The sequence below is a fragment of the Arachis duranensis genome, chromosome 5, assembly GCF_000817695.3.
Source record: "Arachis duranensis cultivar V14167 chromosome 5, aradu.V14167.gnm2.J7QH, whole genome shotgun sequence".
In the NCBI taxonomy this organism is placed as follows: Eukaryota; Viridiplantae; Streptophyta; class Magnoliopsida; order Fabales; family Fabaceae; genus Arachis; species Arachis duranensis.
In genome coordinates, this window is record NC_029776.3 from 92315171 (window position 1) to 92378811 (window position 63641).

Sequence of the window (63641 nt, forward strand, 5' to 3'; positions counted from 1 at the left end):
TGTTCAGTGAACGTCACCGTCTTCGTCGTTCTTCTTCTTTGTCGTTCAGTGAGCGTTGTTCTTCTTCGTCCCTATGGTTTCCATTTAACTTAAAAATTTGTTAATTTTTGCGATTTCTGTAAGATCTGTGATTCATGTGATTTTTTGTGATTTTTTGTAATTTGTGATTTATCTTGAAGCATTTGTTAATTTTATTTTTGTCATATATGGGATTTTTTGCAATTTTTGTGATTATATCTCATATATGTGTCTCGTCGTCTTTGTGATTTACCTTCAATTTTTGTAATTTTTGTTTTTTTATTTTTTTAAAATCTGTGGATATCTGTGGATACCTAAGTCCCCGACGGATACGGGGTCCCCGATACCCATCCTAGGGACGAGATCGATAATGGAGGCAGGGGATAGGGGGCATGTCCCCGCCCCATGGGGACCCATTGCCATCCCTATGTTTGGGAGGAATTATGCCATTTTCTGCCTATTATACGCTGTAACTGTGGTGGAGCTTGTGAATTTTTAGCACATACATATAAGAAGTATGTCCTTATGTTCTTGATGGGGCTGAACGATGTGTCATGAGGTTCTAAAGCAAACTCACTCTCGCGTCTCCCACGAGCACTGAGATGCAGCTAGCTTTAGCTGTACAAAGCCCTCAGTCCATCTCGAAGCCCAGGCATGGGAAGAAAGACAAGCCACTTTGCGCTCACTGTGGCGTCCTAGGTCATACCAAGGACAAATGCTACAAGCTCCATGGTTATCTACCCAATTACAAGAAGCAAGGCCCAACCATGATTGATATTGTCGATTGCTCAATTATAACCAAATACCAAGGAGACATCATAAATTCACCATATTCCTCAACACATACCCAATATCAAGTTATCCATCAATATCATAAAAACTAATCATTTAACATATTCAACCACTTCAACTTATCCTATAGTTCTCTAGCCTAATTTTTTACAGAGCATTACATATTAAATGCGCAAAACCTAAATCATACCTTGGCCGATCACCACGTTTAGTCCAAGGCAGCCACTCAAGCTATACACACAGCCCCCACAACTCAAAACAAACACCAAGGCCTTAGCACCAATCCTCCACCAAGTCTCCAAATGTCCACAATTCAAAGTTCCAATTACAACACACCACCTAATACATATATACAACATATACCATACCCAATTCAATATCTAATGCACCAATTCATATTTTTAGATTTGGCTAGGCTAGGTGATCCTTACCGCACCCATGCACAAAGCAACTCAAACCCGATACGCTCCGCAAGCTAAATCGAATCTAGAACACCAAATTTAACAAAATCTTATTACAATGGCTCAATTTCAAAAATCAAAATGGGGTAGAGAATCTGAGATGGGATTGTAGTTTACCCATGAAATTGATCCGATAGAAACGTAGAGCTCGACGCGCTGGACGCGTAGCCGCAAACGGGGCGGCGATCGAAGCTCAAACGGAGGAGTTATGGTGGTTTATGTTGATGGTGAGGGTTAGGGAGCTCTCCTCTCCCCCCTTGCTGTTCAGCGTGCTTTGTTGCTAAACGGGGAAGGAGTTAGCTTCTGTCCATTTTTAGTTATGGGTCCGGTTAGATCTACAGCTTTTAGTTTGAATTCGGTTCAATCAGTTTGACTTATCATTTTTTAAAATTAGTATCAAAATTTTCGTTTTGAAATTAATGTCTTCAGTCTAGCCATCAATTTGCTAATCTATTAACAAAGACAGTCCAACCTTCTTTGTTCAAGGCTTTAATTGGCAAGTTGGGAATCATTAATATTTTTTCTCCAACTTAAAGAGGGAATTTTAAATGATAGCATTGCCACACCTTACTTGCTATTTATTTGCTGCAGTTAATTAGTCTTATTTAGAAAAGGGAATCTTTTTTGTTTAATAGTAGTTAGAGTGAGTCAGCATAATAGTAGGTGTAGTTAGCATGTACATGTATGTATATATATTCCGACACTGAGTTGGTAATGCAGTTGCAGAAATTATTATTTTTTTTTTCCAAAACCCTTTACTGGTTCTAACACTAATTGTACTTTGAGCTCCGACCCTCGGCTCGTTTGAGATAGTGATTTAGTAAACAGAGTGATGAACTTATACTTTTTTTTATCACGCTAAATAACAGTAAAACAATCAAATGTTAGCTCATCATTCTGTTTGTTGAGTTACTGTCGAAAGAAAATTGAAAGACTAATGTTTGAGTTCAATTTTAAAAATGATAATAATGCAATTGAATCTTCGTCAATTAAATCGGAGTGTGACATGAATACAAAGGATCATTTTGAGAATTTAGTATTCTCTATGGCTCTATATAGATATTATTAAGAGAAAAATTTTAAACGGTCTGTGACAATTATCTTAAAAAATAATAATATTTTTAACAAAAAAATATTTTTTTTGACTTTTGATTTTTTGTTGTGAGACTAATTAATTCATTTATCAATATTTTCTATTTGTATTAATAGAATAAGCTTGCATGACATGTTAAACTGTTGATTTATCCATTAAGAATTAATTAGAATTAACAAATTTTTTTTGTTGTCTCGTTGTCTTTTAAAGATAATTATCAAAGTCATTTAGTTTTTATTTTTATTTTTCTATTACATTTTTCAAATATATTAACTAAATTTACGGTGTAAAATTAAGAAATATTAGTGGTTTTTAAATTATTTTTACTTATAAAAATTAAATTGAGAATATACTGATAATTAACGTATCACATAAATATATTTTAAAAAGAGATCATTAATAAAGAGGATAACCAGTCTCACAAAATTAAATATCAAAGATCAAAAATAATATTTTTTTTGTTTAAAGATCTCGTAAAAAAAATTATCAAGAATCGAATTGAGTATTCATTCTATTATCAATTATTTGATCTTTTTAGTTTTTAACCGTGAATATCGATTACTGAATAAAAAAGGTTTTAGTCCATAAAAAATAAAAATAAAGAATATAATTAAAATAAGTATAATTTACTAATATTTAACAATAGTGAATTTTTCTTTGATATAAGGTAGCGTTAGGGTCTCTTAATAACATGCTTAACAATTCATTTCATTTTCAAAGAAGTAAACATCAAACACATTTAATATATTGAAAAGATAAAAAAGTTATTCAAAACATCTTTTAGTTAGAAATTATAATGGTTTTGAAAATATTATCAATTAGATAATAATAAAATAAATTATATATGATGTTTAGTTATTATAAAAGATAGCTTTAAACATATTAGCTAGAATTTTTATTTAACTTTTAAATTTTTTAATTTACGATTTTAAATAAGTTAATAATCAATTTTATAAAATTCGTATTAAATATAATAATTTAAATTATATTATAATGTTATATTTATATGTTCAATTTATTTTTTGGGTTAAGTATGATTTTGATTTTTATGATTTAAATCGAAATTTATTTTTTGTCTTTAACCTTTTTTTATATACAAAATCGTCCATAAAATTCAACGTTATTTTAGAATCGTCCTTTTGGACAAATTAATTTTTTAAAGGGATAAGTACTTTTTTCATCCTTAAGGTTTGGGGTCAAAATCAAATTCGTCCATTTGTTATAAAAATCATCCTCAATCTTTACAAACACATTAAAATCATCCCTCCTCCCCATCTACGAAAATTTTCGGACAAATTTACTCCTGAGGTTGTTACCGGTAGTTGAACCATTTAATGATTAAAAAAATTAAATATTTTTTAATTAATTGCGATTTAATTAAAAACCTCACCCCCAAACCAGAATCATAAAGCATGTGCTAGGGTTCCTATGCAGCCATGGCCTCGGAGAGCTCAAGGTCGTCTTGGACCAGGGGGTATGCGTAGAAGATGGGGCTTCTTTGTGGGCATGGAGAGAGACCGGTGTTGCGAGTTTCGGGAACGAAAGAAAACCCAGGTCGACGATTTTGGGGCTGCGTCTACTATGAGGTGTGTTCATGTATTTTTGTTCTCAGCTGACCCTAAGGTTTAGTTTCTGGGCACCGACTATGGCGGGATCATGTAGGTTAAAGATGAGCATCAGTTTTTTCGTTGAGCAGACCCAAAAGCTGAAATCGAAGATTCGCAGGTTGCAAGATTGAAGAGGAAAGTTGTAGCCCTGAAAGTAAACATAAAGGCATCTGAGTGGAAGTTGAAGGTTGCTGCAGTGTTGGGCATGGTTGGGTGGGTTGGTTGTTTATTTTTATGGCTGCAGGTTTTGTTGAATCACAAGTAGGGTTTACCTTGTTTGCTTCCTCTGAAAATGGGTTGATGAAAGTAGGGAAGAAAATAGGGCAATTTTAGTTAGAATGTAGTTAGGCTTTGAAATCTACTTTATGTAATTAAAATCTGCTGTTGTGGCTGGATAGAATTTGTGTTAATGAAATTAATTTTTGTAGGTTAGTCTATGTGTATGTAAGTGATGGTGTGTGTGTCTGTAATTTCACAATAAATTGATAATGAAACTGGATCTGGTTGCCTAGAATTATGACTGAAGAATTGTGTCAACATAAATAGTAAACTATGACTTGGTTTAATAATGCATAATATGTCGTATGCAATACTTGCTCAACATCAGAATGAAACCAGAAGCAGATACATCAAAACACAACTATGTGACCTGATTCATTAATAAACCAAGAGTAATAAGCTTAAACCATTAATTAAACCAGATGACAGTTGGACTTAGAACAAACCAACAGTAACTTTGTTCACTTTTACACAACATTAAGCATAAAGAGTATGTAATAAGTTGCTTCCAATTGTAGCACAAACCCCATCCGGCCTTGCATGGTGCTCCCGGATGGTGACTTCCACACCTAGTACAAGCTTGATCATTCTGAGGCTGCTTCCCAAACCTTTTTCCTTGGGAGTTGTTGTTGTTGGGCCTCCTAAAAGAACCTCCCCTCTTGAAAGGCAGACCTCTAGGTGCAAAGCTCTTCCCTCGGTTCTGTGGGAATGATAATTTGTGACTCCCTCTCTCAGCAGCTGCCTTCTTCATGCACTCTTCAGCAACTCTACACTTGTTCACCAACTCGGAGAAAGTTCTGATCTCCATTGGTCCCACTGAGTTGAAGATATCACTCCGGAGTCCTCCTTCATACTTAACATACTTCCATTCCTCATATTCCACCGGAGTTCCTTGACACATATGAGAGAACTTGAACAGCTCCTCAAACTTGCCAGTATACTCAGATACGGACATAGTACCCTGCTTCAGTTGTAGTAATTCAAGCTCCTTGGCCGTCCTAGCAGAAGTCAGAAAGTACTTCTTATATAACTCCTCTCGGAAGACATCCCAGGTGATATAGTCATCACCCTGCTGCAGAAGACGTCGGATACCTTGCCACCAATGCGACGCTTCACCAGTGAGCAAATAGGTAGCAAACTCAACACGCTGTTCTTCAGGCACCACCTGCGCTAGTAGTGCTCGTTCCATAGCCTGAAACCATGTATCGGCTTTAGTCGGGCTAGTAGTTCCCTTTAACTTAGGTGGATTAACCTTAAAGAAGTTTGCTAATGTCATTGGGCCCTGAGCTCCGCCTCCGTCATTGCCATGGTTGTTCATATGTTGACCAAGAGCCTCAGCAGTGGCTTGCATAGCAGCAGCCATGTTCTCCAACGCAGTCATAAAGTTTACCGAGTCATTAGGGTTAATCTCCGGCGCACGAGCATTCGTATGACCTCTCCCACGGCCTCTACTGCGTCCACGAGGCGCCATCTGGTTCCTATACACACCAAACAATCGATATTAAGTTGATCAGTCTCAATATCGGAAGTCTAGCGCTTCAAAGTCCCAAACGCATGCTCATGAACGTTTATGCCAATTATATCAAGTAGATATACTAATAGCACATAACACACATACAGAGAATGCACAGAAGCATAGTCAGTCCGTCCCTCAGGCTCTACAGGAACGAACTACTCTGATACCATAATGTAACACCCTACCATACAGAGTCTTATGCTTAAGTCATAATTCATATATGGCAAGGTATTACGACCTCTAAAATAAAAATTTAGTACGAATAGTATTGTGAAAAATGATTATAACTAGGAGCCTTTTTAAGAAAAAGGGGTAAAACAAAATTCGTAACTCAAAAGCGCAACACTTCGATCGATAACGTAACGAACAAAGATAAACCAACGCGAGATTATTTATATACAGAAGAGTGTCAAAAATGAGAATATCAAAACTCAAAATCCGATTGCGAAGATAACCGGTTTGAGCATAGCAACATATATATAAAAGTAAATAAAATAGAAAACCCCAAGGAGAACCCAAATGGACACAAAAACAGAAAGCCTATTCTCCAAAATCCCCTCTAAGAGGAGTCATCACAGTTTGTATTATTCAATGGAGATAAAAGCATCTAAGCAAGCATATAAACCAAAACAGAGTCCCGAGAACAAAGGATCTTCGCTAATCCAGAAGTCTCCAGCATACTTCAGCGAGAAGCCTCACGTCCTGCATCTGAACACAAAATCCGCATGGGTGAGTCCAGCATGATAACAGCTTCCACATATATAATATATAATAATAGAGGAAAGCCAAAGGCAATCCTAGAACTTCCTCCAGATATAACCAAAGCTTATAAACAAGCTAAACCATAAGTGGCAACTGACTAAAGATCCTTCAATCTAACTAATACTTCCCTTTCCAATTCCTTCAAACCTCCCAACCACCAGCAGGAGTATAATATAGCAAATACAGTTATATCAGACAAGAAATATACATATAGAAACAAATAAGGCATTTAGACAAATAGCAAGTAATATGCAGTCAAATAGGCAATCTCAATCAATTCACATAGTATGCATATGATGAATGCCTGTCCCTAATGGCTGATGATATCATCTGTCGGTTATAGAGCCAACCCACAAGTCCTGGTAGCTAACCATTGGACTGTCCCTCTGTCGTGTCTCCCCAACTCGAGTTATACTCAATATAAACTTGATCATAATCATGATCCATATCCATCACCCTCACTGGTGAATATTTATGGGGGTGAGCTCATCCGGGGCTTTCATAGTGTCCGACCACCCTGACGACATAGGGTCAAAAGAGCTTCGAGTCTCAACCTGGAGCACTTGGTGGCTAGCCACTGCTTTCTCCCAGGGAAACTCTCATCTCCGATAGTGGAAGTGCAACATTTACAATTCATTCAACAGTATATATGCATTTATACTTAGCCATAATTATGGCTCCGCCGTAACACGGCAATAATCCAGCTATCCGGCCCATGGTTAAATCCATAACCAACCAATTCATTAACAATTACGGCCCTTCGGCCCTTGGCATAACAAGCACTTCCACCGCCATCCTCCGCATCTTACATAATCATCTTTGATCCTCATTGATCATTCATTTTTCCCTTGCTTCACTCGCAAGTTACCACATTCCATAGCTCCTTTTCTCATTGCTAGGCATATCATAATGATTTAAGACACAAGTGGTGAGATCGGAGGCTTAGAAGTATGAAATTTGGCTTTTAAAACTCAAAAATTAACTTTTGGACGAAAACAGGGCCATGCGTACGCGTACTCCACGCGCACACGTGGATGGCCACAAAGCTCATCGACGCGCAAGCGTCATACACGCGGACGCGTGGATTGATAAATAGCCAAACAACGTGTACGCGTCAGCCACTCGCACGCGTGGGTGCATTTGTGCCCCAGGCAAAAAACTGGCCCAACTTTGGCACAACTCTCATGAAAATAGCTGGGCATTTGGTGCAGCGCATCGACGCGCCCGCGCACACCACGCACACGCGTGGATGGTGCCTTCTTGAAGAACGATGCGTACGCGCCAAGTGCGCCTATGCGCGGAGGGTCATTCTGCTAAAACTTTTCTAAGTTAAAAGCTGCAGAATTCATAGGTTCAACCCCCAATCTTTCGACAGACATAACTTTCTCATTTTAAATCGTTTTCTGCCCGTTCTTCGAACGGCATGGACATCCCGGATCCAATTTCATTTCTAAATAAGTTTGGTACAAAACAGGGATCCGTAAGTCAAGTTATGTCCCGTCAAAGTATGCCCAAAAACCATGTTTTCACACAAAACCACAAAGTGCCATTTTCAAAACAAGTCATTTCCAACTCTTTTCAAAATCAACCAAAACATGCCAATTTCAACCCTTTTTGAAATCAATCAAAATGTACCAAAATCAACATCAAGCCTCCTCAACTCACACATCAACACTCCACCGCAAGTCACAAAACATCATCCCACTATTTTAACACTTCCCAATCATATGGCCAAGATACAAACACATAAACATATCATACTTACTTTCTCATTCCAATTTCCAATAATACCATTTCCAATTAACCATCATTACACATACTCAATATCATACTCACCATCAACATGGTGCCACCTATAATTCAACCTCAATTATTCATCAAGCATATATCACAACATGCATAATTCTCATATATCATACCATCAAGGCATCAATAATCATCATCACATATATGACCACATCATATATCTCAACTATTCAACAACATCAACAATTCAATGTCTATCTTAGGGCCTCTAGCCTAAGTATTTCCTACCACATTACATATTGGATACGAGAAACCGAGACCATACCTTAGCCGATTTCCCAAGCTCAATCGAAGCACTTCCAAACCACTTGTCCACAAGCCCTCTAGGTCTCAACACCTCCAAAAACCGATTTTTACCACCAAAATTCTCTTTTCAAACTTTCCAAGGTCTCAATCAAGCCCCAATATTCACATACACACAACCTAAGCCACAATCATCATACCCATACACAACATCTCAATACCCAAACATCATAGAACAACAAATTACACTAGGTTTGAGAATCTTCCCACACCCAAGGTCTAAAGAGACAAGATTAATCTTCTCCTTCAAGAGAGTTAGGTCCTATAACATCAAAGAGTCCAAAATCTCAATATTTTTGCTCATGAAACTCGAAAACAAGGCTGGAAATTCGAAGAGAAAAACGTGACTTACCTCAAGATTGATTGTATGGGTTTTGTAGAGCTCTTCGTGGTAAACACGTGGCCGCAAACGGTGCGGCAATCGAAGTTCTAGATCAAAACTTATGGTGGTTTGAAGATCAAGTGAGAGAAAGAACTTGAGAGAGTGTTCTTCCCTTCATGGCCTCCATTTCAGCGTGAAAGAGAGTGTTGTGAGGAGAAAGAGTCCTAAAAACTAGGGTTTTGGTTTAGTTTTAGTTGTGCCAAGGGCCCACTTTTGGTCCAGTTGGCCCGGTTTGGCCCGTTCGGCCCGTTCGGCCCAATCTTGGTCCGATTTCAATAAAATTGGTACCGAAATTCTCATCTCAATCTCCTCTATCATATTAAACCATAAAAATAACATTTTTGGCTTTCTAGAATAAATTCTCATTTATGAGTTAATTAGTCGTTAATTAACCGAATTTTACAAACAGCCCTCACTCTAACCAAGTCAAGCTTGGCATACCTGAGTCCCCTTCTTGTTTGTACTGCATACGACGTCACAGTGTCTTTAAATTCCTCTCTTGAAGCAAAAACTGTTCCCACCTCCCACTTGTAATTAGTCATGTCTTTAACATCCTTATGAATTGGATAGCTCCTCGCCTCATAACTAGCTTTCCCTTGTCCATCCTCACCATCTGAACCACCACCAACCTCATACTCCAAATCTACTTCATCGCTGTTGAAGCCTTCCTCATCACTAAAATCACCATTCATAACCCTTTTGCCTTTATCAACCTCTCACTATCCTTGGCACTTGTCAATTCCTCAAACCTACTCTCATCGTCATATTCCTCTTCACTATCTGTAAAATGAACGTCATCTGCACTATCAACCTCAAGATCAGACGGAATAAACTCCTCATCATCGCTGTCATCATCGCTATTTGTCTCATCCCGTTCATTTTCAGCGATCACATCTGTTTCTAAGTTATCTCCTTCATTAACTTGTTGCACATCATTATTTTCCACCTGTTGACCTTGTTCACCCTCATAAACCACCAACTGATTACTGGGATTTTCCTCTGTTTGGCCTCCAACATCAATAAACTCAACTTCAAGAAATTCTTCTGCATCCTCAACCACATGCACCACAAACACCTCAACATGACCCCTCAACTTCGCTATTCTACACATCTCAAGTGCATCTTTATTCATAGCAAATAATTTCAGAGTATTCTCTGACCATTCACTTGCTGGATCCTTATACCACAGAGCTGAAATATTCTCCTTTGTGTACCCAAACTGCCTTAGCTCTGCATATGCCTCAAATACAGATCAACAATCACTCTCAACATCTTCAATGAGTGTCTTTTGTCCCCCTATATACCACAACGTCCCATCATCATATCCGAATCGACCCCTTGGTAGATAGTAAGAGTAAAGCTTTCCATTTCTTAAAAAGACAACAAAATATAAATCAAACCCTCGCAGTTTTAGGAAACTAAAAGAATCTGTTCAAACATTATTACGTTCAACCTCGACCAAAACCGTAACAAATACTGCATATATAATTGAATAGCGATGATAATGACGGACCGACCTCCTTCTTCACCCTTGCTAACGACATCTAAATGCAGTTCCGATACTCTTTCGGTGATGACAAATCATTGCTAGGGCATCATTGAACATGAAACATCAGCTTTGAAGTGTGTAATGACAAATGAGATAGTGAATGCCTTTCGCGGGAATGAAAACGAAGCGTTAGGGACCCTCAAGGGTAAATGTATCCGAAAATTTTCATAGATGGGGGAGGATGATTTTAATGTGCTTGTAAAGATTGAGGATAATTTTAATAACAGAAAAATATTAGGGACGAATTTGATTTTGACTCCAGACCTTAGGGACGAAAAAAGTACTTATCCCTTTTTTAAACGACAAAACTACTTTATTTCTCTTCTCACCACCATTATCATCTATTTTTCATACTGTTACTATTACCACCACCGCTAAACACCCGTTTTTCTCTTCTTACCACCACCGCCCCACCTACTATCACTCCATCACTATTTATTCATGAATCTAACAAGAAAACCTAACATTCAACAACAACTTCAAATAAATCAAAACCAAAATAACAATTCAACACTACTCCAACAACCAAAATAAATCATCATTATCATCAAAACAAACATTAACAAGAAAATCAGACATTAACAAGAACAACAAACATCTTATTCTTCCTCTAATTTCTCACCAAAACTAAAGAATCAAGAAAAGCAACAACAATCCAGAGGCGAGGGCGACGGTGTGCGACGAGGGCGAGACTTCCTTCTCTCTTTCTTTCTTTGTGAGTTTTTGCTTCTCTCTCTGAATCTCTGCGTCTCTCTCTTCTAAAAGTGTGAAAAAGAACATAAAGAGGTTGTGATGGACATGATGATACTGAGAGTATAATTGTCTAAAAAATTATTTTAAAATTAAGTTAAACCTTACGAACGAACTTAAATATAAAAAAATTGAGAACGACTAAAATTTTTTACTTAAATCTTATGAATCAAAATTGTATTTAACCCTTATTTTTTCGGTTTCACTTAAAATATCAATTTTTTCTAATATACCATAACTTTCAGGGTAGTGCATATACAATATAGCTCATGACTAATTTCCTACGCATTAAAAGGTGAACTCATCAGTGGACAAGATTACGAATTAGAGAGTTAGAGATACTGAGAATCTATTCCTAACAATCTAAAAGAAAATAATAATACATACAGTGTCATTTACTAGACATATAATATAAATAGAAAAAAAAATAACTCTCTAACTTTTTAATTTGAACATACACAAATTTTTTACTAATTGAAAATACAAAATTGTTTCTGATTTAAAAAATACAAGACATTTAAGTTTCTCCATCCAAAATATATAAAAACAAATTGGTCGTCCAAAGAAATTTAGATGTCTCACCTTTTAAAAAGTAAAAGATACTTTTGTAATTTTTAATTAATCGATTACTTATTTATTTTTGAAATAAAAAATAAGAAAATAGTTATCATTTACTCTTATAAATACTTTAAATGGTACAAAATACGTTCAAGATTTCGTTGAACTAATCATTACTCCTTTAATTTCATAACAACTTTTCAATAAATAATATATTTTGGTAAGGATAGAAAATATCAGAAACAAATAAAATTACATTGTTCCCATATAAATAAATTTAATTGGTATATTATATTTATTGTGCCGTTTTTGATAAAGAGAAAGTATATAATTACAAGGAGTAGAAAAAATAGGAAAAGGATAATATTATCTAAATATTATAAACAAAATTTCTTGGCACGGGCTAAGAATGAAGCTGCCACGGAAAGAAATTACTTAGTAGCCTTCATTCCAGTGATATACATATATTTATGGACTCAGGAAGGCGTTGTGTACTTGTGTGGACTAAAAGTATGGGTGATTATGTGTGCAGAATGTTTTGCTTTGGGTATTGAACTTAATTCTGCTCTTGGTCTCACTGTTACTGTTGCAGGTAGTGGCTGGACCCGGCAAAAGAAGGTCATTATTGGTAATAAGTTTCCTTTCATATTTTTCTTTCATGATGTTTCGTATTATATTGGCCAGAATATATAGAAATCATCAACTCTTCACTGAATAATCGTGTGTTTATTCAATGGATAAACAAGTGCTAAGGTTTAAGAACATTTTTCTTCTTTTGTTAGGTATGAAAAAAATTTACATTTTTGTATCCTTTACAACACTGTTTTCAATATGCATGGGAATAGACAATGACTCTTTCATGATCCGAACATTTATATTTTACATTTTTACTACGACATCGGTCCACTTCAACTGTTTTGCAATTGTTCGCATTAACCATGAAATGGTTTCTGTCAATTACAAACCAAACATCATAATTTTCTTAAGGAAAATTCCGGAAGTATAACAGTTTACACTTATTCATTTTGGCTTTTTCTTTCATAGCAAAAGTTTATAGAATTAAAAGCATGTTAGATGTTCCTCTTATTCTTTAATTTTTTGCTAATTAACAGGTGCTACAGCAGCTGCAGTAATTGCAGGATTGTTGAGTATTTGTTATTTTATCTACATGTTACCAAGATGGCGAGAAAAATACTGCTTTTCAACAAAGGGTAACCAAGATATTGAAACTTTTTTAAAAAATCATGGAGTGTTAACTATAAAAAGATATAAATTTTCTGATGTGAAGAAAATGACCAACTCCTTCAAAGTTAAACTAGGACAAGGTGGTTTTGGTGTTGTATACAAGGGAAAGTTATCCGATGGTTCTAATGTGGCAGTCAAAATGTTGAATCCATCCAAAGGAAATGGTAAAGAATTTATCAATGAGGTAGCTAGCATTAGTAGAACTTTTCATGTTAATGTTGTCACCCTTTTTGGATTCTGCTTTGAAGGCCGCAAGAAAGTTCTTATTTATGAATTTATATCAAATGGTTCCCTTGACAAGTATATTTATATAAAGGAAGGAGTTGAAACTACTACATTGTTGAGTTGGGATAAGCTGTATCAAATTGCCAAAGGGATAGCTAAGGGGTTAGAGTACTTACATAGAGGATGCAACACCCAAATTTTACATTTTGACATAAAGCCGCATAATATTCTTTTGGATGAAAATTTTTGTCCTAAAATTTCAGATTTTGGACTAGCAAAACTTTGTCTTGGGAAGGAAAGTCTTATTTCAGATTTTAGAGTACTTTATAGTTACGGAATGATGCTTCTTGATATAGTGGGAGGAAAGAAGAACATTAATGTAGAAGGGAGTCAAACAAGTGAGATATATTTCCCTGATTGGATATACAAGAAGCTTGAGCAACGCACTCAATTAGGACCTGAAGATGGAGTGGTGGCAATAGAGGAAAATGAATTGGTTAAGAAAATAACGATTGTGGGTTTATGGTGTATTCAAACAATTCCAAATGATAGACCTACAATGAGTAAAGTTGTCGAAATGTTAGAAGGCAGCATAGATTCCATAAAAATGCCACCAAGACCTGCTCTGTCTTCTCCTGTAAGATCAATTTCAGAATCTTCTACTTTGTTAAATTAGTACATCGCATTATATTCAACACTTTGTCATTGAGTACCATGCAAACATTGGTTCTTGTGTGCATTCACTAAGATACGTTGATCTTGCTGCCTTGAGCAAGAATGTTATTTTTGAAATTTTCACATTAAAGGGAAGGAAATAATAATAATAAAATAATTGGCTTTGCAATGCTAGGAGTGTTACTACTTGTTATGCTTTTGCTTCTGCTCTTCCCACACATTAGTTGTGATTGGTTCTAAAAAGATGACACGAACATTAAATAGACTTAAAGATTATGAGTCGTGGACAGAGACTGAATGTTTGATGGGATCAATAAAAGAGAGAAACAAAATTGTCCCCATGTGCAAACTGATTCATATCCTACATGAATCTAAGATAACACTTTGCTAAGACGAAAAAGGAATAGAACTTCGTTGGAGCGTGATGCATCAACTTCAATACAAATCATCTATATTTAATTTTTTTGACTATTCACAAACTACAATCTACTTAGTTTTCCCTAATCCACAGTCTACTCCCTAAATTGAACTTTCACTTTATTCTGACAATAAGATTGAAAAACAATTACTGGAGGGAATCGTGGTCATTATTAGAGATTATGCATATTATTATCCCTTGTATCCATGCATGCTAGAATCGAACGAGCGAGTTAGTTATGATAGATAACAAAATTAGAAGCAATAGAAATATAGAAGAGTGTCCTTCAGCTGACATATATAGCTGAAAACATGCCATGCAGATTTTATTCTGTTTTTATTTCCCATTGTGTTGTAACAAACTCTACCTCATTCTTGCAATGCAAGCATATTGATTTTCTTCTCTCTCTCTTGTGATTGTGCAACTTCAATAGGGTCACATTCCTTGAGAACATAAAGTTTATCCCAAAAAGCTGCCTCTGCAAACATAATTATAAGATTACCTTAATCATCCATGAATCAGGAAGCAATAAACTCACCTACGATTAAATGGATCACCACCATAATTATATGCATATTACTGTCTCTTTCTTGTTATCAACCACTTTGCCACCATCAGATTATTGTACCTCGGATTGGGATAATTTCTATGAACTTACTATAGGGATATAACAAGAGATTTGGAGTATATGCATATAGAGGATGATGGTTTCAGTGGCTAAGAGAAGGAGGGTTGAATCTTAGCCCCCCTTTTTGTTTGATTACGCTTTCTGGTCTTTGTGGAGACTTTTCTGTTTTTGTCTCGTCCCTAGCCACGAGACTTTTTATTTTTGTCTCGTCACTTGACACGAGATATTTTTTGTTTTAGCTCCTGTGTAGTAGAAACAGAAATGGAGTAGTAGAGAAAGAAGATTACACCCAGATATATCTTGGTTCAGCTGCTAAGTGCAATGCAGCCTACATCCAGTCTCCATCACAACTATGATGGAATTTCACTATAATCATCCTTATTACAAACTGTAAAGTGCTAACCCAACTTACAAGGGGATTCCCACAGAATCATGAAACACAACATAGATGAAGAAAGGAACTCTAAGGACATTTATGGCTTTTTCTTTTAATTTTGTACTCTCTGCCTTTTTCCGCTCTATGCCTTTTTCATACAAACCTCACTGTTTGTCTTTTTCCATGAGACTCAAGACATGACAAAATTAAACAAAAAAATTACAAAACAGAATACATTAAAGGAGAAGAAAATCTGTAAGCTTAGGTAGCTATGAGACTTCTGTGCCTTGCACTCTCAAACTTTCTCCTTGAATCAAACCGTGATTGTTCACCCCTTTTATAGAGAGGAGAAGCCTTCACAGTTGAAACCAAAACCAAGCTTAACTTCTTTTCCTTCAAAACAGAACCGGTTTGGCCACAGAGAGAGAAGAGGTAACTCATGCAAAACCCAACATGCAAAATACCTCTAGTACTTCCTTGGTCATCACCCTTCATCAATCCGAGCGCTCCATCCTTGGTTTGCTCTCCAAGATGGATTTCTGGCCCTTGATGCTTCATGATGATGATGGCTTCATCTGCTCCAATCTCTGCCTCTTCCATCACTTCGCCACTCTAGCTACTTCCTGTGGTGGTTGAGCAGAATCAGAGACAAGCCATGCCTCAAAGAATCTCTTCCTTGCTGGACAAATCTTCTTCTTTCTTTTTGAGTATGAAGAGCTCGAGATTACCTCACCAAATCTTACCATTTTTGGTGAAAATCTCAGCCACAGCATACTTTTATTTTGTTATGTTTTCTTGCCATCATCATGATGGTCTTGTAGCTTGTTCTTCCTTTAGTTCGGTAGCTCATTTTTGCTTCCATGGTTTCCTGGATAATGGCCGAAAGAGAAGAAAGAGATGAGAGAGAAGAAGCAAATGAAAGAGTAGCAATTAAGTGAAGTTAAACAAATTAAGTGGAGAAAGTTGCTTTTACTTTCCTTGCTTGAGTGTTGTGCAGCACGAAGCAAATCAATCATGTCACTCATACTCTCTCTCTCATTTATGTTTACAATGCATGTATTAACTCTTCTAAATAAAACTTTGAGTTCGATCACATGCTTAGAGAAGGGACCCGTTGAAGGCATCAGGCAAAATGCAACATTTGCTTTCCTGATGAATTATTTTTGGATCATGCATTGGAGAACAATTTTGGGCTTGTATCAATAATGAGTAAAGCTGGCCCAACTAAACAAAATATAGTTTCAGCCACTATGGTCACAATAATTTGACATCTAGGCTAAATTAAAATTATTCCAATGGGCTTGCTTTAATATTAATTTGTTCGGCCCATAAAGGAATCTGCACAGCAAAAATTATTACAATTAACATACTTTAATCAAGAATGAATTAATAATTTTGATGTTAATAATGTTTGATCATCATCAATTTAGTTTAGAGTTTTCCAAACTCATTAATCTCCCCTTTGATGACAAACATTATTAAAAATTGAAATGGAAAGAAATTTAAGATTGAGTAAAAATACTCCCTTTGAATTTTTGAATTTTTTCTCCTTTCTAATTGTCACATGGCTCCCCCTTAATATATGCCATTTTTACCAAGGGAAGCACTAACCTGTAACATTTTAACCAAGCTTCAAGTAACAATGTTATTTAGCATATTCATTATATGATGCTAAATGCTTGATTTATGAGCAGAGTTGAATTGATAATCAAAACTCATTTGATATCATAAATTGATTTTCTGCTCAATCACACTATAATCAATCAAAATCTGTTTTTGGCAGAAGACTTGCTGTAAAAAAAAATTTCAATAAATCAGAGCAATCTTGGTAGGAAAAATATTTTTCAATCATGATTTAATCTTTCCAAATACAGCAATTTTCACCATTAAGAACTAAAGGAGCTGCCAAAAATAAATCCAACATAAATCATTTTATCAAGGTAAGTAAAATGTATTATAAACATAGTAAACACATTTTACCAAGATAAACATCAAATAATGGTAGCAATCAAGATAAACCGAATGTATTCTCAATCATCAAAAACCAAATGCATTGTTTAATCATCAACAGAAGTGATCATGAATTCTCACAGAATTTCATCCCCTGTTACAGTTTCTGTTTCAGTTTCAATTTTGAAATCATTTTACTCCCCCTTTTGGCATCAAGGGGCACCTGCAAAGAAAAATATTGACAGCACAACAAAATATCCATAATAAAGTACCAAAAGTGTGTCAAAGTCATAGAGCAGTGAGTATCAAGTCATGCCTTTATAAAATAAGATTGAGCCTAAAGATGCCAATATCAAATGTAAACAGAGAAACAGTCATTAATCATCTGAAAGGTTGAACTCTGAGTCAGAATCTTCTTCTTTATCCTCTGTCCCCATCTCATCCTCAAAGCTTTGAACCATGAAGCCCACCCTTTCGTGACATTTCCTCCAGGCCTTTTCATTTTCATATGCTAACTTCCGGACAGCCTTGTGGGATTGAACCATTAACTTTGACATGTTGAGGAATTCATTAAGAACTTCCCTGATTAATGCAATAACTTTGGAAGGTTCAGGGGGACGACTCTCAAGATCGCTGAGTGACGGCTCGGAGGGCATTGAGCGCTTACTTTTCTTACCCGAAACTCATCCTCCTTTAATCATCGAAACCTTGTTCTCAACAGCTTCATTAGATAAATCAACCTTAAAATACTCAAAGATACATGTGAGGAATATTCCATAAGGAAGATTAGCCTTTTTTGTACTTTTAACTGCTTCCCACATATGACGTATCATAATATAAGTAAATGAAATTGGAGAAGAAGTAACAAGGGCAAAGAGAATAATGGAGTCAAAAACTGTTATTCTGTGGTGAGAACCACTTTGTGGAGTGAGGATGTGAGTGATGATCCGATGCAGAAGTGAGTTCTCAGGGCCGAGTGCTTGATGGGTTGGGATTAATCCATCTAATCCAGAAAGATTTGCACATATGTGTTGCAAGACAGTTTGATGTGCGACTCCAACCTGATCATCCCATTTATCAATCATGTAAACTTTTGGTCCTTCATTCTCGTACCCAAGAGCAGCGCTTATGGTTTGAGGATTGAGAGTCATGTAAACACGCTTGACGTAAGAATGAATTGAGCCATCTATCAAACGCATGTTCGCATAGAATTCCCGGACCAGCCCCGGGTAAACAAGTTTCTGGATGTGAACCAATGGGGTCCACTTCAAGGCATCGAACAGAGAAGAAAAGTTGATTCCTTTGGTGGCCAGATTTTCAAGATTCACCAAGTATGATGGGCAGAGATGACGTTTCAGCAAAACCTCTTTGTGGAATTCGTAGAAGGCACAAGAGTAGAACCGAGAGGGATCAAAATGTGAGTGGGTTTTGTGGAATTTGTTCTTGAATTCTAGTGATTCCAAATTTGCAGGTTCTCTAGTATCATGTAACACAAAACTTTTCATCTTCTGAGAGCTTTTTCTGGATGCATGTGGAGTGAATTTTTTGTGTGGTGATGGAGGGGGCGATGTGTGTGATTCCTCTTCATCTTCTTCAACACTCTGTTGCTTGTTCTTTCCTGTCTTTCCTCTCCCTGAAGTTTTCCGAGTAATGACTTTCCGGCGCATAGTTTCGGTCATTTTGGAAGGGGGTGTATGAGTAGAAGAGGATGTGGAATGAAGGTGGATATGGGTGTGTGTTTGAGGTGATGAAAAAGGTGGACTTTTTGGAATTGGGGTTCGGCCACTTCTTCTAAGTGCCGTTTTCTTTTTCATGGTGAAGGGAAAGAATGGGAATAGAAGATGAAGTGATAGCCGAAAGTGAGGTGAGTGGAGGAGTTAGAGGGCATTAAATGTTGATTGGAAAGAGATAGTGGAGGAAGTTAATGACCATTATGGCGCGGTTATTAACCAAGAGGTTTCTCTTTTATTTAAAATAAATTGAAAGGTGGTTTCCTAGAATCAAGGGATTAGATGGAGAGAGTGATTTGATTTGACAATAACTACTTCCAATAAGATTTGATAAGACAACAAAAAGATTTTGATCATCATAAAATGAGGAACCAACAAAAGGTCAAGGTGGGGTCAAAGAGATTTTGTGGGGCCCATGAAAGATAAATTCTGTGCAGCCTCCCCCTTGATTACAGCTTCTCCAACACACTTGTATTTTTATCTCGTCCATACCTACGAGACAAAACTGAGCAGAGTCAAAATTTCACAAATTCTCAACAGAACTTAAATCAAACATTCCCAAGCTTTTTCTTAGTGAACAGAATCTATCTTCACAAAGGGGTTTTGTAAAAATGTCAGCAAGTTGATCTTTAGATTTTACAAATTGAATATCAATAGTACCCTTTTGCACATGTTCTCTAATAAAATGATATTTGATCTCAATGTGCTTTGTTCTTGAGTGCAAAACAGGATTTTTTGAAATATTTATAGCACTCATGTTATCACAAAATAATGGTATACTATTGATCTTTAATTTATAATCTTCCAACTGCGTTTTTAACCAAATTAATTGTGAGCAACATGCAGAAGCGGATATGTATTCAGCTTCAGCTGTGGATAGAGCTACTGTGGCTTATTTTTTGCTTGACCACATGTTGAGTGAGCTTCCAAAGAAGCAACACATGCCGGAGGTGCTCCTTCTATCCACTCTATCTCCCACATAATCTGCATCACAAAACCCTACTGCACAAAAATCATCAGATTTTGGATACCACAAGCCATAATCACATGTTCCCTTAATGTATCTAATGATGCGTTTAACAGCTGTAAGATGTGATTCTTTTTGGTGAGATTGAAATCTTGAACATACACCCACACTTTGAATAATATCCGGTCTAGAGGAGGTAAGATACATTAGTGAACCAATCATTCCCCTATACCGTGTTTCATCCACATCTTTGCCATCATCATCTTTTTCAAGTTTATTGTTTGGATGCATTGGTGTTCCCATTGGTTTAGAATTTTCTAGGCCAAACTTTTTGATAAGTTCTTTTGCATACTTTCCTTGGTGAATGAAAGTACCACTAGGAGTTTGTTTAATTTGGAGGCCAAGAAAGAAAGTAAGCTCTCCCATTAAACTCATCTCAAACTCACTAGTCATGAGTTTTCCAAACTCTTCACACAAGGACTCATTGGCCGAACCAAACACAATATCATCCACATAAACTTGAACTAGAAGAATATCATCATTAGATGCTTTAATGAATAAAGTTGTGTCCGTGGTACCTCTTTGAAATTGATTTTCCAATAAGAAAGCACTAAGTCTTTCATACCAAGCTCTTGGAGCTTGCCTAAGACCATAAAGAGCCTTAGTTAATTTGAAAATATGATTTGAAAAATCTTTATGTTCAAAACCGGGGGGTTGGGCCACATACACTTCTCTATCAATAAAGCCATTAAGAAAAGCACATTTAACATCCATTTGAAACATTTTGAAACCCTTATGGGTAGCATAGGCAAGAAGCAATCTAATTGCTTCCATTCTAGATACCGGAGCAAAAGATTCATCAAAATCTATACCCTCTTCTTGATTGTAACCCTGGGCCACTAGTCTAGCCTTGTTACGAACAACTTGTCCATCCTCACCAAGTTTATTTTTATACACCCACTTAGTACCCGTAACTTTCTTACCATCCAGATGAGGTACTAGTGTCCAAACCTCATTCTTGTCGAATTGAGCAAGCTCTTCTTGCATGGCTTTCACCCATGATGGATCTTCATGAGCTTGTTTGACATTGTTGGGCTCCATTTGTGGCAAGAGTGCAAAGTTGCTTGGTTCGGATTGTCTTTTGGTTGAGGATCTTGTTGTCACTCCTTGGGAGGGATCATCAATGATGAAGTCATGAGGATAACCCCTCATAGACTTTCATTCTCTAGGCTTCCTTTGTGGTGTTGAGCTATGATGAGTTTCTGTTGGTCTCACTGTTTCAGTTTCTCGTGCTGGCTCAGGAGATAAAATGGAAATGTCTCCTCCAATCTGACGAGACAAATCTGGACTGGCAGATTCTTCAATTTGGGTAGACTTGGGATTCTCTTTGCTTGTTCCAGCTCCTTCACAATCTGAATCATTATCTATCACAGTATTGGAAATTAAATTAGAATCACAAAAAGTAACATGTATGGATTCTTCTATAGTCCTATATTCTTTGAGATAAATCCTATAGGCTTTGCTAGTGGTGGAGTATCCAACAAACATTCCTTCATAAGATTTTGGATCAAACTTGCCAAGATTTTCTTTGTTATTAAGCACAAAATATTTGCATCCAAAAAATGAAAGTACTTAAGATCTGGAGGGGTTCCTTTCCATAGCTCATAAGGAGTTCTTTTCAACCCTTTTCTAATTATTGTCCTATTCAAAATATAGCATGCCATATTTATGGCTTCAGCCCATAAAAATTTAGGAACCTCATTCTCACATAACATAGCCCTAGTCATTTCTTGAAGGCTTCTATTCCTTCTTTCAACAACCCCATTTTGTTGAGGTGTTCTAGGGCATGAAAAATTATGAGTAATTCCAAAGTCATCAGAGAATTTTTCAAAGTTTTGGTTTTCAAATTCTTTTCCGTGATCACTTCTCAAATGAGCCACTTTTAAATCTTTTTCATTTTGAATTTTCTTGCAAAGGGTTGAGAAAGCATGGAAAGCATCATTTTTATGAGCAAGAAAAAGTACCCAACCAAATCTAGAGTAATCATCTACCACTACCAAACCATAGTGTTTACCTCTTAGACTTTGTGTTCTTGTTGGACCAAAAATATCAATGTGTAACATCTCTCATGGCCTCTTGGTTGAAATTTCATCTTTTGGTTTAAAAGAGGATTTAACTTGTTTGCCTAATTGACAAGCATCACAAGTAAGATCCTTATCGAAATTGATTTTAGGAAATCCTCTAACTAGATTTTTCTTCACTAGCTTAGAAATTTGGTACATGCTAGCATGACCCAACTTTCTATGCCATAGCTATTTTTCAGATTCAAGAGATGTAAAACATGTTACATTTTGTTCTTTCAAGTCCTCAAGAGTTAATCCATACATATTGTTGCATCTCTTAGCTTCAAAAAGAATATCCCCAGTTTTTTCACAAACAACCAAGCACACAAATTTTCTAAAAATTACTTCAAATCCTAAATCACACAATTGACTTACACTAAGTAAATTATGTTTCAAACATTTACAAGAAGAACATCATTTATACAAGATGAAAAGCTTTTACCAACGACCACTATCTTTCCTTTTCCATCATCACCGAAAGTGACAAGTCCTCCATCACATTCATCAAGCTTTATGAAGAAGGTTGTCTTTCCGGTCATATGCCTAGAGCATCCGCTGTCCATGTACCACATATTTTTCTTCCTCTTGGATGCTAGGCACACCTACAAAATAAGCTCAAGTGACCTTAGGTATCCAAATTTTCTTGGATCCTTTCACGTTAAACCATCTCCTATGTCCCAAATCATTGTAACCAAAAACAACTTTATAAACTTTATCACCAATCATTCTTTCACCAAAGAAACACTGAACAGGAAAATGACTGCTTCGGTTACATAACCTACAAAACCTTGGAGTTGCTGTTTTGTTAAAATAGGTGGGATCTTGAAACCTTGTGTCATTGGATGAAGAAGCTCTATCTTTAAAAGAAGGTTTCTTATCAGATTTATAAAACCCCAAACCAGCTTTATCAAAGAGTGGTTTTTGACTAGCCAATATTTGATTTAGATTTTCAGAACTTTGAGTAAATTTGGCTAAATCATTTTCAAGACTCTTAACCTTTTTTAGCAACTCTTCATTTTCCTTAAAACAGTTTACATATGCAACTACCGAGTGATCACTTTCACAACTTCTAAGTTGAGCTTTCAACTGCTTATTTTCTTCTACAAGATCACAAGCAGTTTCGGTCTCCCTTACTTTTTCTTTAAGAAAACTATTTTCAGCTTTAAGAATGATAATTTGTTGTTCAAGATCTTGATTTTCAAGCAAAAAACATCTTATTTTTTCAGAAAGGTGATCTATCATAAGATGAAGGTCTTCAGTGTCAGGGTTTTGAAAGAATACTTGATCTACATGATTTGCCATGAGACAAGGCTGTGACTTTGTCTCAGATTCTTCATCGCTGTCTGAGTCATTTTCCAAGTCTTCCCATGATGCCATTAGACCCTTCTTCTTCCCTCCTTTTTTCTTCTCCTCTTTCTTCAACTTGGGACAATCAGATTTGAAATACCCCATTTCCTTGCAGTTGTAACAAGTTACTTTGCTAAGGTCTTTTTTCATTTTTGTAAAACCCAGTTAATTAACGGCTAATTAACCCATAAATGAGAATTTATTCTAGAAAGCCCAAAATATGATTTTTATGGCTAAATGTGATAGAGGAGATTGAGACGAGAATTTTGGTACCAATTTTATAGAATTCGGACCAAGATTGGACCGAACGGGCCAAATCAGGCCAACCGGACCCAAAGTAGGCCCTTGACCCAACATAACTAAACCAAAACCCTAGTTTTCAGCACTCTCTCTCCTCATTTGAGACACTAAACACGCTGAAATGGAGGCCATGGAGGGAAGAACACTCTCTCAAGTTCTATCTCTCCCTTGATCTTCAAACCACCATAACTTTTGATCTAGAGCTCCGATTGCCGCACCGTTTGTGGCCACGCGTTCACCGCAGAGAGCTCTACAAAACCCATACAATCAATCTTGAGGTAAGCCACATTTTGCTCTTCGAATTTCCAGCCTTGTTTTCGAGTTTCATGAGCAAAAATGTTGAGATTTTGGGATCTTTGATGTTATAAGACCCAACTCTCTTGAAGGAGAAGGTTAATCTTGTCTCCTTGGATCTTGGGTGTGGTAAGATTCTCAACCCTAGTGTAATTTATTGTTCTATGATGTTTGGGTATTGAGATGTTGTGTATGGGTATGATGGTTGTGGCTTAGGTTGTGTATATGTGAATATTGGAGCTTGATTGGTGATATTGAAAAGCTTGAAAAGGAATTTAGTGGTGAAAAATCTATTCTTGGAAGTGTTGAGGCCTTGAGAGCTTGAGAAAAAAGTGGTTTGGAAGTGCTCCGGTTGAGCTTGGAAAATCAGCTAAGGTATGGTCTCGGTTTCCCGTACCTAATATGTAATGTGGTAGGAAATACTTAGGCTAGAGGCCCTAAGATAGGCATTGAATTGTTGATTTTGTTGAAAGGTTGATATATATGATGTGGTCATATATGTGATGATGATTATTGATGCCTTGATGGTATGATGTATGAGAAATATGCATGTTGTGATATATGCTTGATGATTGATTATGGTTGAATTATGGGTAAAACCATGTTGATGGTGAGTATGATATTGATTATGTACAATGATGGTTAATTGGAATTGGTGTTGTTGAAAGTTGGCATGAGGAAGAGTATATGATATGTCAATGTATTTGACTTTGAGCCACTTAGGTGAAGTGGGTTAAAATGATGGGATAATGATTTTATGAATTGAGATAATGTGTCAATGTGTGAGCTGAGGAGGCTTGATGTTGACTTTGGTATGTTTTGATTGATTTCAAAGAAAAGGGATGAAATTGGCATGTTTTGATTGATTTTGAAAAAAGTTGAAAATGGCTTGTTTTGAAAATGGCACTTTGTGGTTTTGTATGAAAAACATGGTTTTTTGGGCATAATTTGACAGGACATAACTTGGACTACGGATCTTCGTTTTGTGCCAAATCTGTTTAGAAATGAAATTGGATCCGAGATGTCCATGCCGTTCGAAGAACAGGTGAAAAACGATTTAAAATGAGGAAGTTATGTCTGTCGGAAGATTGGGGGTTGAATTTGTGAATTCTGCAGCTTTTAACTTAGAAAAATTTTAGCTGAATAATCCCCCGCGCGTAGGCGCACTTGGCGCGTATGCGCCGTTCTTTCAGAAAACGCCATCCACGCGTGTGCGTGGTGTGCGCAGGCGCGCTGATGTGCTGCACCCAATACCCAGCCATTTTCCAGAGAGTTGTGCCAGAACTGTGCCAGATTTGTGCCTGGGGCACGAGTGCACCCACGCGTACGCGTGGCTGACGCATGCGCGTCGCTTGATTGTTTTTCAATCCACGCGTTAGCGTGCATGACGCTTACGCGTCGATGAGTTTTGTGGCCATCCACGCGTGCGCGTGGAGTGCACATATGCGGGGCCCTGTTTTCATCCCAAAGTTGATTTTTGAGTTTTAAAAGCCAAATCTCATGCTTCTAAGCCTCCGATCTCACCACTTATGTCTTAAATCATTATGATATGCCTAGCAATGAGAAAAAGAAGCTAGAAAATGTGGTAACTTGCGAGTGAAGCAAGGGAAAAATGAATGATCAATGAGGATCAAAGATGATTATGTGAGATGCGGAGAATGGCGGTGGAAGTGCTTGTTATGCCATGGGCCAAAGGGCCGTAATTGTTGATGAATTGGCTGGTTATGGATTTAACCGTGAGCCGGATGGCTAGATTATTGTCGTGTTACGGCGGAGCCATGATTATGGCTATGTATAAATGCATATATGCTGTTGAATGAATTGTGAATGTTGCACTTCCACTGTTGGAGATGAGAGTTTTCCTGGAAGGAAGCAGTGGCTAGCCACCACGTGCTCCAGGTTGAGACTCGAAGCTCTTTTGACCCTATGTCGTAAGGGTGGCCGGGCACTGTGAAAGCCCCGGATGAGCTCGCCCCCGTAAATATTCACCAGTGAGGGTGATGGATATGGATCATGATTATGATCAAGTTTATGATGAGTATAACTCGAGTTGGGGATGCGCGACAGAGGGACAGTCCAATGGTTAGCTACCAGGACTTGTCGGGTTGGCTCTATAACCGACAGATGATATCATCAGCCACTAGGGACAGGCATTCATCATATGCATACTATATGAATTGTTTGAGATTGCCTATTTGACTGCATATTACTTGCTAATTGTCTAAATACCTTAATTGTTCCTATTTGTATATTTCTTATTTGATATAACTGTGGTTGCTACATTATACTCCTGCTGGTGGTTGGGAGGTGCGAAGGAATTGGAAAGGGAAGTATTAGTTAGACTGAAGAATCTTTAGTTAGTCGCCACATATGGTTTAGCTTGTTTATAAGCTTTGAATTATCTGGAGAAAGTTCTAAGATTGCCTATGGCTTTCCTCTATTATTATGTATTATATATGTGGAAGCTGTTACCATGCTGGGGACCTCTGGTTCTCACCCATGCAGATTTTGTAGTTTTCAGATGCAAGACGTGAGGTTTCACGCTGAGGCCTACTGGAGACTTCTGGATTTGCGAAGATCCTTTGTTCTCGGGACTCTGTTTTAGTTTATATATTTTGCTTAGATACTTTTATCTCCATTAAATAATACAAACTGTGATGGCTCCTCTTATAGGAGATTTTGGAGAATATGTTTTATGTATTTGTGTCCCTTTGGATTTCCTTTGGGGTTTTCCTTATTTTATCATATGTATATATTGCTATATGCTCGGACCGGTTATCTTCGTAGCCGGATTTTGAGTCTTGATATTCCTGTTTTTTGACACTCCTTTGTATATATATGATCTCGCGTTGGTTTATCCTTGTTCGTTACGTTATCGATCGGAGTGTTGCGCTTTTGAGTTGCGATTTTTGTTTACCCCTTTTTCTACAAAGGCTCCTAGTTATAATCAATCATTTATACTACTATACGTATTAAATTTTTATTTTAGAGGTCGTAATACCTTGCCATCTCTGAATTATGACTTAAGCATAAGACTCTATATGGTAGGGTGTTACAATTTTCCTTGAGCTGCTGCCTTGGCCTTTGAACTTCACCATTTTCCTGAATTTTTTGGCAAACAACACAAATTCATTTTCAGAGGAGTTATCACTGGATTCATCATCCAGAGGGTTAGTTACAGAAGAAAAAGCAATTCCTTTCTTTTTTACTCTTTTTTCAAATAAGTGTTTTCAAAAGCAAGAAGGTTTCCTCTCAAATCATCAAGTGTCATGGAATCAAGGTTACTGCTCTCAGAAATAATTAAAGCTTTTGTTTCCCACTCTTTAGCGAGACATCTCAGCACTCTTCTTACAAGCACAGAATCGGAATGTGTTATTCCCATAGCATCCAAGCCAACAATGATGGTGTTGAACCGTTCGAACAGTTCATCAATGGATTCTCCTTCCTTCATTGTAAACATTTCATACTCCCTGTTTAATATGTCTATCCGAGTCTTCTTTACTATGGTGGTTCCTTCATGAGTGATTTGCAATTTATCCCAGATTTCCTTTGCCGTTGTGCATCGTGATACCTGTCGGTACTCCTCAAAGCTGATAGCACAGTTGAGTAGATTTACAGCCTTGGCATTTAGCTCTACTTTCTTTCTATCTTCTTCGGTCCAGCTTGCTTTCGGTTTAAGAGTGACTACTCCTTCAGCACTTGAGTTGATTGGAAATTGAGGACCCTCCAGGATAATCTTCCATAGTTTGTAGTCTACTGCTTGCACAAAGATCTTCATTCTCTCCTTCCAATAGGTATAGTTTTTTTTCATTGAAAAGAGGTGGTATGTTGCTTGACTGTCCTTCTGTAAGGTTATAGGACACCAGATTTGAGCCACTACTTTCTGCCATGAGGATCTTTTCTCCAAGCTGCAAAGCTTGATCTCTTTGAGACCAAGCTCTGATACCAATTGATGGTTTCAGTGGCTAAGAGAAGTGGGGTTAAATCTTAACCCCTTTTTGCTTGATCACGCTTTTTGGTCTTTGAGGAGACTTTTCTATTTTTCTCACGAGACTTTTTATTTTTGTCTCGTCACTTGACACGAGATATTTTTGTTTTAGCTCCTGTGCAGTAGAAACAGAAATGAAGTAGTAGAGAAAGAAGATTACACCCAGATATATCCTGGTTCAGCTGCTAAGTGTAATGCAGCCTACATCCAGTCTCCATCACAACTATGATGGAATCTCACTATAATCATCACGATTACAAACTGTAAAGTACTAAGCCAACTTACAAGGGGATTTCCACAGAATCATGAAACACAACATAGATGAACAAAGGAACTTTAAGGACATCTATGGCTTTTTCTTTTAATTTTGCACTCTCTGTCTTTTTTCGCTCTATGGCTTTTTCATACAAACCTCACTGTTTGTATTTTTCCATGAGACTCAAGACATGACAAAATTAAACAGAAAAATTACAAAATAGAATACATTGAAGGAGAAGAAAATCTATAAGCTTAGGTAGCTATGAGACTTCTGTGCCTTGCACTCTCAAACTTTCTCCTTGAATCAAACCGTGACTGTTCACCCCTTTTATAGAGAGGAGAAGCCTTCACAGTTGAAACCAAAACCAAGCTTAACTTCTTTTCCTTCAAAATAGAACCGGTTTGGCCACAGAGAGAGAAGAGGTAACTCATGCAAAACCCAACATGCAAAATACCTCTAGTACTTCCTTGGTCATCACCCTTCATCAATCCGAGCACTCCATCCTTGGTTTGCTTTCCAAGATGGATTTCTGGCCCTTGATGCTTCATGATGATGATGGCTTCATCTGCTCCAATCTCTGCCTCTTCCATCACTTCACCACTCTAGCTACTTCCTGTGGTGGTTGAGCAGAATCAGAGACAAGCCATGCCTCCAAGAATCTCTTCCTTGCTGGCCGAATCTTCTTATTTCTTTTTGAGTATGAAGAGCTCGAGATTACCTCACCAAATTTTATCATTTTTGGTGAAAATCTCAGCCACAGCATACTTTTATTTGTTATGTTTTCTTGCCATCATCATGATGGTCTTGTAGCTTGTTCTTCCTTCACTTCGGTAGCTCATTTTTGCTCCATGATTTCCTGGATAATGATCGAAAGAGAAGAAAGAGATGAGAGAGAAGAAGCAAATGGAAGAGTAGCAATTAAGTGAAGTTAAACAAAATAAGTGGAGAAAGTAGCTTTTACTTCCCTTGCTTGAGTGTCGTGCAGCACCAAGCAAATCAATCATGTCACTCATACTCTCTCTCTCATTTATGTTTCCAATGCATGTATTAACTCTTCTAAATAAAACTTTGAGTTCCATCACATGTTTAGAGAAGGGATCTGTTGAAGGCATCAGACAAAATGCAACATTTGCTTTCCTGATGAATTATTTTTGGATCATGCATTGGAGAACAATTTTGGGCTTGTATTAATAATGAGTAAAGCTGGCCTAACTAAACAAAATATAGTTTCAGCTACTATGGTCACAATAATTTGACATCTAGGCTGAATTAAAATTATTCCAATGGGCTTGCTTTAATATTAATTTGTTCGGCCCATAAAGAAATCTGCACAGCAAAAATTATTACAATTAACATACTTTAATCAAGAATGAATTAATAATTTTGCTGTTAATAATATTTGATCATCATCAAAACTTTGGATTAAGATTAAACATTATTATTTCTTATCATTGATATTTTATCAGCGAATCCACAAGTTTAATTGTCATACGAAGTAAGAGATGGCGCAGCAGCATGAAACACAGTAGTTATAAAAAGATGAAAATGAGAGAAGAAAGAGTAGGATTAAGAAAGTAGCAGTGGCGGAGCTTGAAACAAAATTTTAGGGGCCGAAAATTTAACATAAAAATTTAATAATAATATTTATATCAAAATAAAATTTATAAATATAATTATTCTTTAAGTTTGTTACTAATAAGATAATAAATAAAAAATTCTACAGATAAAAAATATAAATTATAATGATACTTTTCGAGTTTTTAATGACTTAAAATTTTTAATAATTGAATCAGAACTAAATTTTTCAGCAATTTCTTTTTCAATGTAAATAACCAAACTATTCGTAAGAAAGTCGTCCTCCATCTTGTTTCTTAACCTTGTTTTTATTATTTTCATTGCTGAAAATGATCGCTTTGTAGTAGCTGTAGAAACTGGAAGAGTTAATATCAGACGAATCTATCTATCAATCAAGTAATACACTTTTGAGTTTTTTGTTTTTGCTAAGCATCTGTACAGTTCATGAATAGTTGACAAATTCTTCATTTCTGGATGCTGATGAACATCAAGAATAAAATGCTGAAATTGAAAAGGCAAATTAATCTTCTCTTGTTCAGTAAAGTCTTCGGGATAGTAGCTATCAATAAGAGTAGAAATCTTAACAATGTCAAAATGTTTGTAAGCATCCTTAGGCATGAGAGTAGAGCTCAGACTTAGTAGATCTATTGCTTGATCATTAAATCTACTATTTAACTCTTGTAATTGCTTATCAATTGTGACTAAAAATATCTCCACTCTAAAATAATGCTCAACTGTAATATGATCTTTTTGGTGACGCGAGCGTCCTTGCCTTGCAACATAAGAAGCAGTTAAATCAAGAATTAGAATATCATGTTGCTCACAAAATGATTTTACATTTTTTAATAATTCCTCCCATCTGTCATCTCTCATGCTTTGGATAAGTGTTTTTGTAGAATGAACTAGTTGCACAGTATTAACTATGTCTTGAGACTGCTTTTGTAAAGCTTGACAAAGAATATCAGTTATTCCCATCATATCTTTCATCAAATGAAAGATCAATACAAACTTAAATGAGGTCAGGGTATTGTAAGCACTATCTGCATCACCACGCTAAGAATAAGTTGATCCATCAACAATAATCTTTTGTAAAATAGTCAACGTTGCACCATACATATTTATCAAACTGCAAACAGAAGAGAAATGAGAACTCCATCGAGTATCACCTGCTCGTTTTAAAGTACCAATTTGATTTGCCCCTTTACCAGTTTCAAGTTCATCAATCTCTAATAAATGGACAATTTCATCTGTCTTGGCTGCATGTAACTCATTATGTCGCTTACTAGAAGAACAAATAATGTTGACGATGAAAGTCAATTTTAAAAAAAATTGATGCACAGGAATAACTTCTCTTGATGCAGCAACTAATGCAAGTTGTAATCGATTAGCAAAACAGTGGATATAGTAAGCATAAGGACAATCTTTTAAGAATAATGCTTGTAACACATTCCGTTCTCCTCTTATGTTGCTGGCGCCATCATATCCTTGACCACGAATATTAGAGACATCAAGACCATGTCGAGAAAGAATGTCGCACAATTCTTGTTTTAGAGTTAATGATGTAGTATCTTTGACATGTACAAGATCAAGAAAACGCTCTTGAATAAAATCATGTATATCAACAAATCTCAAAACAAGTGCCATTTGTTCTCTTTTGGATTCATCACGAGCTTCATCTACTACAATGCAAAACTTGGAATCTCCAATTTCCTCACAAATATGCTTTCTCACCTTGTTTGAGAGTATATGCAAGATTTCTTTTTGAATTTGATGTGAAGTATATTTAGCATTATATGGAGCATTTTCTAACACAGTTCTTGCAACTTCATCATTGTAAGATGCTATGAGTTTTATCATTTCAAGAAAATTACCTCAATTTTTTTATTCTGGAGTCTCATCATGGCCTCTGAAAGCACAAGCTTGAAATGTAAGCCAACGAGTTGCATCAATGGAGGATTTTAGACGCAATCGATTCTTTTGAATTTCCTCATAAATATGATCCTCAATTACATTTTGGATGTGACTTGCCTGATTTAAATCTAGATATGCTCCAACTGCATTATTGTGTGGTGAGCAAGGATCTCCAATATGTTTAAGAAAAGCACAATTCTTTCCATCATTAACTTTTTTCCAATTTCTAAACCCTTTACTAATAAAAATATCTAACCCATTACATCCAATGGATTTTTTGCTAACCAAATAACAAAATAAACAATATGCAGCATCTTCAGAAGGTGAATACTCTAACCATGAAGGAAAAATACCAAACCAAGCATATTGAAATCCTCTTGGATGCTTCGTACCAGATAGAGGATAATTGTCAATATGCTTTTGATATGAACCCCATTTAAGATAAGCTCGTCTAACCGCATCTCTCTGGTTTGGGTGATATTGCCAAATTTGAAGCCGTTTTCCAGGGTCTCGTTCCAAAGAATTAAGGTCAAACTTATCAGATGCAACTCTTTGAACTTTTGAAGGTTGTATCTCACTTTCTTCGTGATTCATTATAGTAGAAGAATTATCTACAAGTGTTGATATTGTAGAAGTTATATGTTCCCCATCTTGAATATTAGCCTTCCTCTTAAAAAATGCATCAATTCTTTGATTTTTCATCATTATTTTGTATAAAAATTTAAATATATATTCTGTAAAATATGTAAAAAAAAAGTTAAAAGGATAAATATTAAAATTTATAATATTTATTGAATTTTTTTATTAATTTATAAAAATACAATAATATCAATACTTATTAAATATTATAATACTTTTATCATATAAAAAATTAAATTAAATAAATATTAAATTAAATAAATAAAAATACCTAATTTTTTATATTTGAACTCAAAGGTAAAGAGAGTGTTACTTGTTGAATAGAGAAGCAAAGCAAGGCAGTAGCGTGTTTCACTATTTTGAGAAGCAAAGGCAGTGTTAGTAGATGATTTTTGTTATAGTTATCATATTAGATATCTTTTATTTTATTAGATGATCTTTTTTTATTTGATTTGATTATTAGATGATTTTTGTTATTCTTATTTTTTTTGTAAGATAATATTTTTGATTTGATTTGATTTTATCTTTTAATTTTAATGTATTGTGAAGTTAACAAAGACCCACTCACTAAAAATTATTATACAATAAATGTATGAGATGGGAATTGAATTTGGATACTTCAAATTATAGTAAAGCATTTAAAACAATTGAACTATTTTTCATTTTTGATGAAGTATTACTAATTTTTTTATAAAAAGTTTGGGGGGCCATGGCCCCCCCTTGTCTGAGTGAAGCTCCACCACTGGCTTTATGATTTTATTAAGATTAATGCGGGAAGAATTTTAAGGTTGTGGAAGTAGATAGTAATGATAATGGATCAGAGGAGAAGGAGTAGGAGGATAATTTTAGTCCCTATAACTATTTCAAATTGACACATGTCACTTGGTATTGACACATCATATTCCACCTGACACGTCAGACAGGTAACCTGCTGCCAATCGATTGTAAGGGTCGATTTAGCCAATTTTATTAATGGGTAAAATTTGGATTGGGGTTTAAGGACGATTAAGATATGATATTTCTCATAGAAAAAAGGTCAGAAGCCTAATAGAATATTTACCCAAATATAAAATTTAAATCAATTGAGCTATATTTGTTCTTTGTAAAATTACTACTAGTTCAAAAATTTTAGAAGGAGGACATAGCTACCATTGTTTAAACTAAGTTCCACCACTGATAATAACGATTTTAAGTGTATTGTTAGCGTCCTCAATGATATAGAGATGTGGAAAAAAAATCCAATTATTAAACTATTAAATTAATGATTAAAATTTTGTTTATGAAAATTTTCAAATGTTACTGTATATTTAGCTCCTGTCCTTCTCCTAAAATTGAAGATCCTATTTCATAAATTTCTCACTCAAAGCAACCGAATAAAGAGAATACAAGGTATGACGACATGGCATAGATTAAATTGTAATAGCTTTAACGGGAGTATTAGTGTTTGTGGGCTCAATGTAATTGTCGGCAAATATAAGGACGAGATGACGGTTAGAGGAGGAAGGATGAGATCAAAGTTAATGACAAATATAATTGTGTGCCTAATGTGGTGTTGTTTGAATCTAGCACTATGACAAATTCCCAGGGATGGTTAAGTTATTGTCTTCTATGGGCGGTGTGTATATAGGTCGTTGATTTTGCTAATAGGATTACAGTTTTCTTAATTTCTATTAGTTATAAGGATATGGCTTTTTATTACCCTTTCACTAGGGTTTTTTACTGTGTTTCACCATGATCATGTTGCCAGTGTTAAAAATGCAGTAGATGTTTCTGATGGTGATGTTAGTTTGTTTTGTGTTCGTATTTAGGGACCTTGAATGACATGAAAGTGTTGAATTGTGCTCGAGTTTTTTCGCTAAGCGCTAATTTAATTGATTGTATTTATGGACATGAAACTCATAGTCAAATTTTATTGAGTTTTTATTGATTTTTTTTTTTTTTGCTAAATCACACAAAGTCAAATTTATCAAGTGGATTAGTTTTTGTCTTTTACTCCTATCTCGCTCACAATTTCTATCACTTCTAGCTATCTTAAGAGACCCTAAATTAATTAAATAGTAAATATTATGATCAAATTAAAATGGAGAGTGCTAGTAGAATAATGATTATTTTGAACAACATGAACAACCACCAATCAAATACAAATATACTACACCCTAATTTACTGCTACTCATTAAATTTATTCTTTTAACCCTATTAATTCACATTGTTCACACATTGTTCAAGAATGTTATTAGTTACCTATACTTTTCTGATTAAAATTTGAAGGATATAACTACGTGGGTTTACTTTTCAACTCGTTTAAAGTCAACAATATTTAAATGTGTAGATTTCATATGGACATTAATTACTTACAATCCATAGTGAGCTAAACCAATTTCTTATTAGGTAGTATTGTATATATAGTCTTCCCTTTCAGACGTAAGAGAAGGTTCTTTTTTAATTTTAAAAGCTATATAATTATCTCAATAACACTATATATTATTAAGTAGACAACGAAGGTTTCCTTATTATAATTTCAATTTGGCAATAATAAACAATTATATATGTGAGACTTAGGTCAGTCTTTTCCACTTTCTTTAATTAGCTAGGTTGGTTAATGAATGGAAGTAACATTGTCATTACATGCTAACCTTCCTTTTAATCATTCTTATTGGCACATAAAATTGTATAAATTCCCCAACATGGTGCGTTGATTTTATTCCAAAGCCAAATTATCATTAAAGAGATGGTGAGAGCTCCTTTCTATGACAAATATGGAGTGAAGAAAGGTGCATGGAGTAGAGAAGAGGATCAAAGATTAATAGCTTTTGTTCAAAGATATGGTCATTCTAATTGGCGTCAGCTCCCAAAGTTTGCAGGTACATATATATTTTCAGTCATTCATAGTAACTAACTTTAATTTCTGCTTTGAATATATTATTAAAGAATCAAGAAAATTGAAAAAAGTTGATTATTTGTGCTAAATATATTATATATGCATTAATTATATGCCATAAGTGTTGATGAGTATTAGTGGTTCTTTGTTATAGGTTTAGCAAGGTGTGGGAAAAGTTGCAGACTTCGCTGGTTGAATTACTTGAGGCCAAATCTAAAACATGGGAACTACACCCAAGAGGAAGAAGAATTAATAATCAAATTACACCAACAATTAGGAAATAGGTATGTTTTCACAATATCAACCAATTTTTAGGTCACTATTTTTTATGAATTACTTAGGAAATTAAATTTAAACATACTATATACACATCAAAATCCAAGATATATCATACACCTTACGAGATTAATTACCATACATTTTACAACGCAAAACAGTTTTATAATCTTCACTAGTTGGATATTATTTCTACAGTAAAACCTCTTGGTTAATGAGTAATTAAACCGATAATTAAATACTTGTATAAAACTTTTTAAGCTTAAAAAATTGTCTTTCATACATAACTAATAAATAAATAAATAAAACAAAAAAAAATACTATCTCATGCTCATAATTTATAGCTATTAAAATACCATTTTATTTTAAAAAATTGAGTTAGTACAAATAGTACATAAATAATTATATCTCTAATATACTTTCTTACACAAAAGCATCTTATGACTTTACATGAACTTTTGGCATAGATTTTTTTTTATTCATTTATCTTATGCCAAAATTCTTTTTTTCTGAAGCTCAACATAAAATGAACTGTAGATTTTTCATAAAAACTGTAATATCATCTCATGAAACTATTCCTTTCAAAAGTATTAAAAAAAACACATAAATATCAGAAATTTTAAGATAAATAATGAAGTATACAAAGATTGAAAGACCGGAAAACAAAATAAAAAAAAAGGCGAAAAAATTAAAAAGTAAAATAAAGGAGTATAAAAGGGAATTAAATAATCTTCAGTTAGAAATTAATGACCTTACAATAAAAATGATAGAAATAAGAACAAATATAAACAAGTTGGAGCTAAACTTAAAAAATATATAAATGCCTGGAACACCATATTATGACTTAAAAGAATTAAAGCTGTTGAAAGAAAAAATGGAGAATGAAGTTGAAAAATTAAAAAGATATTTAGAAACAACAGAAAGTGTAGAAATAAAAGAAGTTTTGGAGGATTTGAAAAATTATATTAAAAAAAAAGACAAACAGATAAAAGATTTTATATACAATAATCAATATTATAAACTAAAACAAGATTGAAAAACTATAAAAATCAGAATTAGTAATAGTAGAAATGCTCGATACTTTTGATTATGAAATTACAAATTATAAAGTACCACCAACCAAATCTATACAAATTATAAACTTATTCGAAGCAAAATATGAAGAGTTAATAATTTTGAAAAAGAAATTACATTTGAAAAATTGGTATCAGAGCCAAGTTAACGATTAAGGGTAACACTTTCTCTTTAAACAACACTTTTAATGACACGCTTTTTCAGCCATAAAAAAAAAAATCTGTACAGGCACATCTGTACACTAGACGGCCCTATTACAAAATGTGAATATCAAAATGTTGACACTTTGAATTAAAGGCTTTATCTACCAATTTTCTCAAATTCACATATTTATTATTCAATAAGAATGTGAGTGTAGGATTAGTGTCCATACTTAAACCATTATAGATTTATAGTGCTTATTAGTTAACTTGTTAGCCACGCATCTCCGGTCATCATGAAACCTAATTTAATAAACAATTTTTAGTTTGACGTATTCGGTCACCTCTTTTTCTTTTCTTTATATTACAGGGGATCAATTGGAGACCTATATGAACCTTCATGCTCATAGAACTCAATTAAAGTACCAAGTTGTAATATTACACTATTGCTATGAAGATTATCAATTTTATAGGATGTTCAATTATATTTAAGAAATAAATATATATTATTATTTTGTCGATTTTTAGTAAATCGATAGTGGTTCGGTATCTAATAATTTGGGAGTAAAACTTACTCCTTTTTGCAAGTATCAATTTTTTATAAGTGCATCAAAGTATTCCGAATTAGACAGTCATTGAAATAAAGAGTAAATAAAAATTTGTAAAAGGATAAAAGAAATTAAAAATAACGAATTCGAAAAAAAATTGGTTGAAATCGAAAATGATTGCATTAAAATTTAAAGAAAGCAGTAAAAGTGCCTTCCACCGAGTCAAAGGACTTTTGACATGAAACTTAAAGGTACTGGAATATAAATTGCATTCGAAAATTAAATCGTTGCTTGAAACATAAATTTGCTTGAAAAGTAAAATTTACAAAAAGATAAATTGAAAAGATAAAGACATGGAAGGAACCCTACAGATAATTAACTCAAAGCAGACTCAGAAAGTCTTTAGAGACGTGAGTGTGCGTAAGTAATTTTTGAATCAAAGTTCCAACTTTTATTTCCTAACACTTTCTAGTATTTATAGTCTACTTCTGTAATCGATTATTAATTACATGGTGCTGTCTTATATGCACACTCCCTAGTAACCATCCTTCTTTTGCTAATAAAACGTTACCTATCAATTTTTCACGTGTGAAAGCCCTCAACTTTTTCATTTGTGTAACCGTTCGATTCACTAATTCGAGCAACCACTCAATTTCGCATTCAAATACCTATTCGATTAGGCCCATTCGATTTAACAAGGTGTCTAACATTCAATCTGTATCGAATAACTTCCAACTAATTTCTGCATGTGCACCTTCTCAACATCTGCCTTCATTCCAGTTATCTCTTTACTACTTCGAACTAACCCATCTTAATTGAAAATATTTTTCGACTAACAATTATATTAAAAAATTCTTTTATGAATGAAGTAAAACCAAAAATGGAGATTGGTACTATAACAAAATTTTTGAATAGAATATGTTTTGTATAAGATATCTTTATTTTTTAAATATTTTTTATTATAAAATAAATAATATTCACTCTTTGCCTAATTTACTTACATCGTAGTATCATACATTAAGAAAGGTATTTTACTGTATAGATTGGAGTGTATAAAAAAAGAGTATAATTCTTTTTATAGTTATTATTTATTATTTTATTATTATTATTATTTAAAATATGAGTCTTACCTTTATTAATTTCTCTTTCATTTTATTAAAAAAAAATTTATAAATTTACATTTTTATCATATAATTTACCTATATTAAATCATTTAATTAAATATATTAAATTATTTAATTATTTTTTTATATAAAGACATTTTAAAGTAAATTAAATGAAGTTGCCGCGTATTTTCACATATTCCTTTTCCACTCCTCCTTTTGTCTAATTAAGTAAAAAATAGATAACTTTCAAACCCCAGAAAATTTCTCTTTGACTACCGAATCACATAGTAGAAAACTAGCACCTATATATATATAACATAATCAAGTATGACCTCACACATAAATTAAAATGAATAAATAACACAAATATCAACTCTGAAGTTTCCATCTACAGAGTCATCACCATGTCAAAAGCTTTCTACTTGTTATGTGCATTATTCTCCACCATATTCGTGACATATTATGCTGATTCATTACCAATTTGTGCTTCTTCTGGTTGTGGTAATGGAGTTCCCATTAAGTACCCTTTCTGGAAACGTTCCGGCACCACCGAGCCTCTTCAAACGCCAATAGGCCTCAAACCAGAACTTACAACAAAAAAAGGCTACCCTATCCTCCAACTGAAAACTGACACATACTATGTTACAGACATAAACTATGTGAATCATTCAATCACACTTGTTGACATTGATGTGATGAATGATACATGTCCAAGGGCAAAGAACAACGTTTCCATAGGGAACATACCTTTGTCTTTCAGTAATTTGGATATGAACATCACTTTTTACTTCAATTGCAGTTCTCAGCCTTCAGTGGTTGGTGCCGTGCCTATCAAGTGTTTGATAAATGGTCAGGGGAAGAAGTCTTATGTGTTTGAGGTTGGAACGGATATTGGTCGAAGGACTTGGACTAACTCTTGTGATGCTGAGGTTATGGTGGCAGTGAAGCATGATCAGATCGAAAGTGGTGATTTGATCAATGGGTTTGGTGCAGCTATGAGCAAAGGGTTTGTTCTTGATTGGAACAGAGCTGTGGATTGTGCTGAGTGCGAGCTTTCTGATGGGTATTGTGCATATAATGGAACTGCTAGGCAAACCTTGTGCATATGCAAAGATGGCAGAATTGTTGCCAAAAGTTGCAAAAAAGGTACACTCTTTAGCCTTGAAACTTGTTGGAAAATCTTATATATATATATATATATTAGTTTTTGTTTAGCTTCGCATGATTTATCATGGTTCAATCTTACATTAAGTGCATGTCACAGGTTAAAAGTTATAACTATTAGCTAAAAAATACCAACTTTTATTGCTCAAAACTATTTGATAATTACCAAATGTCATTATTAGATTTAAAATCTTACTATAGCTGGACTTTTCCAAAACAAGGTGTACCCAAGGTCAACAGTGATATGTTGAATTGTTGTTAATTTGTTAGAACTTGCATATAAGATTATAATCTTATACTAGTAATAGTAGATTAAATGTAATGCTTGATCGTATGATGCGGTTCATTTGGATGCTTTTATTTGATTAATCTTCACTTGTATCAAGTGCTGGTTATTGGCTGCTGAATTCTGAATTCTGATTTTTCTCAATGTCATTGGAATACTAGTCGCCAACATATTTGTGTCAAAATATTGACAAAAATTGTCAGATCTTTAGTGATATTTGGTAGATAAACATTGGACTTCACTAGGAAAAATGTTTACGTAATTGCATATTATATATTAAAATTATTACCCTAGTCGGCTAGTCCTCACAATATCTTAATAAATTAAATATCAAACATTATCGAATGCTTCACATGACTATATGATAGGCTCAGCAGATGACAAGGCCTAAATTATAATGGACAATGATTTGGGCCCAAATGAATAGCTTACGAACCCAATTTAAACGTTGAAACTTACACACACAAAAAAACCCATTGAAATTCATGACAAAAAAAAAAAACGAACTTTGGTTCGTCTAGTAGTTAGTTCATTAGTTGCTAAGCAAGTGTCGAGAGGTTTGCGTGCTGCCTAGTACAAGCAGCAACCCATTGGCCAACGGCAAACCATTAAATGGAGTTTTGATCCGCAACAAATTAGTCCTTATCCTGCCGAATTGAGAGATATCGTGAGCAACAAAAAAAAATATAAATTATTCTATCCAATCTGCTTTCTTCATTACATAAACCACACAGATATACAACTGATATCCTCACACAGTATCAAAATTTTCCTATTAATTATAAACTAAACAACAAAAATCCTCCTAAATTATATAGAAATTGATACTATCTATGTTTACTTATATTTTCAAATTATAACTTAGCTATTAATTGATATTTTCTATATTTGGCTAAGCTTCCCGTTATTTTCTATATTTGGCTAAACTTTCCGTTATTACCCTCCTCAAGTTGGAGTATGTAAGTCGTGAATGCCCAACTTGACCAAGACTATTGTAAACTTGTGGGGACCGAGAGTCTTAGTAAAGATGTCAGCCAATTAAACTTGTGTTGTGACATATGATAAAAGAAGATGTTGCTGTACAATTTCATCCCGAACAAGGTGACAGTCGACCTCAATGTGCTTCGTGCGTTCATGAAAAACTAGTTTTTAGCGATGTGCAGGGCCGTTTGACTATCGCAGTATAAGCGAATGGGGAAGGATGAGGTATGAATAAATCAGAAAGAAGATCCTTAATCCACTTCAATTTGCATGTCACCTTAGCCATTGAGCGATACTCAGCTTCAACAGAGGAGGCAGAGACCGTATGTTGTTTTTGAGTTTTCCATGAAATGAGATAGTTGCCAACTTGAACAAACCACCCTGTGAGAGACTTGCGAGTTAGAGGACAATTCGTCAAATCGGAGTCACACCACCCATACAGGTGTAAATCATTGTCATGTGGCAGCAGAATACCTTGGTCAGGATGACCCTTTAGATAATGAACAACTCTCAAAGCAGCTTGTCAATGTTCTATGCGAGGAGTTTGTATAAATTGAGATAAAATATTCACACTGTAAGCTAAATCAGTTCTAGTAAAACATAAATCAATCAACCTTTCAACAAGTCGGCAATAGGTACTAGGATCAGAAGTTACAGGACCAGCAGCTGATACCAACCAATGATTTTTCTCACATGGTGTAGAGGCTGGCTTAGCACCTAACATCCCCACTTCAGTGATGATGTCCAAAGCATATTTTCTCTGACACAAAAAATGCTAGTGGGAGACCGAGCAACCTCAACCCCCAAGAAATACTTTAGCCTGCTGAGATCTTTAACGTGGAAGCACTGGTGCAAATATTGTTTAAAATTTTAAATTGTAGCACCATTATTTCCTGTAATTACAAGGTCATCAACGTACATTAGCACAACCAGTTGTATCTCAGAGAGACAAAGACTAAATAGGGAGTAATACTTTTGAGATTGATGAAAACCATATCGAATAAGAGCAAAAGATAGTTTGCAAACCAACAGTGAGGAGCTTGCTTTAGCCCATACAAAGATTTTTGGAGCTTACAGACGACACCTCATTGAGACACCTGAAAACCAGGGAGAAGCTTCATACAAACATCATCATCAAGGTTTCCATGTAGAAAAGTATTGTGGACATCCATCTGGTGTAGTTTCCAGTTCTGAGCTAATGCTACTACAAGAGTCTTTCGAATAGTGACCATTTTCGCAACCGAAGAGAAAGTTTCATTGTAATCCAATCCTTCTACCTGATGATTTTCCAAAATGACTAGTCTTGCTTTGAACCGTTCGATTGTCCTATTAGCATTATATTTTATTTTGTATATTCAAGTGCCTCCTTTCCTAGAGGGAGAGCAGTAAGCGTCCATGTATTATTGATTTCAAGAGCATGAATTTCGCGAGACATAACTTCTCGTCATCGGTCATCTCTCACTGCTTGAGAGAAAAATAGAGCCTCCTATTCTGTTTGGAGAGCAGCAAGGAAAATATGGTGTTGTGATGAAAAAGAATTGCAATTGACAAAACTTTGTATAGGATAGGACACCTGAGAATTCTGATGGAGAGGGATATTGGATGGATGGGCTCATTTGGATCGTGGCAGTGATGACAAAATCGCGAAGATGAGCAGAGGGCGTCTTGAGGGCGTCTTCACACGGTGGCTGCGACCGAGTGAAGCTTCCACTATTGGCGGCAAATCAGCGGACGACGCATCCACAGATGGTGGTTCGGCGAATGGTGTTGAGTTATCTGAGTTATCCGGTCTTGGGTCCAAGGCAGTGGCGACATGGTTGTTAGTTTCAGCCTTGAGTGTGTGACCCCCTGGTCGTTGGTAGAGTCACTGATTGTGTAAGACTCCCCACACATTCATTTTGGTTAGACAATTGGGGTCCAGGTGTTGAAACTGACTGTGGCTCATGGAAAGTGTCTTCTTCAAATATTTCTTCAATCATAGGGGTCCGCATAAGTGCTGTTCTAGGAGCATTGGTTTGGGCTTGTTTAAAGGGAAATATATGCTCAACGAAATGAACATCACATGACAAAAAAATAATTTCTTTTCCAAGTTAATCAATTTCCATCTTTTTTATCTAAATGGATACCTGACAAACACACCTTGTCGGCTTCGACTTTCAATTTTGTCATTTTATTGGTTCTGATTGTAAGCGTAGCAGAGGGAGCCAAAGATTTTCAAATGCTCATAGCTTGGAGCTTTTCCATGAAATATTTCATAGAGATTTTTTCCTGCAATATTTTTTATGTCGTTCGATTAATTAATTACCTGGCCGTCAACACAAATTCCCCCCTAAAATTGAATAGGAAGATGGGCTTGAAAACATAAAGACTGGGCAATATTCAGGATATGCTGATGTTTACGTTCCACTCTTCTATTTTGTTATGGGGTGCTAACATAAGAAGTTTGGTGAACAATTATTGTTGAAGAAAATATTGTTTTAAACACATAAATTCTATGCCATTGTCAGATCGCACCATTTTAACAGGCTTGTTGTACTGTCGATCAACCAAGAAAATTTTTTTTTTCAAAGTGACTAAAACTTTTATCTTTTCTTTCAACAAATATATCTAGACCACACATGAACAAGCATCCACAATAGTTAAAAAATATGATGCTCCACATGAAAAAGGGGTTCTATAAGGTCCCATAGGTTATAATGAATTAAATAAAAAATATTTGGTACATAATACTCGCTCAAAGAAAATTTGTTTCTTGTTGGCTTGGATTTTCACAAATTTCATAAATTTTATTCACCTCATTGCTGGTACATTTCTCACTTAAAACAGGAAGCATTTTCACAATTTTAAAAAATAGATGTCCTAATCTCTTATGCCAAATATCGAATTGATTTTCTGTTTTGATATGATAAGCTTGAGCCTTGTGTGTCACAATACCAATAAAGTCCATCTTTCCGTTCACCCGCTCCAATCAACATCTTGGAAGTGCGGTCCTACATAACACAAACTTTGTCAGTGAAATTCACAACACAATTTTTTTCATCTATTAATTGAGGGACTGAGATCAAATTGCATTTCAATTCGGGCACATGAAGAATATTTTTCAACTCAAGCCCTCCATCAAGGATCACTGTTCCTTGCTTGCATGCTACCACTTGTTCACTATCAGGTAATCCCACTGGGCACCCTCGTATAATTTTCCTTTCCCACAAATTTTTCATGGTTCCAGTCATGTGGTTGGATGCACCACTATTAACGATCCACAAATCAAACATTCTCTTACCGGTCATTTTCTCAAAATCATCAGGCTTTTGCTTGCCAATCATATCTAGTATCACCTTCCGCTGTTCATTAGGTAAACTTGCCTTCTAAAGTTTATTCGTGTCTGCATCATCGGCCTGACTTCCACTAACATGCATCACATTTGCACGTGCTTGAGTTCCACGATTTCGGGTCCTTTGATGCCATGAACTTTTGCCACTGCTCCTTCCTTTATTTTTGGGTCGGTCGTACCACCATTCCGGATATTCCACAATTTGAAAGCATTTTTTTCACATCATGGCCATTCTTTCCACATTTCAAGCAAGTCACTGTCTTTTTTTCATAGCATCCACGTCCTCTCGCCTTGCTTCCTGTTTGTATTGCAAGTCCCACAACCATCCCTCTTTCTTCTGTTGACTTCGTGATTGTTCTCACTCTCTCCTCCTGAATTAGCATCGCGTTGACATGACTCAATGAGGGCAAGGGATCTGCTGCAAAAATATTTGACATAACCGTGCCATATTTGTTGCATCATCCATTCCCATCAGCAGTTGATGAACCTTTTTTTCCTCTCTTCATTTCTCAAGTTGACTCCCAATTCCGCACTTGCAACTGTCACAGGTACAAGTGGGCATTTGTTCACAATTTGCTAGTTCATCCCATAGGACATTTAATTTTCCAAAATAGGTTGTCATGTTCATACCCTCCTGCTTGCATATTGATAAATTCGCCTTTAGTTGCTGAATTCGCGGGCCATTCACCACAGAAAATTGTTCCTTGATGTCTTCCCATAGCTCATGCGTGGTTTTTGCATATACCACAGTCGATCGCAGGCTTGGTTTGATTGTGTTCAAAATCCAAGATATGATCATGGACTGCACCGTCCACCAGTCCTCTAGTTTGGCCACATATTCCTTTGGTTGGGGGTGTGTTCCATCGATAAATCCCAATTTTCTCTGAGCACGAAAAGAGATTTTCACAGCTCGGCCCATTCATATAATTTTCTCCACACAGCTGTACTTGCGTGATTATGTTGCAGGGGTTGTCGCTCGCACTGAGATCATATGGCAAGTAAGTCTTCTTGGTCCCTCCTTCTGGGATTTTTGGTTTTTCTCCAATGTTCTTCTCTGGTTCTATAGCTGCTGCCATGGTTTTACAAGCTACCCTTTGTTCTTTTTTTTGTCGCTCTCTGATACCATAATAAAAATTGTTTTGTCCAATCTGCTTTTTTCATTTCATAAACCACACATATATACAACTGATATCCTCACACAGCAGCAAAACTTTTCTAAAATATCGAGATTAATTATAAAATAAACAACCAAAATCCTCCTAAATCATATACAAATTGATACTATCTATATTTACTTATATTTCTAAATTACAACTCAGCTATTGATTGATATTTTTTATATTTGGCTAAACTTTCTATTATTTTTTATATTTGGCTAAGTTTTCCGTTATTAAAAAAAGAATGTGACAAATTAAAAAATATTCTATGTAGAAAAATATTCGATGTCCAAAAAAATATAAACAAATAGAAATATTCCACTTTTTATCTTATGAAGTGATTGCTTTTTCTATATTCTTTTTGGCTTTTAATCAGAAGTCTAAACACGAAATAAAAATTAAAAAAAAAAAGGATAGACAACCAGATGTTTGGTGAATGAGAACTACTGAATGAATTATTTAGTCTAAGGATGTTATTTATTTCTCTAACATATGGGTGAGTATAGAGTGGATACGCATGATGCTATTATTAAAATCCACTCCAACTTTGCATCAGCATTTGTTATCATACATCTTAATTAAAATCACTTGGTTTAGCATTAATGTTAGTAATTAACTTATTGCTTTGTTATACATGTAGTAAGAGTGATTTCTTTAAGAAATGGAAAGATTAAATATGAACTCGTTAGGTACTAGGTAGTGTTTTGGCACCTAATTAGTGTATTTAGGACTTAGGAGTAGTGAGCTAGCAGTTTTGGAAAATGGTATTTTTTTACCACCCAATACAGCACGGTCTCCGTTGTTTTTTATGATGGTCAATCCAAAACTTGCTAATATTTTTTTACAGCTGAATTCTAATTCTAGCTTCGGAGCTTCACTCCATTGAATGCACTTAACATTTATGTCCCCTTTCCCTTGCATCTTTTATTAACCATAATGGATAGATGTCATTTAATAGAAGTGGAAAATGCTAGTGAAACTGAAAGATCACTTGTGCTACAAAAGCATCACATCATTTGAATCAATGTTATCCGATATGCACTTGCTTGCTAAAGCCAAAAAACCAATTAAGCTCCTTTTAATGTCCATCCAAATTGTCAACGCTATATTTAAGACGCCACCAAACTTGGTAAACCTCATTTGCTTTCTAGTTTCATTATTTATATAGGGAATCTTGCAATTGTACACATGGTTAAGATAGAGAAAATTAAAATTTTACGGGAATGAAAAAGTAAATTAAATACATAAAATATAAAATCGTAACAAGAATTAAATTGTAACATGGTCTGTTCTAATATAAATTTTGTAAAAGCGGTTCTAAAATCATAATATCTAAAAAAGTTAAGAGTAAAATTAACATGGTACTAATCATTTGCCAGCTTAACAAGGTCTTAAACAGTAAATAACATATACTATAAGTATTAGACTCCATAGTCAAGTTTAGTCATTCAAAATCATTCAAGAAAATGGCTCGTCCTCTTCTTCTTCTTCCTCCACTTCCACCTTCTCTCGTCAAGGCCTTTGTTTTCTTTTCATCACTCTTGTTGCCAACATATAGTGCCGGTGGTGTTAAAGGTTACACAGATTGTGCACCTTTTACCTGTGGCACCTTCAAGAACATTAGTTACCCATTTTGGAATAGCAACCAACCTGATTACTGTGGCCATCCTAGGTTCAAGCTTGATTGCCAACAAGACCAAGTGACTATAAACATCAAATCACAGAAGTTTGATGTCATCGACATCGATCAAAATAGTCAAAGTTTGAAGATTGCCAGGTTTGATTTGTACAATGATCCTTGTTCCAGGGACAATACCAATGTGAGTTTGGATAACGATTTCTTCAAATTCACTTCCAACGATGGCAACATAACTCTGGTATATGACTGTGATCCTCCTTCATATTGGTCTGATATAAGCTTTAAATATTTTGGGATGTTTAATTGCTCCATATATGGTGGTGATCCTAGTGCTGCATACTTAGTTCTGATGGAAAATCTGGGTGTTATTTTTGATATGGGGTGTAAATTTATCATTGTTCCTGCCCTAGTGAAGGATATACTAAGTTTCAATAACTATGCGTTAAATAATGGTTTTGAGGTTGGATGGAGTGGAGTGAATGAAACCCTATGTGATAGTTGCAAACAATCTGGTGGGAGGTGTGGACACAATGCATCTTTAAATGAATTCATTTGCTTCTGTCGAAATAATCAGCAACCATATGGTGGGATTTGCAGCAATAGTAGTCTGTCTCAATCACCAAACTTATCAGCACCAATACCATCAGAGCCATTGTCATCTCCTTATCCAGATCCACTAAATTATCCAGATCATGGTGCTAAGAGTACGTGTTCTTCCTACTTTTATTTTTTATTAGGTTTGTCCTATTGAATTTTATGAAGAATCTTATGATTGCCCGTCCCACCACATTAGCTTGCAACACAACTGCAATTGTGACTGCAATCACATTTTAAAGCTTTTAGTTTAATCTTTGAGTAGCCAAATTTCATAACACTCCGGTAGGATAGGTAGAGCTCCATTTCTTAGACATGGAATTGTTTGGTTTGAGTGTTCAAAGGTACTCTTCTTTGATCATGTTTATGTTGTGCTGTTGATATATGATCTTACTATTAAGGACGCATAATAATGAGATCATGTATTTGAATTTTCTAACTTACATATAGGATTAATGAATTTGGGTCTGTTAGCAGATATTGACTTTTGAAGATGAAGTAGTAATAATGAGCACAAACTTTTAAAAGCCTTAATACGACATGGTAATAGTATGTGTCAATGTGTCACTTTGTTGATTGCATGTTAAAACTTTGGATTTCATTTGAAGATGACAGATACCAAACTAATCAAATTATTTTTTTATTATAATGTTCAAGTTTATTTCTTAATTTTTAATACAAAAACATATAATAAACAAAAGAAACTTATACAGGTATTATATTGGCCCCAACAACTAATAACATTGTGTTGCCTGTTTAGTTTGGATGATGCAGTACTGCAGCTTCTAGGAAGAAAATTTAAAACACAGGATATATCATATTAGTTCTCAAATTGACATCTTATTGGACCTTCTATTTATTAGAAATGGAACTTAGGAATTTCCATAACCTATAGGTTGACTCTCCAATCTTCATATTATTTTGTATTTATTTTGGCTTATTTTGAAGATGCTCTGGCCTGCAATAAATTAAATGGCATTCATTGTCAACACTTGTAGGAAATAAATTCTTCCTTTGCTCAGTTTGCTTGTATTGTTGCAAAACATACATATGAATGTCCTGTTCTTGGTCATAGGCCTATCATTTTCTATTGCCCCAGTAAGATTTTAAGATTACAAATTTTTTAAGATTCTATCCCATTCTCACCTCAATACCAAACTCAGCCAAAAATTTCTACCCTGTTCCCACCTGTTAATTAAACAAATTACAACATTTAGAATGGGATTAGTTCTGAAAACTTAAATCTTTAGCCACTGCCACCTACTTATTTCTTCTGTAATTTAAAGTGCATGTATGATTGGTTTGGTACATCTGAATTTAGAAATCTATGGTAGAGGTCAAAATGTTATTATCTATTTGCTAACTTTAAGTTGATGATATGATAATAAGGTATTAGCTATAGCTTGTTCTATTTCAGCTGATGCAAAATAGATAACTAGTTTATGTTATGTAATGCATTCAACTTTAAGCCATTATTAAATAGCAAGTTGATGCTGATGAAGTACCTACGGCAAAATATAAATTAAAATTGTATGATCTATGCCGTTTCTCGATTTGCTGTCATTTTAGTCATACTAGACTTCTTTAATGAAGTTGACTCTTAACAGTTCCGTTGGTACTCCACATCTGATAATTCATTTAGATGAACCAAATCACAATTCACAATTACACCTCTATTTGTGATGATTACCTTGATAGAGATCAATCATCAAAGTCAAGGTCAGGGTAAATTATGTGTTCCCTGCCTTGCATGGATTTGTTTATTTCTCAGTTAACTGTCTCAACTTCCTACTTCCTATCTGGGATCCAGGCTACTTTAATGTTGACATACTTTTTTTAAATGTAGCTATGCGTCTGAAGTGAACTTTCTGAAAGAGATAGTTAAATAATCCATTCTATTAATAAATTCATTTCGAAAACAAATTTTAATTAGCAAGTAGATGTTGATATGCACCTATGGCCAAATGAAAATTGTAATTAAGCATGGAACATGTCATTGCTGCATACGCTGTGTCATTTTGGTCATCATAGAATTTTAAGATGGTGAAGACTTGGTCCAGAGATGTAAAAGCTAAATGAATAAAGGTAGGTAGGAAGAAATATGTGAGAAACACGCGTCTTGTTTTCTTTTGTTTGGTTATGTCATATGTGTGTTCTTTTCCATTACTAAAGAAAAAGGAATATAAACAATCACAAGGGAAATGATGAGGAAAAGCTATTAAAGTAGTACTAGCACTGAACATAAAAGGAAAATAGTAGTTCAGCTCACAATTTTAAATATTAAACATTATATTTGTTATCATTGATTTTGTATTAGCGCAGCAGTATGAAAAGCAGTAAATGATATCCCGACTTCGTAGTTATTTTATTGCGAAAAATGAAGTAATAAAGAAAAAAACTTGAAAACGAGTGAAGAAAGACATGGGAAAGTGGGTGGTAGTTTCGGGGTTGACTGACTCTGCCTACTTGGTCGTTAAACCATGATGAGTCATGACTTAAAGTATAGTAGTTTTCCATGGGCGTGGTCAACACTCAACATCTCCTTGAACTGGAAAATGAAAAATGAGAGAGAGTGATGGGAACCGTGGCGATTATTTTTCCTAAGAACTCAACAGCATCAGACCTATAACTGGTGTTCTTAATGCTTCCTGCGTAAACAGTACTGTGCATATAGATAAATAAAAGTGTTGTAAGGTGTATCGAGTTTTTGAAGAATGGATTGGCACGTCCATAGCGAACTCCCCATGGTGCTTGCATGCATAGGGACCGTCATCTCTTTGTTGCTGACAGCCGCTTTGCCGCCATCCCTCTCCCAATCACCACCTTCCAATCACTCCCTCTGTAAGCATCCATATGAGTGTGGCGAATACAAATTATACTACCCTTTCTGGGGGGAAGACAGACCAGTCCAGTGTGGCGGCGACAAAAAACTCAAGCTTTCATGCGGGACGGAGAGTGGTAAATACGGCGGGGAGATCGATTACGCTTATATTGAAACGGACTCACAACGTTTCAAAGTGGTGGGAAATGATGACGCCGTAAATACTACTTTTACATTGGTGCCCTTGCCAGTCGCTGACAGAGAACATGATGTTTGCTCTATGAATTTCAATTATGCTCTGAATTACCTTCCATTCACCTATAACCAAATAGTGCACAACATCACCATATTCTATGATTGCACCTACTCTCGGGATTATCAAAGCCTAGGGTGCGGGGGTAGTGGTGATGTTGTATATTATAACGGTACGGAAAATGGGGTGCTGGCAAGTCATGAAGAGCTTAAGGATTGCCAACATCGTATCCAAGTGGCCGCTGAGGCTGTTGAGTTGAACGGGGTCGGAGTTGATGATGCTTTTCCTCTGTATTTCGGTAAAGGTGTGTCGGTGAGCTACACTTATTCTCAAGATTGTATGAGATGCGTGGAGAGTAAAGGAAGTTGCGGGAGCAACGATGCGCATGCATTTACCTGCTATTGCCCTGATGGATCTATTGCCCTCCCATGTTCTCATCCTGCTCCTGCTCCTGCTCCTGCTCCTCGTCCCGATTATCGTTCTCGAGAAAAGAGTATGTCTTTATTGTCCCCACATATCTTTCTGATTCAGTTTCTTACATTAATCATGAACTTTCATCCTTCATTTTACCAAGTTGGGCATGGATTAAAGATTAGAATTTTATGATTCGATCCCTTTTTGCCCCAAGCATTGGATCATCTTTGGATCCTCAACAGGCGGTAGAAATCTCTAGTGGAGTGCTAGGTAGTGAGTAGGAATTTTGCCCCAAGCATTGGATCATCTTTGGATCCTCAACAGGCGGTAGAAATCTCTAGTGGAGTGCTAGGTAGTGAGTAGGAACAGAGGCATTGACCATGTCAGCTCACCTCAGCTGCTAGGGCGGCTGACTACAGTTTGGCATCAGCTGTAATCCACTACTTAGAGTATGCTATAAAAAAGGCCAGTACAAAATAAGAAAATAATTTTTCTTAACATGGAGATAACAATCAAAATATATATGTTTAAATTATTGTTAAAAAAATTAACAATAAAAAAAATGGGTACTTAAAAGTTAAGAGTGTACTAAAATCAAACAAAAAACACTTGGGGTACACCAGGTTTTAAGCTAAACAGTAGTGTGATGATTTTTCTGTACTATATAATAAGAAAATGATAATAATCGATCAACATAAATTTTAAATATGTAATATTTAAATTTTAGATTTATAATTTTTAGATTGAGTTACAAATTTAATTGATTTTTATTACATCCGTTGTTGATTAAAAAATAGAATAGATATTAGCTCTTTTCATTAGATAATGTTATTCTTTTTCTTATAAATTTATGTCAAATACAATACAAAAGATATTATGTATGAAAGATATTTTTTAAAAAGAGGAGTAATATTTTTTTTTAAATTGTTCTTACGATTTAGATGTAGTTGAAGTTTCGCACATATTTATCTTGGGAAAGAAATAGACTGGTAGAGGCTTATCTTATCTGGTTAACCACATGATAAAAAAAATCTCATGTGTGTGTACAACTGTGCATCATAGGTCAAGATTTTTTACTGAACTAGTCAAAGAGATAAAATAGAAGGAATACAGGGAAATTATTTTTCTAGTTCTGGCGAATGCTACATCTTTCGAGGGTTATATTAGTGATTTCACATGTCAACGGATTTGTCTCCCTGGGTTTTGCATATGCATGAAAGTGCAGCAGCAATTCCTATTATTTATTTGTTTATTTATTTATTGATTTATTTTTTAAATTATGAGGTTAGAATTAGATAGTGCGCTAAGTCTTTATTTTCATTCTGGTCCAACGCGTCTTTCACAATCATAGACTTCATTTTCTGCTTTCTTCTGTACATGACATGTTTTTCTTTCTCCACTTTCCCTTTCAAAGTCCTCACATACATGTATTCTCTTACTAAGAATTTCTAAAAACACTACTATCTAAATTTTAACTGCAGCATCCTTGGATGCCAACATTACTGGGAATGACCATATTCTCATTCTCACCATTAGTATTTGTTTTGTGTCTAAATTATATTAAAAAATTTAATAAAGAACAAGGAGTCTTCATACTTCTTTTTCAAGCTACTTCACCTACTTTCCATTATGAACATTCAACTTTTGACATTGTTATTATGATTAAACAAATTTAATACTACAAAAACACCCCACCCCCAACAAAATTCACAAAACTGCTAATTACTAAGTTTATGAAAACAAATATTGGTAGTTGGGCCTACTTCTCCATCTTTATAAATGTGAATGGGTAATTCTCTGGTGGATTGTTTTCAAACACCAATCATGACCCCCACTATAAAATAATAGCATATAAAGAGTTTTCCACAATAGCTGCCAACTCCGTTGAATTTCTTCTCTAAATGCTTACTTCAGACCCCATCCGAATTCTTTTCTCCTATGTTCTTCTCTGCATTCCTTCCAAATCTCAAGCAACAAATGATCCTTCGAATCTCCATCCATTACAATGGACCTCAACTATACATTATAATCACCATTATCTTCTTGTTCTCCCTGGCTACCACTGTGGTATCTGTTAATCCAAAATTTGTGGCCTGCACACCTAGAAGCTGTGGAAATGGTCTAAACATTAAGTATCCATTCTGGATCCCTTACGACCAGGATTCATTTTGCGGCTATCCTCACTTTGAGATCACCTGCAAGAACAAGAATCCAATTCTCAAAGCATCCAATTATGACTTGCTAGTGAAAGATATCAATTACACCAACTCTTCATTTACTGCTGCTAACCTTGCTGCCTATGAGGAAAAGTGTCCTGCTCCCATGAACAATTACAGTTTTGATAAGTTACCATTTACTTATAGTTCTGAGAACAATAATCTCACTTTCTTCTATAACTGTACCACGAAACCAATAGATTACCCCATATATGAAGTAGATTGTGCTGAAAATGCTTCTCATTCTTCATTTGCGGTTTTCCATAAGGAGGTGCTGGAGCGCAAAAACTACTCCATGAATGAGTGTCAATTTGTGATTAATGTGCCACTGAACATGAATGCTGCTGTTAATTTCAGTAGCTTATTGCAAATGAATTACACCGAAATTTTGAAGATGGGATTTCTTTTAAACTGGACTGCACCCAATTGCCAATACTGTGAGAAGAGTGGTGGACGGTGTGGATTTGACGGTGATCAGTTCCTCTGCTTCTGCAAGGATAAGTCTCACCTGAAAAGTTGTGGTGATGGTAATTTATGACATATTAGGAAATATTCTGATCATATTTGTGTACTTTAATTAGCAAGTGTTTTTGTTTTTTTGCACTTTCTTCATGTGCACATTCTTGTGGTTGAATTTGTAAGAAAATATAAAAGTGTGGAACTAGATGTATGGCTGAATAGCTTATGTTCTCTGGTTACCTAGCAGCACACTATATAATCATTAGGGTATTGATACATAGCTATTTCCTAAGACTCTATGGTTCAATGACAAACATCATACGGTACAACTCAACAACCACAGAAGTTATTCTTTATCAACTTGTTTGATATTATAGTGCAGTATACGGTTATTTTCTCTTCCCATTTACTTCCTTCAGGGTGTCATGCAACTTTTGGTGCATTAAGTCAAAATCATTGATGCTTTCTTTCTTCATGTAACATTTGGTCAAAGCACACTCACATTACCTATTATGTTTGCTGGCTTTACCTTAAACTCGAATAAAGATTGGCTCAAGAGTGCTATAACTCATCTTTGTTTTCACTGTTAACAACTGCAGGAAATCACTGGAGATGGATAGTCCTTATAGGTAATAGATCTAGCCTCCTGTGATATTTTCTTGGGCTATTTTTGTTGTATATATTTCATTGGTGAATATATATGAAACACAATATTAGCTGAAAGTTTATGTGCATCTTCTCAGTTGCTGCTGCTGTGATTGGATTGGTAGCCCTTGCCATGGCCGTTATTTTCTATCAAAGGCGAAAGAAGACCAGTTATGGATTGTCTTATACACAGCCACGGAGCTTGTCTTCTGATCCATCATCTTGGAAAGATACTGAGAAGGGAAGTCAATACTTTGGAGCGCACCTCTTTACCTATACTGAACTTGAAGAGGCTACTAACTTCTTTGACCCATCCAGAGAACTAGGAGATGGAGGTTTCGGGACAGTGTATTATGGTAAATTTCAAGCATCATTTGCTGTATCTATTGGCATATATGTGTATCTTCCATGATTACTGACAAAGATACCTGTCTTCTGATGTTTCTGGTGTAGGACAACTACCAGATGGACGTTGCATCGCAGTGAAGCGGTTATATGAGAACAATTACAGGAGAGTAGAACAATTCATGAATGAAATTGAGATCCTAACTCGCCTACGCCACAAAAACCTTGTCTCACTATTTGGATGCACTTCTCGCCACAGCCGTGAACTTCTGCTTGTCTATGAGTATATTGCAAATGGAACTGTTGCTGATCATCTTCATGGAAACCGAGCCAAAGCTGGTACACTGCCCTGGCATATTAGGATGAACATTGCCCTGGAGACTGCAACTGCCTTGGCATATCTTCATGATTCTGAAATCATCCATAGAGATGTCAAAACCAATAATATTCTTCTTGACAGCAACTTTGTTGTGAAAGTCGCAGATTTTGGACTTTCGCGCCTTTTTCCAAACAATGTCACCCATGTTTCAACCGTTCCACAAGGGACACCTGGTTATGTGGATCCCGAGTACCATGAATGCTACCAGCTTACTGTCAAAAGTGATGTTTATAGCTTTGGAGTTGTGTTGGTTGAGCTGATATCATCCTTGCCGGCTGTTGATATCACAAGGCATCGGCACGAAATCAATTTGTCCACCATGGCCATTAACAAGATTCAGAATCAGGCACTGCATGAGCTAGTGGACAAAAATCTTGGGTTTGATTCAGATTTGAAGGTAAGGAAGATGATAAATGCAGTAGCCGAGTTAGCATTTCAGTGCTTGCAGAGTTCCAAAGATATGAGACCTTCAATGCAAGAAGTAGTGGATACTCTCAAGGATATACAGAGTGATGGCGAGTACAAAGGCCAAAGCCATGCTGAAGTCATGGATATCTCATCAACAGCAGATGATGCTGTATTGCTGAAGGATGATCCGCCTCCACCGTCGCCGGCTTCAACTGTAGGGAGCAAATCTACAACACCAAATGCTAGTGGATAAGTGATCCTTTTTTCACATTTCAGAAAATAGCAGAGAGCGCATCAAACAGGTAGCGTCCACCCAGTTAGAGCCTGGGCGCTATCATTAGTAATGTAGATGACTTTAAGATTGAGATGTACATAGATGCTGATAAAGCTGCGTTGGTTATGAGAGTTTATCTGTTTAATAATTATATTAATATTATTGTTATATTTTTCATGTGATATCAAGTTTAAATAAGATGCATTTTTAATTCATTTTTCCATTTTAATAATTATCTTTTTGGTAACATTAGGCATTGATTTTGAGTTCTATCCCAAGCCTTTGGTATATGCAAATATGCAATTGGATATTCCAAGTGGTTGTCATATAACTCGGTTACTTTCTGTTTTCTACAATTATGCATGTACACTTGGTAAATTAGCACTTCAAGTAAATATATATCAAAATTTTCATAAATATACTATATAACAGCATAACAAAATAGATTCAGTCCACGGTCCGTGCATCGTGCGGGCTTCAGTTCAGATAATATTAGAATAAATGACCATTTGTATCCATGAGAGATGAAAACGCTGATATTTGTATCCATGAAAGCTCGAAACGTACCCATGATAGATGTCTTCCGTGTGACAAAAGTGCCCTGACTTGGATCTGAGCCCTGACTTAGATCTGAGCTTGGTTCGTGGGTTTCCGATCCTACGTAGTACTCCCTCCTTTATCTTCAATCCCTCTCTCTCTTACTCACACACACTCTCTCTCTCTCGAAACCCCACTCTTCACTCTTCAAACCCCACTTTGCCCCTTCTTCCTCGACACTTGCTCCCTCACCATCCACTCCGTCTTTCACACAGACAAAGCCATCCTCTTCTCCCTCCCCACCACCTCTGACCCCATCAAGGACACCCTCCTCACTCTCATTACCGGTCAACCAAGTCAGCCCAGTAAGTAGTAAGAATTCTCAAGGAAAATAATATCATCATCGTCCCCCTCGTCTTCATCTCTCTCTTCCCCAGACTCATTCTCCTCTTCATCAATTATGGAAAAAAAATCAAACTTTGAAAAAAATCAGGCACTCAATAAATCAGTAACACAAAAAATCAAAGTAAAGGAGAAAAGGACCCGCTGTCGATATCGGGGAGCACCCACTCCTTCTTGGACCAGACGCCGTAGGGCCAGGTGGTGCGGCCGAGAAATGGGAGCGCGTGGCGAGCCCCGTGGAGGTTCGGGAGAAGTGGATGCACGCAAGCGCCGTGGTGGACGGTAAGGTGTACGCCATGGCGGATCGCGGCGGCATCGCGTTGGATCCCCGATGCGGCGCTTGGGAGAGCGTGGGAACGGAGCTAGACCTCGGGTGGCGAGGGAGGGCGTGCGTGGTGGATGATATTCTTTATTGCTACGATTACTTGGGAAAGATTAAAGGGTTCGATGTGAAGTGGGGTATGGAAAGAGCTGAAGGGGTTGCATAAGGGGTTGCCTCGGTTTCTGTGTGGTTCTACCATGGCTGATTTGGGTGGGAAGTTGGTTGTGGTGTGGGAGTGTGGTGGTGGGAATGGGAAAAACATGGACATTTGGTATACTGAGATTCAAGTTAGCAAGAAGAATGGTGAACTGTGGGGTGAGGTTGATTGGTTCCACAAGGTTCTTTTGTTCCCAAAGGCGTTTCCAAAAGCGAGTGGAGGTTATGGTGGCTGGGAAGAGATAATGATGGATGGGGATGATGGTGAAGAAGATGAAGATGATGATGGTGAATGGTTGGCTCAGGTATGGCTTGAGGGGTTGGAAGTGCCACGTAGGTTCGGAAACCCACGAACCAAGCTCAGATCCAAGTTATGGCATTTTTGTCACATGGACAACATCTCGTACAAGATTAATTTCGAGTTTTGATGGGTACAAATGTCAGCGTTTTCATCTCTTATGGGTACAAATGGTCATTTATTCGATAATATTACAATAGCTAATTATAGTGTGACACCCTAAGCAAGTTGCAACATATGTACTAGCATTCTTAGCTTGAGATAAACAATACAATCTATCTATTCTTAATATATAATATATAAAAGTAGGTACATAGGTTTATCCATATTACTTCTAAGTTATTCCTCTTCTTCTACTAACGCCATGTCAGCACCATTAGTTACTTGCCAATATTTTAGAATTCACCACTCAAATCTTGCCAAATCTATCTATCTATCTATTTATCTATTTATCATATATAAAAGCTGATACCAACTCTCTTCAAATGAGTTTAAGCCATCTTTTCTTTGCTAATGATGCCACATCAGCCATTCTAATGACTTGGCAAAAGATGAAAATGAATCAATCACTATTTAGTAATGACTTGGCAAAAGATGAAAATCAACCAATCACTATTTAGTAAAATAAAATATTTTTAAAAAGTTAAAACAAAAAACTCTTATCTATTATTATTCAATTGAAACATCAAGTACTAATTAAATGCAATAAACATACATTAAAAGTGCCATAATAATAATAATTATAAAAAATTCCAATTACAAATATTCAAATTTTACAACTTATACATATTAAGACTCTTACTATTCTTCATTTCTTAATCTCTCCTACTAATCGTAAAAGATTTCTTAAATTTAATATAACATTTTTATTTACAAACAAACAAAAAATGTAAGAAAAGACAAAGTGTAGCAATTAATGCAAAACGAAAAATGAAAAAAATGCAGTTTTATATAACTCTAATATAAATAATCTATGTCTTTTTTAAAAATAAATAAATTCAAAATCTATTTATAATATGTTCTCTAACATATTTTTAATATAACATTTATTAAAATACACTATATAATATAAATAATCTATCTCTCCGTGCATTGCGCGGGTCTCACATCAACCAGTCACTATTTAGTAAAATATTTTAAAAAAATTAAAACAAAAAACTCTTATTTATTATTATTCAAGTACTAATTAAATGCAATAAATATACATTAAAATTGTCATAATAATAATGATTAAAAAAAATTTTAGTTACAAATATTCAAATTCTACAACTTATACATATTAAGACTCTTACTACTTTTCATTTCTTAATCTTTCATACTAATTGTCAAAATTTTCTTAAATTTAATTTAATATTTTTATAATATGTAAAAGCTGATACTAACTTTTTTCACAATGAGTTTAAGCCACCTTTTCTTTGCTAATGATGCCACATCAACAATTCTAATGACTTGGTAGAAGATGAAAATAAACCAATCACTATTTAGTAAAATGTTTTAAAAAAATTAAAACAAAAAACTCTTATCTATTATTATTCAATTGAAACATCAAGTACTAATTAAACGCAATAAACATACATTAAAAGTGTCATAATAATAATTATCATAAAAAAATTCAGTTACAAATATTCAAATTCTATAACTTATACATGTTAAGACTCCTACTACTCTTCATTTCTTAATCTCTTATACTAATTATAAAAAATTTCTTAAATTTAATTTAACATTTTTATAATATATAAAAGTTGATACTAACTCTCTCCACAATAAGTTTAAGCCATATTTTCTTTGCTAATGATGCCATATCAGTAATTCTAATGACTTGAAAAAAGATGAAAATCAACCGATCACTATTTAGTAAAATGTTTTAAAAAAATTAAACCGAAAAATTCTTATCTATTATTATTCAATTGAAACATCAAGTATTAATTAAATGCAATAAACATACATTAAAAGTATTATAATAATAATTATTATAAAAATTTTAGTTACAAATATTCAAATTCTACAACTTATACATGTTAAGACTCTTACTACTCTTCATTTCTTAATCTCTCATACTAATTATCAAAAATTTCTTAAATTTAATTTAACATTTTTATATATTTTTCATTCTTATTCATTTATTTTTTTTAATTATTTACAAAAAGAAAACGCAAAAAAAAAAGACAAAGTGTAGCAATTAATGCAAATCGAAAAAAAATGAAAATGCAGTTTTATATAACTCTAATATAAATAATCTATGTCTTTTTAAAAAAAATTCAAAATCTATTTATAATATGTTCTCTAAAATATTTTTAATATAACATTTATTAAAACTATTTATAATATAAGTAATCTACCTCTCCGCACATTGCGTGGGTCTCGCTCTAATATAATATAACAATTGATTACTTGATGATGGTTAATTCTTTTGGCTTAAACCACAGTAAAGCAATTTTGCTCGAGTAGTCGAGTTAGGTAGAATACTAATAAAACACTAAGTACAACATCATGGAATTTTTTATTTTTAATATTGGAGTGGTAGTGGTATTTTTCTTAAATGTGGATTGTTGGGGTGTTATACTTAAATGTGGGATCGTTTAACTAGAGAAGCAGAAATTGGTGCTAGGATTTGTGAGAGGTATACAAATCGGTGCCAGGGATTTGTGTAGGTACACAAATCGGTGCTAGGGATTTGTGTTAAAAAAAAATTAAAAAATTTTAAGTACAGAAATCGGTGCCAGGGATTTGTGTACTTCCACAGTTTTAAAAAATACAAAAAATTACCATGTTAAAGTATATCAACACTTTTACTTTCATAACAAAAAAAATTAGTCCAACACCATGTCTCCCATCCTTCCTACTCAGTTATTGTTAAAATTAATAAGAAATTTTTTAAACAGAAATTCAACCACTAGTCAATCAATGAGATTCTAAAATATCAGAAAGTTTCAAATCTTAGAACATTGTCACCAAAAGGAAAACAAAAGAAGTCTTAACAATAAGCAATGCAAGTACTCTTTCTAAATTAATTTCCACTTAACACCTATAGTGAAACAACAGGCACTTGCAGTATAAATTAAAAAAAAATAGAAGAATTAATAAACATAGCTGGTTGTGGCTTTTTTACAACCTTTCTTTAGTTGATTAGTTTTATCCAATTAAATCTGAAGTTTCTTTGTAGATACTCGTTACTAGTACTCATGGTATTCAATTGATCAAAATGACAATTCTTTGTTTCAATTTGCAACAGTATCCTTGAGCACCTTCTGTTGCAACATTTAATATTCTTAGGAAGTCTGATTTAGGAGCCCTATGCCCCTATCCATCAAGAACCAAAAACGTAAGATCGAAGCTTGACGAAGAGCCTTTACTTTACCGTGAGAAAGTAAAAAAGATGCCAACAATTAATGGTGAGAGGCAAAAGCACAACTATTGCTTGGTAAATTTCCTGCTGCCAATCTTTGTCTTTCATTAGCTAACAGTTCTTTTTTTCAGTGAAAACATTCAAGTAGCTATGTGTGCTTGGTACACATCGACAATAGAGGGAGTACAATGTAATGCATCTAAGTTACACTAGTAGAAGATTCTACAACTGATACAACAGAAGAAGATTCTACCAACGATACAACATTAGAAGAAGATTCTACCGCCACTCTTATTGAAGACAGAACAGGTCTTGGTGGCATTTCCAGGGAATTCATGCTGCCTTCCAACATTTCTACAACTCTACTCATTGTTGGTCTGTCATTTGGAATTGGTTGAATGCACCATAAACCCACCATTGTCATTTTCTTAACAACATCATCTTCCTCTATGGCCACTTCCCCATCATCATCAGGTCCCAGTTGAGTTCCTTGATCAAGCCTTTTGTATATCCAATCAGGGAAGTACATCTCGCTTGTGTGACTTGTCTTTGCAAGGATGTTCTCCTTCATTCCTACCATTTCTAGAAGCATCATTCCATAGCTATAAACATCAGATTTATGTGAAACTCTACCGAGATGTCTACTCCACACTTCTGGAGCTATGTACCCTATTGTTCCTCTAGTTTCGGACACTGAAATATGACTTTCTTTTCTAGGACAAAGTTTTGCTAGCCCAAAATCTGATATCTTAGGACAAAAGTTTTCATCCAAAAGAATATTATGTGGTTTTATGTCAAAATGTAAAATAAGAATGTTGCATCCTCTATGCAAATACTCCAATCCTCTAGCAATCCCTATGGAAATTTGATATAAATTATCCCAGCTCAAGAGTGGTGTATTCTTAGGGTTCTTTTTGTAAATAAAATTGTCAAGGGAACCATTGGACATAAATTCATAGATGAGAACTTTCTTGTGACCTTCTAAGCAAAATCCAAGAAGGGCGACAACATTAACATGAGAAGTTCTACTAATGCTAGCTACCTCGTTAATAAATTCTTCACCATTTCCTTTGGATGGATTCAACATTTTGACTGCTACATCAAAATCATTGGATAACTTTCCCTTGTATACAACACCAAAACCACCTTGTCCTAGTTTAACTTTGAAGGAGTTGGTCATTTTCTTCACATCAGAGAATTTGTATCTTTTTATAGTTAAAATTCCATGATTTTTTAAGAAAGTTTCAATATCATGGTTACCCTTTGTTGGAAAGCAGTATTTTTCTTGTGATGCTGGTGACATGTAGGTAAAATAACAAATACTCAATAATCCTACAATTACTGCAGCTGCTGTAGCACCTGTTAATTAGCAAAATTTTAAAGAATCAGAGGAACATCTAATATGCTTTTAATTTCTATAAACGTTTGTTATGAAAGAAAAAACCAAAATAAATAAGTGTAGTCTGTTATACTTCTGGGATCTTCCTTAAGAAAGTTATGATGTTTGGCTTGTAATGGACAGAAACCATTTCATGGTTAATGTGAACAATTGAAAAACAGTTGAAGTGGACAGATGCCGTAGTCAAAATGTAAAATATAAATGTTCAGATCATGAAAGAGTCATTGTCCATTGCTATGCATACTTAAGGCTAAGCAATAATCCCAAAGTAACTGCTATTTGATTTTGTTTGTTATTTCCAATTTAAGAAAAAAGTGTTGTAAAGGATATAAAAATTTAAATTTTTTTCATACTTAACAAAAGGAACAAAATGGTCTTAAGCCTTAGCACTTGTTTATCCATTGAATGAACACGATTATTCAGTGAAGAGTTGATGATTTCTATATATTCTGGCCAATATAATACGAAACATCATAAGAAAAATATGAAAGGAAAGCCTTGGATGTATTACCAATAATGACTTTCTTTTGCCAGGTCCATCCATTACCTGCAACAGTAACAGTGAGCCCCAGAGCAGAATTAAGTTCAATGATTCCAATATTCAAAGCAGAAAATTTTGCACATATAATCACCTATACTTTTAGTCCACACAAGTATCTATACAATGCCTTCCTGAGTCCATAAATATACGTATATCACTCGAATGAAGGCTTCTTAGAAACTTAAACTTTCTGTGGCAACTTCATTCTTTGCCCCGTGCCAACAAAAGAAAAAAAAAATCCTTTTACGGTGGGGCAAAAAATAGCAGATGGTGTGGCCTAACTAAAAGTATTACAATTAAATAGTTAGAAGTTACGATGAAGTTCCTTAGACAAGCTTATATATGGTATAATTATTTAGAGATTTCAGATTTCTATCATTTTCACAAATGATGAATCTATCTATCTATCTATCTATCTATCTAAAAGTTAATACTACTCAACATTCTATGGCTACAAACTCATGTCTTCCATACTACTCAATTATTGTTAAAATTAATGGGAGAGTAATCTCTAACTAAATTAATTTCCACTTAACATCTATAATGAAACAACAGGTACTTCCAGTATAAATAAAAAAAAATTAAAAGAAAAAGGATTGACAATTTGACATACTGTTTTCTCTGTTCTGTTGAGGATTGGAGGTTTCCTACTCACTACCTAGCACTCCACTAGAGATTTCTACCGCCTGTTGAGGATCCAAAGATGATCCAATGCTTGGGGCAAA

General features: G+C 35.1%; 3 protein-coding genes, 1 long non-coding RNA gene and 1 pseudogene across 6 annotated transcripts in view; 3 read left to right on the top strand and 2 right to left on the bottom strand.

The window, feature by feature from the left end:
* The window catches only part of LOC107490347 (LEAF RUST 10 DISEASE-RESISTANCE LOCUS RECEPTOR-LIKE PROTEIN KINASE-like 2.5), an 18317-nt gene extending 4153 nt beyond the window's left edge, over positions 1–14164 (top strand). The window contains exons 2-3 of the mRNA XM_016111123.3: positions 12469–12504; positions 12989–14164. Of these exons, the coding sequence (XP_015966609.1) occupies positions 12469–12504; positions 12989–14022 (1070 nt within the window). The 3' untranslated portion in view covers positions 14023–14164. The remainder of the gene's footprint in view (positions 1–12468; positions 12505–12988) is intronic.
* Positions 14165–30138: 15974 nt separating this feature from the next.
* LOC107490346 (uncharacterized) lies at positions 30139–32589 on the bottom strand (annotated as a pseudogene).
* A 14334-nt stretch (positions 32590–46923) lies between these two features.
* LOC107490343 (LEAF RUST 10 DISEASE-RESISTANCE LOCUS RECEPTOR-LIKE PROTEIN KINASE-like 1.2) lies at positions 46924–56147 on the top strand. Of its 3 annotated transcripts, none has more exons than XM_021143102.2 (4): positions 46924–47811; positions 54464–54493; positions 54608–54865; positions 54963–56147. In XM_021143102.2, exons 1-4 carry the CDS (start codon positions 46935–46937, stop codon positions 55892–55894), a joined length of 2097 nt encoding a protein of 698 aa, XP_020998761.1. In that variant the 5' UTR covers positions 46924–46934; the 3' UTR covers positions 55895–56147. The 3 variants fall into 3 exon arrangements, with proteins under 3 accessions (XP_020998761.1, XP_052117966.1, XP_020998763.1); XM_052262006.1 differs by lacking the exon at positions 46924–47811 and adding an exon at positions 50196–51268; XM_021143104.2 differs by lacking the exon at positions 46924–47811 and adding an exon at positions 53128–53932.
* LOC127747718 (uncharacterized) lies at positions 51275–51689 on the top strand. The gene is made up of 2 exons (XR_008009478.1): positions 51275–51459; positions 51542–51689. It is a non-coding gene; the product is annotated as an uncharacterized LOC127747718 (long non-coding RNA).
* A 4895-nt stretch (positions 56148–61042) lies between the features above and the next one.
* LOC107490395 (LEAF RUST 10 DISEASE-RESISTANCE LOCUS RECEPTOR-LIKE PROTEIN KINASE-like 2.4) lies at positions 61043–63641 on the bottom strand. The gene is made up of 3 exons (XM_052261438.1): positions 63530–63641; positions 62887–62922; positions 61043–62335 (listed from the first exon to the last, which is right to left on the bottom strand). Exon 3 carries the CDS (start codon positions 62277–62279, stop codon positions 61176–61178), a length of 1104 nt encoding a protein of 367 aa, XP_052117398.1. The 5' UTR covers positions 62280–62335; positions 62887–62922; positions 63530–63641; the 3' UTR covers positions 61043–61175.

Coding starts and splice junctions, on each gene's coding strand:
- LOC107490343 (XM_021143102.2), top strand. CDS start 46,935: ATGGCTCGTCCTCTTCTTCTTCTTCCTCCACTTCCACCTTCTCTCGTC. Junction 54,494..54,607: donor GAGATGGATAGTCCTTATAG/GTAATAGATCTA, acceptor GCATCTTCTCAG/TTGCTGCTGCTGTGATTGGA. Junction 54,866..54,962: donor TTTCGGGACAGTGTATTATG/GTAAATTTCAAG, acceptor TTTCTGGTGTAG/GACAACTACCAGATGGACGT.
- LOC107490395 (XM_052261438.1), bottom strand. CDS start 62,279: ATGTCACCAGCATCACAAGAAAAATACTGCTTTCCAACAAAGGGTAAC.